The sequence below is a fragment of the Ornithodoros turicata genome, chromosome 5, assembly GCF_037126465.1.
Source record: "Ornithodoros turicata isolate Travis chromosome 5, ASM3712646v1, whole genome shotgun sequence".
Classification (NCBI taxonomy): domain Eukaryota; kingdom Metazoa; phylum Arthropoda; class Arachnida; order Ixodida; family Argasidae; genus Ornithodoros; species Ornithodoros turicata.
This window is the reverse complement of record NC_088205.1, coordinates 12669940-12730887: the sequence shown is the minus strand read 5'-3', so window position 1 is coordinate 12730887 and position 60948 is coordinate 12669940. Positions and strand designations below refer to the sequence as shown.

The 60948-nt window shown below is 46.2% G+C and overlaps 2 protein-coding genes and 1 long non-coding RNA gene across 4 annotated transcripts; 2 read left to right on the top strand and 1 right to left on the bottom strand.

Moving 5' to 3' along the window:
* Positions 1-8464: 8464 nt before the first annotated feature.
* LOC135394050 (uncharacterized) lies at positions 8465-41074 on the bottom strand. 2 transcript variants are annotated; one of them, XR_010422759.1, is made up of 3 exons: positions 40492-41074; positions 22805-23114; positions 8465-8711 (listed from the first exon to the last, which is right to left on the bottom strand). It is a non-coding gene; the product is annotated as an uncharacterized LOC135394050 (long non-coding RNA). The 2 variants fall into 2 exon arrangements; XR_010422758.1 differs by lacking the exon at positions 8465-8711 and adding an exon at positions 9071-9083.
* Positions 34978-36747, top strand: LOC135394047 (very long chain fatty acid elongase AAEL008004-like). Its single transcript, XM_064624484.1, has one exon. It carries the CDS (start codon positions 35071-35073, stop codon positions 35896-35898), a length of 828 nt encoding a protein of 275 aa, XP_064480554.1. The 5' UTR covers positions 34978-35070; the 3' UTR covers positions 35899-36747.
* Positions 41075-45062: 3988 nt separating the features above from the next.
* LOC135395308 (uncharacterized) lies at positions 45063-47678 on the top strand. Its single transcript, XM_064626540.1, has one exon. It carries the CDS (start codon positions 45164-45166, stop codon positions 47294-47296), a length of 2133 nt encoding a protein of 710 aa, XP_064482610.1. The 5' UTR covers positions 45063-45163; the 3' UTR covers positions 47297-47678.
* The last annotated feature ends 13270 nt before the right edge of the window (positions 47679-60948 follow it).

Below are 60948 nucleotides of genomic sequence, written 5' to 3'. Positions count from 1 at the left end.
GCGCACAGCAGAGTCCGTTTCGTAGTAGGCACTGGAGCCAGCCCTGGTCAGCGTCTTGCCTGCCACTGCAAAGGAGCATAAACGACCTACACTGTACCATATCTGTCCGATGTGAGCGGCTCTCCCATTCAAGTCTTCTCCCAGCGTTACCTTGGTTTGCGCCTAGAGTTCCGCTGGATGTTCCTCTCGTTGCCTCCTTTACTCACGCCATCCTCGGCATCGACTTCCTGAATCACTACCGCCTGATCGTTGACCCATCTCGGTGCCGCCTCATTGACTCGGCGACCAAGCTCTCCGCTAATGGCATAGTAGCCCAGCATTGCCCTCTCGTCGAATCCCCTATAGGGTTCCTCAACTATACACCTCCTAAAAACAGGTGTTCCCGACCTTGACACGCCCGTCCGAATGGACTCGTCTAGTACAGCACGAATGGCGTATCAATGGCGTATTTTCTCTGGAAATTCGCACTTCCCAAAGAAAATATTTTGCGTGACGGTTCCCGAAGGCAGTATGTTTGTAGCGGCCGTCGCAAAGATTATGCAGTGTGGCCTGACGAACAAATGGAATAAACAGTCTTGAACCTGCTTTCACCAAGCTCGGACCATTTCCCTGGAACAAGCTGGTTTCCCTACACGTTCATACGCTAACAAGAGACACGGACACAGACAAGAGACAACGGACTTTCTCTTGTCTGTGTCCGTGTCTCTTGCGGTATGGCGTCCGCTGGTTGGTGGTAGCCACGGTCGTGCTGAAGACTGGGAGGTGGTGGGTTCGAATCCTACCACCGGCTGTGCCGTCTGAGGTTTTCCCTGGGTTTTCCGAAGACTTTCCAGACGAATGTCGGCACAGTTCCCACCGAAGTCGGCCCAGGACGCGTACTAACCCCCCTGTCCTCCCAGTCCTTCCTGCTGTCCTCTCTCCATCTGTCCATAGATGTACGCCGCTCATAGCCACAGTTGCGTCGCGGCGCTAACACGGAATAAAAAAAAGTGTTAACCAACACGCTCCCCATCTTCTCGCAAGAATATATGTTCAGAATCGTACCGAATGCACATTGCAATCCACATGCTTCACGTTGTATTATCTCAAAAATTGTTGCGAGGAAGTATGATTGGTTCCTAGTTTTGAGATGTATGACGTCATAAGGATACGCAGTCTGCTAGGCGTCTGGCGACATTGCCTCGACGATCGATCTCCGCTTCTTCGCTGCATCTCATGCTGCAGCTGCTGGCACTCTTCCAACGTAAGGCGGAGACCGGAAAAACGCGCGCGCGTTGTTGCCGATAGACAGCTAGACGCCGGAGCTCTTGCCGACACACTACTCTTGGCACTCTTTGAGAATCCGAAAGCATCAGGTTTCGTAGGCCCTTTCGCAAATTCATGAACGTTTATAATATTCACTGACTGCATTGAACTGATTTAGAATACAAAATAAAACAAATATTAACATTCTTTAGCCCGTAATGCCCTTCTTACCGTGGCACTAGAAAGGCGTGGGTGCAATACATACGGACTTCGTGGTCCTTCAGGCTCACCAAGGGACTTTGATTCGTGCGAGGCCTGGCAATGCAGAGAATTCCACGAGCATCCGCCTCTACTTTGTTTCCTTAGGCATGCTTAGCTGTACGTACAAGCACTCGGGCTGTACGATATGTCGTTGAACGGACGAGTCACCGCGTCAACTTGTGGCGGATCCACGGGGAGGGGAGGGGGGTAGCGACCTCCCCCTTCCAAAGCATTTGGTTAAACATTAGGTTTCCCCCTCTTCCCTCCCCTAGCTGCGCGATTCGAGACAAAAACCGCTCCCCCATCCCATCCCACCCCAAAGTGATGGTTTGGATCCACACCTGTTGTCGACCACAGACGTCTGATCCGACAGTTAGCTCACCTTTGTCATGGCCAGAGATGGGTAAATGCCCTCACGATCTTTGCCCTATCCTCAGTTTTCGTCCCAGATGTTTTTCCTCACCTCACCTACTTTTTTCTGAAAAATTTTCCTCACGTAACCTTAATTTTGGGGAGAAATTTTCCTCACATCAGTTTTTTGGGGTAATATTCCTGAAAAAGTTTCTTAACCTTTTCCCTCCCCTCAACCTTTTCCCTGAAGATGTTGCCTCACCTCACCTCAATTTTTTTCTGAAAAACACTCCTCACCTCAACATTTTCCAGGACACTTTTTCCTCATCTCAGCTCAACCTCTTTTCTAAAGTGTCTTCCTCACCTCACCTCATCTCACCTCAACCTACGTGGTTTTTGCCTGGTCTCACCTTAACCTGTTGCCGCAAAAAGTTTTCACTTCACAGTTGCTCTTTCCATTAGGAGTGGGTAGGTGTAGGTAATGTGTCGTAGTATTGTGTTTTACTGCTTCGTTGGTTGATTCCTGACAAAAAGTTACAGGTACACTCTATTATTAAGATCCATTACCTTACTTGGTTCATCCTTCTTTCATCCACTGTCCACTACATGTACAATAATGAAAAATTGGACCTTGGGAGAAGTTGCACAAACCAGCAATTTTGAGCTTCTTTTTTCTTTCTTTTTTTTTTTTTTTTTTTTTTTTCTTATTGGCATACTGGCAGAACAGCCTCTTTTATCGAGTATCTCTCAAGCGAATGATAATGGAGCTGCGAATGTCGTTTTCGGGATGGTACGTGTGCAGCTACACTTCGCACTTACTTGTAGATGTTGCATTTTTGTCCGTTATGACTTTATCGTACGTTATATTATCGATCAATATTATTTAAATAACAGATGTATTCATTTGTAGCCAGAATTCTGGGACATTATCTTTACATTCCCTTGTTTTGAAGCCACCAGGTAGGTGAGCTGTACAGTCTACTAGTGATTTATGTTTTGGGTTGACAACCTATATAACTTATATTTTAACTTATTACTTAATCTTAAAATTACTTTATGAAGACACAAACCTCTTGTGCCTTTTCACCTAACTTCATTGCTGCTAACTGGTTACTAAAAGCTCAGTGGGTCAACTTGTGGCAATACGGAACATATGCCAGTATGTACGCTTATTGTACTAGAATCGCGTGTTGTTGCCTCCATTTCTTACATCAGTCTCCGTTAAGGTCATTGGTTGCCATGTACTATTGTTCCAAATAATGTGTGAAACACATCGCTGGGATCTCCAGGGCACCAATTACCATGGTGTCATGAAAAAAAAAATTGAAGGTCGATTAATGTAATTAATGCGGCGGAAATGCGTTAGCATCAGACGTATTCTCTTATGTATTTTTTTTTGCGCCGACTGCGCCGACCTACCCACTACTCCTATCCACCCCTAGCTATCACTATCTGTTACTATCACCAACCATCACTATTACCAACAATCATTAGCTATGACTATCACTAACTCACTATTCCCTACAGCTAATCACCAATTACCACTAATCGCTATCAGTAATTACAACTAGTCACTATCACAATCACTGTCACTAATCACTACCATCACTACTCATCATTCATCCTCAATTATAACATATCACTAATCAGACTTGTATGTAGTACGTACTCAAAATACAGTATTTTAAATACTTTTTGCGACAAATATCTTTAAAGTATTTGCAATACTTTTTCAGTATTTGCTACTCATGTGTTACTGAGCATTGTAATCGAAAAAAAAAAAATCATATTATACTGGACATCTTGGAGAGGACATTATTTTCAAGCTGGTGTTCATTTAGCAGCACGAAAGCCCGGTCCAGGCAGCTCACTCAGTACTCAAAATACTTTCTTTCCTCGTCAAGCCGTATCTTGTTTTGGGAATTCGCACATCTGTCATTTATCCTCTTGTACAATAGACCGGTCCCACGCTTGGACTTGCTTGTCAATAGCCCGACCCCTTCGTCAGGTGAATCCCCAGGGGATTAGGCACACGAGAATCCCGGCATTTATTTCCTTGGTCACCAAAGCAATAAACACGCGCCGGAAGTTGAAAGAGCAGAGCTGACCTACAGGAGGGATTACGATGTTTCAGGTCAGAGCATGTCATTAAAGTTTCCTTAAGTTCACCATAGTTCACCATACCATACATTACTTGACCGGAAGACCTTGCAAAAAAGGTATGCTTAAGTATGGCGGATGAAGGTTCAGTCCTTTCATTGATAGGGTCACGTTCAGAATGCCAGAATGCGCGTTTCACTTACTGCGAATACTAAAATAGCTTGAAGAGTATCTTAAATACTACTTCTTATAGAACTTAGTGCTCTACTCAAATTACTTTGAGTTTTGAGTATTTTGTACTCTATTTTAAATACTTTTTACGTGGAGTATTTAGTAGGTAGTTAATTCTAGTAAGTAGTAAGTTTGATAATTAGGGGTTTACGTCGCGAGACAACTGACATCATGAGAGGAGTATTTAGTATCATATTTTAAACACTTTTGCGCAGTATTTTGTACATGTATGTTACGAAGGCAGAAAAAATAGGCGATGTCAAGTTGCCGGTGGTGAGTAAATCAAAGAGTGATATTAAACGGTAGGAACAACTTATTTATTTACACATGGTAAACAAGACTTCCGTGCACGAGACTGTACTTCTTCAGGTTACCTGAAGAAGTGCAGTCTCGTGCACGAAAGTCTTGTTTACCATGTGTAAATAAATAAGTTGTTCCTACCGTTTAATATAACACTTTGATTTACATGTATGTTACTAATTATCACCATTACCACTACGTTACTACTATATACAAGCTATCTATTACTGTACGTGCTATGAAAATCTACTATGTTAAAATAATCTAAAATATTTAATCTAATCTAATCTCTAATCTAATTTAAAATCTATCGTTTCTTACGCACTGTGTCTCAACTCGAGGCTTCACGCGTCAGACAGGCAGGCGGTCACAAATTTCCAACTTGGAGGTTCTAATGTTAACGCATTATAAAACGTATTCGCGTCAGAAGCCGTAGGCGAGAGATGTCCGCCATTGGGACGATGCAGCAGACTTGATTCGCAAGTGCTCCCAACATCGCCGTTGCAACAGTTAAAAATTCAGATCGCGAACGTTCCGATCTATACCCGGGATACATGAAGGTCAGGGACGTGGAAAACAGACGGCGAAGTATAGCCGGTACCCAACGCCCTCTCAATTGCCGTTTCTAATGACATGTGGCGTGATGATAACTCGGATCACCGCGAAATACAGATCACTACTGCTTTCGAGGTCATACGACAATAGGCCGCTTAGTCAGGTACAGAACGTCGCAAAATAACTTGACACATTCTTCTAGCATATAATTGTATGTTTTGTTACGCAAATTCCTTTCCACCCAGATAACGTCACAAGAATCCACAAAAACTATTCTTAGCTTAGTTAATATTAGCTTAGCTTAGCTATCCTTAGCTATTCTTAGCATAGTGTCATGACCAGAGGTGGGCAACCTCACCTCACCTCAGTGTGCGTGAGGCGAGGCGAGGCGAGGTGAGGAAATCTCCCCGAGCAATGAACTGAGGTTAGATTACTCACCTCTGGTTATGGCACTATGCCCAAAGGAGGAGGGGTAGCTTACCCTGTATGGGTAGTTCTTGAAGGAAACGTGTTAGTTACACCGACGTTGGTAACCAGTAGAACACTTGAACGGCAATCGAGAACTGTGTGGATTCGTATCTCGCCTCTGCCTGACTTTCTTAGTTCATCTCAATCTGATACTGACATTGGTGCACCGGTGCCCAGCTGCATCTTCAGGCGAGCGATCCGACTCCACGCGAATGGTCGTAATACGTAATCCGTTCCACCGACAAAATGCCCGGAAATATGTCAAGCATCAACAGCATGTCACCGCCGCTCTCAGAAATTTCAAGCTTGCAGTTGAGACAGCGCTCCCTTGTTGACGTCGGACAGACTTTGAACACGCCTTAGCAGTATACCCGCGCTTATGAAATACGACACCGTGCACACTAGACATCGTGTTTGTCAACGGCGGGGTCGTCCTGGCTGATAGTGCCATCCTGACGCGATGCGAGCGGTTGGTGACCTCACGGTCTTTACATCCTCAGTCGCCACTGTTACATCTTGTATCCTCAGACCTAGAGTAGAGCAACGTTTATTCGTCAAATAAACAGCAGGAAAATATGTCTCAACTGCATCTATTTCGGGCTAACTTGCACGATACAACGGACAGGTTCCTTCGGCACCAAAGCAGTAAAGAGGGCACTCTAAATGACTAAATCCCGTGTCTGTGCGCAGTTCGCCTCCCAGTCCTAGTGATCTGTGATGCGAGCGGCGCATGTTCTTGTCCTTGCACACCATCGTGCATTTCATGAGATTGGCTCATCCTAGTATAGACAGAGATCTGACGAGCTCCCTTGAGTCTTTTCTACCTCCAGGCGAAGAATATAGCGGCTGAAATTTTCGCTAGTCCGCTAAGGACACTCTCTCTATAATCCGGCAAGATCGCGTCTCTATTTAGCAATATATCATCAAGTTCACTCCGTCTATGTGCAACGAGAGAAAGAAAGAAGAAAAAAAACTCTCCTTGAGCAGCCCTTGTGGGAATGCTATCGACGTACTCGCGATAAGCGGGTTACGAAAATGATGTAACTACCAAATCTCATATTCTGTGCAATGAACGACAGCCGTGAGAATTCTCTTTCTTCACACCGCAATTATTATGCCGTTGCGTCCACTCAAGGGTATCGCTTGTCGGAATTTTGGCCAGGGGGCTTTCCTTGTACGACACTCGTGTATGAAACCGGACGCATCCCGTGATGTGATCACCGCAAGAAAAGTAAAAGTGTTCACGTTCTACATGTAACGTATCCGCTTGGTCCGCAGTTGGTGAAATGGTGGATGTTCTGAAGAACCTCTAATTTGAACCTGTGTCATTGGAGCCTGAACAGCAACGTCTTTCTCACATTGCGACTTTACGGGATTGAGAAACATAATAAGCCTCGTGGCCAAATTAGCACGAGTCATCACTGGGCAATGGATATGGAGGATAGTACCCTTCAGAGCAGCACCGGATGTGCCTTCTGTGAACTTCATCTCCAAGCTGCCGTCACTGTGGTGGCTCGAAAAATCCGAAACACGTCCTCCTTCATTCCCTGCCCTACCGACCTTGCAAAACTACACTAGGGCAGTTTCACTTTAGATCGAACAAGATGCGGAAGTCGTGTCTTCGAATTCAAACGAAAAAAAAAAAAAAGAGAGATATAGTATACAGTATATATATACTCATGGAACGATGTGACTGAGCACTCCTAAATGCCACAGTGCAAGCAAGTGAATTATAATGAGGGGAAAAAGCCATTACAGGAACAAGTAAATGACACTGACACAAATGTCATTTACTTTTTTCTGTAATGGCTTTTCCCCCCTCATTATATATATACGTGTGTGTGTTGGAGGGGACCTCGAATAATATAAAAAGCGCCCTATACCGTGCTGGCGATAGTTTTCGAGGTGGAGAGGGGAAATTCAGAAGCCCGCGCGCTTTCTTCTGCGCTTCCTGATCCGTTGATTTTCGAGATACGAGAGAAATACTTATTTGTGTAAGAGAAACAACAACAACTTTGTTTTACGATGATGATGCGGGGAATGAAATAATGCGCCCCTTCACAATGGACTTCAGTCCATTGTGCAGTTCCAACGTGATATTTAACGAAAACGGCAAAGCTACTAGTACAAATACTAGCTACTACTAGTACAAGCTACTAGTACTGGTAACTAGTACAAATGGTATAACCGACAGAAATTGGCAAGAGGACGACGCTGAACTTTCAACTGGTCTTTATTAGCACACACAATTCTTTAGGTACTTCTACCAGAGACAATCAAGGAAGCTATTTCTTATCAGAGCTGTAGCGTGGGCTCTAATCAGTTGCTATAGGAGTGCTGTTTCTTCCCGAAGAAGGTTGACTGGAGTACTGCTCACAGCAACTTTCAGTTCCAAGTTGTCCGATGATGAATGCCCCAATTATCTCCCATTCTATTCTTTTCGAACGCTTCAACTGACGTGTTATCAAACGTGGGAGTGCAACCACACCTGCTGCAATGAACGGAAAGTTGACCTGACGGTGGGCCTTGTAATGACGCTACGTATTATTAATACACCTTCCCGTTTGACCCCCGTAAACTTTGCCACAACGAAGTGGTACACAATATAGACCACTCCCTTTCTACACGGGACGAGGGCTCCCTATGGGCGGCTATGCCCTATGCACGTGTTCGTGACTTCCTGTTTGCAGGTCTTGAGAACAGAGACTTATAAGGCTTCTGGAGAGCTGAGATAACTACAGACACCTTATACCCTCTCCCTGCCTTCTTTGGGTTGTGGGTAAGCTTGTGGGCATATGGATCGACCTTCGCTCACCCAAGACTTCAATCTTTGCTCCCCGACCTCGCTCGCGTCTCTCGCAGAACCGTGCCCAGAACAGATAGGATTACTTCTTCCGGGAATCCTGCAGAACGATTCATTTTCAGTTGCAAAAGGAAGCTGCACTCGACTGTGTACGTATGTATACAATATTTAATGGCATTACTAACGACTGTTGAACACACCCCTTGTGTAACTACCAGCTTTTAGTGGACAATAGCCACTTCTTTGAACGAGGCCCGTATATTCCCAGAAAATGTGATGGGCTGTGCGGGTAAAACGAACAAGGATCCAACAGGGACCTCATAGGTGTGCTTCAACCCTGGTGAAGCTTCTTGCCCTCTAGTATGCTGCCTACATTCTGCTCCGGTGACATCTCTGCCTAGAAGAAGAGAAAGTAGCAGTCAACATAACGGAAGGTCTTGGACAACCACCTATAACCAAGTGCATGGCACGTTATCTTCATACTGCCCAAGGAATATATATATGATAAAACAGGGACCACTGCTGAAACGATGCATCATCATGTCGACTTAGCACACTATCCTTCCCTTTGACGAGCGTGGAGTGCAGGTTGGTCCCCGACATATCCATAAACGTCCTTAATGGCATACCCGTGGAACTGCGAAAATCCAGTTGACCTCTTTCTTGAACCAGCGTATATTCACAGCAGCGAACAGAGACTGCGAACTCAGACGCAACTTGATAGTATTAGCCAATGCGTCCACAACCTGCTGGTGAGAAACCCCGCCACCTGAAACCATTATGTAGATACTACTATTAGTGAGGTTTAGGGCATCGTACGCTATCGCCTTTGCGTATACGTAAGGGATAGCGTTGGTGGTTCTGCACAGCGCAAAAACATAGAAAGCTTCGATCGCGCAGTGCGAAGGACCACCACGCTGTCCCATACGTACGCGAATGCGATTCTTACTGGCTTTTTCGGTGTTTATATTTACGGAACCTGTATAACTTTCACACGCATTTTCAGAAGAGCAACGCGGAGTGTCATAGCAACAACAGAACTATGGTCTCTTTAAGCTGTTCTTGGGCTCGAATAAGCTATATCATGGCACGTTATACCATAGTATCCAAGACACATGAAAAAGTATCGAGCAGATCGCAAAGCAATGCTGGGATGAAATGGAGGCGTGAAAGAAGTGCCTTCGCTTCTTTTGTCTTTAGGGGCGTATCAGGATCACGCGGACTGCAAATTGTCGCCGTATTCCTACAATTCACCGCGCTGAGGCTGCATAATGGACTGAAGTCTATTTGATAAGTTTTTTTTTTTTTTTTTTTTTTGCCTACAGTAAAACTGTGTTACGGGGTGGAATGCTCTGATGCGCGCGTGGAAACGACTGGCGCAGGGAAGGGCTGTCACTCCGGAACAGTGTTTCGGGAAAAAAATCGCCGCGCGTCTCAGGCACAAAAAGAAAAAAAATATCTCTGTGGAAATGTAAAGGAGAGGTATGAAGCTACTCATGTGCCTTAAATGATCAAAAAAGAAAATGGCATTTTTCGGATAACCGAGGTCAAATATGGCAAACGTAAGCATACCCTTTGCATTCGAACGCACTTCCAGAAAAACGCCTACTCGTGATATAAATAAACATGATATCGTATACGGAAGGGCCTTTCACGAACTATCGAATGACATCAATTTCAATGTCGCGTGACAAACGGTTGCGGAGGTACGTAATGGAGAACTTTGGGTTCTTCTGACGTTCGGGCCGAGTTTACAATGGTTTTTATAAAATTCACTATGCGTCACAGCGAAGCGTCAGCTGAGTACACAAATAAGTATTTCTCTTGTATCTCGAAAACCAACGGATCAGGACGCACAGAAGAAAGCGTGCGCTCATAAGGCTTCCGAATCTCCTCTCCACCTCGAAAACTATCGCCTGCACGGGCTCGGTATAGAACGCTTTTTACATTATCCGAGTTCCCCGTATATTTTTTTCGTTTGAATTTTAAGACACGACCTCCGCACCTTGTTTGATTTAAAACGAAACTACAGACTACAAGACTACAGCGTCTTTAAATAAGCTACACCTTCGCCCTTTTATGACGAAATTGCTTGGTTCCAGACAAAATCCAGCTCACCAACGCCCAGCTCTAAGACCACTGCACACCTTTCTGAACAATGTCGAATTTTTGCACTGTTGCACGAAACATCCCGAATAATATGCTTGTATCAGAATCGTCATTTTGGGATATTATTTTCCAAGGGCAGCTTGAATTTCATTTGATACTTTGATATCAGATGTGCTCGGAACCGTATCCTGTTTTGTCTGGACAAACATCTTGAGCATATTGTCACGGCTGTCTCAACCAGGCGGGGACTGGCTGATCCATATGCTCAAGACGCAAGACGTCTATATCTACGATGTTGGGGTTAATGATCTGTTTGTGTGACAGTAAATAATTAAAGAAACCAGGCACATAACAAAGTTAGTCATCTATGGCGAATTTTGTTGGTAGAGATGGGTCAAAGTTGAGCTCCAGAAAAGTGCAAAAACTGTTCAGTTGGCAGAACCAGGTCAGGCGTGAAACGATCCGTTGGGGGAGGAGTGGCAAAACATTTGCTCCAACTCCAAGAGGCAAAATTTTTTTTGACCCACCAGGTTCGCACAGGGCAAGACGAGCTAGAAGACAGGAATGCGCGTGACAAGTGAGAGTCAAACACTCTCCAACTGAAGAATTTTCCCTTTTGGTGTCTCCATTTAGGTATTGTTGTGACCGTGAGAAACTGCTTTTGTTACCCCGGATGGCTTATACGAATTCACCGTAATGCCATTTGGTCTATGCAATGCCCCGCACCTCCACCAATTATGTTAGCGCGAAGGAAGCAGATACGTGTTCACAGGTCAGTGACTAGTTTATCCTGCGACAAGGGGCAGGCGCGCGGGGCGCGTTGCCCATCATCTTCCGTAGCTCCTTATCATCTTCACAACATCATATAGCGTCAAAATTGACGCTGCACTAACAAATAAACAGTATTATCTATATTAGGTCGCGGTTCCGAAGAACGCTGCGTGATCAGGTCGCTACGTGATTACGCCCTTTTCGGTGTTATTTTGTAATCGGTTTAGCACGAGTTGTCTCTCTTCGCATGTTGTCTGTTCTCAAAAAAAAAAAAAAAATCACTCCTTAAAAATCTCAACATTGTTGAACAGTGTTGTAGACACACGTGTTCGATGATCGGTAGCGATGCACATATATGCACTAGCACGTATGTACGATATCCAAGACATATTTTTTTTTTGATTGCGTGTTAGCGCCGCGAAGCAACTGTGGCTATGAGCGACGTACGGATGTGGACAGACGGAGATAGGACAGCAGGAAGGAGTGGGGGACAGGGTGATTAGTATGCGTCCTGGGCCGACTTCAAGGGGAACTGTGCTGATATTCGTCTGCAAGATTTGCGCTATGTCACCCGATCTTTTGTAATGCTTTCTGAATTTTGTAAAACATCATCCAGGAAGTACAGAGCAAGGCAACCAGATTTAATGTGCATGGCTCACATCTTTAGAGGTGTGATAAAGTTAACTGTGTACGTAACCCGTTCGGTCAATCGGGTCCAAGAAGAGAGGCTCGAATTTTGGCGACGTGCCTTATGCGATATGCGTGGTCCACTGGCAACTATAATGCCTCCTAACCTCATAATCATGACACCGCCGGGGAGTGAGTGAGCAAAAGTGAGCAAACTGGGCGCTGAGGAGGGAATGACTGAGCAAACGGCTGACAGCTGAGTAGGTACCTGACCCTCAGCCGTCATGGGGCAAAATTTGCTCTCTCTCTCTCTCTGTCTCAGTGGAACTTGCCATTGGAAGGCCTCCCGGATAAGTTCCGAATTAATCGAGGTTTTACCGGCTCTTTTTTTAAAATCTAGTCACAAGTTAGCAACGTTATTACGAGCGACAGTTACGAAAACATGAGCAGTTTTGGTGATTAAAATTATTTTTGTCTCCCTGTATAGCCTCGGCGACCTTCCTTGCGTTTCTTCTTTCCTTAGAAACGGAATCATTTCGTCCTCGACTTTGTTTCTGTTTTCCTTCGCTGGCACTTCCAACACTTCCCGAGCTGAGCTTCGTAGTCCCGCCTCCGGATGACTCTCCAGAAATTATTTCTCTGTAGTGCGGCTTAATTGCAGACATCCGTTACCAGGTGGCGGGTCGGGCATCGAACGTTCCGTGGACGACCGGTCAACCTTCGGGGCAAAGACGTCACATTGACGTCATCGCGTCTGGATGAACGTGCTCGAGCATGTGGACGCTGGTCATGCACCGAGTGACCAACGAGGGCTGGGGAAGCGTCGTTATTCCTCTTGCTTTCTTAGCCTTGATAGAGAGCCAAGTAACATGCCGTGGAAGTGTAGCTTTGGCGAAGGGGAATTCCGGGTCAATTATTGTCTTCATCGATATCGTTGCATTGTCCAACGGGGGGGTTGCACGTAGAGATTACTGAGATTTTGTTCCTGTTGGCGTCGTCGTGTGTGAACCCGTGCCAGTATCATTAGGGCGAATACGTCAATGCTGTAACATGACAGAAAGAAGAAAGCGACATCATTGATGGCTTGAGTGAATGACAGGTAGAGTGAAAAGCAGCTGAAGTCTCGCTGTAAAAGACAATATCGAGATTTCTGGGTAAAACCCGACTGCGCCGGATGTTTAACACTATAGAACCAGCTTTTGCCTTAAACCTGTCGAGCCCGGTTTTTTGTTCTGAATTATCTTCTGTCTTAGCAGCTGCTGCAGAAGACAGACAGTAGCAAACGACAACAAAGAAAATATTTAGCCAGCAACACCCTCTGCAACATACGTGCACCTGAAAGGGTCGTGCTGTACAATACTTCTGGATATGTACACGAATACTGAATATGTACACGAAACATATCATGCTTGAATTTCGTCAGGTAGTATGCGCGTGCAACATAGTGGATTGAATAGCACGCTATATGATATGACACGGTGGACAAGATGGCACTGAAAAGGATGGAAACCTTGTGGATTGAATGTCTGTGCATAAAGTGGCCACAGGGAATGGTATATCTGTGGCCTGGTGCAATGCTCATCGAAAGTACTGTACCCCACTAACGTCCGAATTTATAAGAAGTACCCTAGTTCAGTGCCCGACTTTTATCTCTGGAATTTGTGGGACGTACCTAACCTGGGGGAGTCAGGTTCAAATATGAACAGTGGAAGCGTCAGTTACTTGGAGAGCGAGCATGCGTGTGTTTTACTGCAACTATTAACACCAACATGAAAAGTGTTGTAGGTAATGTGTAGGTACGTTGAAAATACTTTATGCGTCCTAGAGTGTCTCAATCAAGGACGCCGCCGAGACTGGCAGGGGATCCGTGTTCGAATGCCGGCACGCGTTGTGCTGGCTGGATTGTTCTCCCTGGATTGTTTTCCCTCGGGTATTGTAAGGGAAACGTCGACACAGTCCCAGTGAAGTCGGCCTAGGACACGCTATTCCTCTGAGCAACATGCCGCCACACCGGCAGGCAGACCGCTCGGCAATAACATGTCACCAATGGGCCACCAACACGCTAGCGCGCGCCGTCGTCGTCCACGGGCCTCTAAACATGCAAGGTAAACATATACTACCTTGCTCTAAAGCCCTAAAGACTTGGAGGCAGTGGTTTCGAATCGTACCACCGGTCTTTCTTTCCGATGTTTTCTTTCTTCTTCTTTTTCTTCTTTTGTTTTTTTTTTTTTTACGAATCTAGACCTCTACCCGAGAAACGTCATCAACTCATCATAACGTTGGTAGACAGACTAAAACTGAAACAAATCGGAAGGAAAGGGCTGGGTTCCACGAACATGCACTTGTTTGCTGGCTCCTATTGAAAGTAAGGTAGGACCAAAGGTCGCGTGCCTCCCCAGGGACCGTCGTAATCCCCACAAGACCGTGGCTTTCGGGCGCGACCTTGTTCGCCCCCCCCCCCCCCTAGCTTCGAGCGTAGTCCATCTCTACCAGGTGGTGACGCTGTCGAACACTATGACGTCATATGTTTACAAACAGGGATAGGTCTGTTTCGGCACAATTTCCCGTGGAGTCGGCCCAGGACGCACACTTGCCCCCATCCCGCCTCCCACATCCCCTTGCTGTCCTCTGCGCATCTGTTCGCTTGTCTGTACAGAGTGTGAACCAGGCATTGTGTCTCATTCACTTTAGTTTCACCAGCGGCATGGCCAGCGGGTTAAGGCGTCCCCTTCGTTGGTGGTATAGCCAAGGTCGTGCTAAAGACAGGGAGGTGGTGGGTTCGAATCCTACCACAGGCTGTGCTGTCTGAGGTTTTCCTTCGGTCTTCCGCAAGACTTTACGGACGAATGTCGGCACAGTTCCCCCTGAAGCTGGTCCAGGACACATACTAACTACCCCTGTCCACCACTCCTTCGTGCTGTCCTCTCTTCATCTGTCTACATCTGTACACCGCTCCTTGCCACTGTTTCTACGCGGTGCTAACGCGGAATAAACAAAAAATTCAAGTTTCATGTAGCGACGCGCATGATCCATCACCAAGAGAAACGTCCGCATTAGATTTTCTTTTCCCACTCTGCTGGATTTCTGCTGGAAAAATTGCAACCTTGGCCGACTCCCATGCCCCCACCCCTTCTCCCTGTTTTTCAGCATTGCATCTTGTAGGCCCCGCGACCTTACTGTTATGTAAGGAAAGTGGTGGTGATGTTATCGGGACTTTGATGAAGCCAACCGATAAGATACGGCATCGGAGAAATACACCATGGCCTATTATAGGTTCCGGGTGAGGAGTGCTCGAGGACAGATGTTATAATCAGATGCTGATGCATTCCGGCAAAACCCGAATAGGTGTGATTTTTATCGTGGGTCAATTATTGCCCAAATTACATCTTGGCTCCCAGTATAGACACGGGAGCAGTGTTGCTGTGTTGGCCGCCCAATAAGGCGGTGCCAAAGCGCACACACTTTTGGAAACTGCCCGTGTTGTAGGTGTGGCTATCATACCCGTAATACGTAACGGGGGCGACTTCGCCGAAGTTCTTGAAGGTGACTCGGTGTTAATTGATGGTAAAAGGATTGGACGCAATTAAGTTATGTCGTATAGGCCCTCGTCCAGCTCCGGAGAATCAACCAAGAGTACGTCATTCACTAAGAATTTATTTATTTATTTATTGAGCCATCAACGGGCGGTGAATTCAGCCACATTACAGATCCTAAAAGCTTTTAATGGTCTCAGAAAGGTGGGTAACGGCTTTTACAGCCAGGAGGGGCGAGCGCCCGTGGAGTCTTGTCGTCATCGTTTTCGACCGAGGGCAGGAGATTAGAATCGTAACAGCACCCAGGGAAGCCCTGCCGGAGTACTGGACTGGGTTTTAAATTTATTTGCGAATTAACTATTTAAATTACGGCTGCCCCTAAGAAATAAATAAATAAATAAATAAATCATGTATTAAAGGGAGGTATTAGCGGGAACGTTACATTAGCACAGTCAGCTAGTGAACCTGAATTAACTGGACACAATCGTGTCAGGAAAAGACAAGAGACTCCTCAACGACAGTAATATACTGATACGAAGGGAAGTGCCTCAAGACGAGAGCCGCCGATATTTGGAACAGAGACTGTTCTTCGTCTGATAGCTGGTTACTCTACGTCGCGGTGCAACACATGCTTACCAGTGAGATTTCAGTGTAGGACGTGCTTGGAGTCCTCAGTACGCGGGACCGAACGAAGATGGACGCGCAACGTATGTCCCTTATTCAGCCATACTCGAAAAACAACGCGTGTGACCTATTGGTCACGCCACTTTTATATTGTATAATTGAGAAGCCCAGTTTCCCCCGCTACATGAAGGTCAGCACAATACGGGGAAAGCGATTTCTTCACGCCTCAGGTGGCGGTCAAATGAAGCGACTACTATGCGGTTGTCGTTTGCGTCTCCTCATCACGTGACTGCGCACACGAGACTAGAATAAGTTCGTTCTTAGTAACATATCTAGGGGCAGTTGCACTGCATCGGGGGAAAACTCTCGATAAATATTGTGAGAGTCCTCTCAACGGAGAGCGTTACGTTTTATTTTCAAGTCGTACCATCGTCACACCTCAGGTACTCCTCTTTACGCACGGGGTGGGTTAATACCGCTGGAAGAGAGTAGCAAGACCCATATAGGCTCCAGTTCCTTTTTCAATTACTCAATGGTCAAGTTTCGAATCCATCATCAGGACTACATCACTCCACACGTACTCAGATCAACACGGCTGAGCCACCACCGCACACTCAAAGCATTCCAGTGCAGGACTGACTGCTTCAAATACTCGTTCTTTCCTCGAACCGTCGAAGAATGTAATTCTCTGTCATCTATTCACTTCACACACTTCTCACACTCCTCTGTCACGGCATTTGTGAAAGACCTAAAAGAGGTTGCATGATGTGATATATGCCTCGTTGCATAAATTATTTTGGACTTTCTGCGCCCCTCCTACTTGCACCCTTTTAGCGTTTGTAGTATTTTATAAATACATAAAAACAAATAAAATAGAATACCAGGAGGCCTGCGAAAAGATACGTAACAGGTTGAGTGTGTTCTTCGAATACTGAATTCTCTTCCCGGCATCTCTTCTTTAATTTCTCTATTAATTTCACCATTATAACACTGACAAGTGTTCTGGACTAGTAATCGCCGTTGTCGAACCCACCGTCTGAATTCACCGTCAGTCCGATTCATTTCACTACACGTTACTGATCACAAGGATCGAGGTTCGACAAAGTTAAACGCGTCTTGACGTGGGCAAAATGGCAATTTCATGCTGGAAAGGAAAGATGAACGAGGTTAAAATCTGGGCAGGCCTCGTGCACGGACTATAGAGGTGGCCAGAGCGCGGCCACGTAGCGGCAGGAAAGCGAACTTTTTGTGTGAGTCGTCCGAAATCGAAACCTGTCCAGGGTGCGCGTAGCGGGCTTCATGGAAATCGAAAATGCGCGTATCTATTTTGCAACGTTGCGGATTTCAATTGCTTTAAACTCCGAACGACTACTTTCGGAATGCACTGTCAATAAGGAATGAGACTGTGCAGAAGCCCGCATGTCAGCGGTGTCACCGGAACTAGCTCGGGCGGTACTCGGACTGTAACGGGAAACTGCGTACCGCAGACGTGTTTCTCAGAGCAACCGTACAGAGTCGCAATTCAATTAAGTGCCTTGGAATCCTCATAATTGACGAGTACCAGTTGCAATCAATTTGTGTACGTGACAGCCGATAACGAATTAACATATGTCCTGACAACGAAAGGCGGCCAGTACCGCCTGTCATTAGCTTTTCTTGGTGCGCACCACATTCGCGTGTGCTTTCTTTTATCGCCTTGACAGCAACCTTTATAATTCATTTTAATAACAGGTGAATCCGCACACGCGTTTCCTCAAAAGCGCGTTACTGCGAGCGCAAAGCCGGCAAACGCTAAAGAGTCTCGGGAAATTCAAAAAGATGGGCACGTGACACATTGCGCGTGACGTATACGACGTCCTTCACGAATCACGCGAAGAGCGCCGTGCACGTGTTTTATCACGTGCCCTTCTCGACGAGTGCCCCGCCCCTCGTCAGCACACCATAACACAGAGGTGCCCCATTCCTGCACTGGGGTCTACCGTCTGCTGCAGAGCTGAGCCTTTACGATAAAGGTGCGATAATTTAGCGTCTGCAGAAGAAGAGGAAATCGCAAATTCAATGCATTCCGCCAGTAACAAACATTTCGTGTCTCATTTCAAAGCACCCTAGTGCCCTAGTGACGCCGTGGACATCAACTGCCCATTTAGCCTTATCCGCAAGGCAGGGCTCAGGCCTCGTCCACAAAACGACCGGAAGGAAAATTATGAACAGCCACTCATTCTGCTCCTAAGAAGCCGCGAGATGTTGATCCTTTCTTTTTTTTATTTTCTTTCATACGAAGTGGACCTAGTGTGTCCTACCAAAGTTGTCTTACAGCGGGCTCAATATTTGTTCTCTTTTTGTAGCAAGGAGGAAATACACTTGGAACTTACGCAGTGCTGCTCGGGTAGTCGCACTTCGTGCCACTCAAAAGCTGGTGGCTGAGCACACGAATGACTTGGTTGATCTCCACGTCCCGTCTCTAACCGACGCAGGACAAAGAGAATTACAACGTATACGAATACGGTAATTCACGCAGAAGTCTGATTAGAGTCGAACAAAGCGACTATGAACAAAGGACTGTAGACTGTGGACAAAGCTAGTTGGAAGTTCTTTTCTCAATCGAGAACACACACTCAACACGAACGGTGTGAACGGAATACGGTTCGTGCAGCAACCAATTAGAGTCACTACGTATACTTTATCATAAACGAAGTCAGACAGAAGACACGGAGTAGCCTACTTTATGATATGTTCGAAGGCCGACACCCATCTTATCCTCCTGTCTATGTCGCGTGGATTAGGCGGGAAACTGTAGGACCTTGTACTCGGTGGGGCGTTCAAATACGGGTATTTCTGCACACCACAACGCAACAGTTTGTGCGGGACGGCATTACTTTTAGCAGCTATCGATTCAGGCGCGGCGTGACCGAAGCAATGTGACGACTGAAAGCGTACAAGTAGCCCTACAGAACCGAGCAGACTCACACAGTTAGTTCCTATGGCTGCCGCCAGGATTTGCTGTGGCGCGGCGGACTTGGAAAGATGCTTTGTCTCGCCCACTGATGTCTGCACGCAACGGATTGATCTTCATTGCCAATTTTTATTACCACATTTTTACGGTTTTGAAGGCAAGCTGTATGAGCACATGAAAAATTGGCGTCCTCGGTCACATGCATCGCCGAGAGTATACTTTGAACCGTTTTGAAAGTCCCTGAGCACGAGGTTCCACGTTGATTTTTTGCGATAAAAAAACACGCAAAAAAGCAAAAAACACGCAACGTCCCTCAAGAGATTCCGCCTTTCATGACAACGTTGATAGAAGCAACCCGCGTTGCGGTAGCACGGCAAAGCGTTTCCTTCTAGAAGAAAAACTCGTGGTGATTTGGCCTCGCCTACTTACTTCCTCCGCTTTCACACGTGTGACACGGTCAGTATAACGGGAAAGTCACGGTGAAGGCTTTGCACAATCGCAGCTAAGGGCCGGTACACGGCGGCTCAAGGGGTCACGTGGCCAACGTTAGGACAACGTCACGGATCACACAAGCGTTCGCTGTTATGGAAAGGGAGAGTTTCATTGATACTGTTGATTTGAGTACATTGAACTGAACATTACACTACAGCAGAAACACACCGTTTACACGCTGAAAGCTGTAGAAAAATTAACTGTGTGTAGTATTCTGTGAGACACTGACATAGGGTCGCGTGCTCAGTTACACACCAAATTTAACGCTTCCCTCTCTCTCTCTCTTTTCCGTTTCACTTAGGCAATATTTTCTACTCTTCTCAAGCGGGAAGAACGGGAAGGACATTTACCCTTGTAGTATATACGTGCTTCTCATGTTACCATCACGGCCCGTATTTTGTGCCTCATCTCTCATAAGCATGCAGACACATTTGTACTTTTATTCGCTTTATTCAACATCTCCCCAAGAGTGGTATCCGAGGAAACGAGCCACGTCGGATTAGCGGTTTCTAATCTTCGTTCTCTTTTACAGGCCGTAAAAGCCGGAACCACAACAACACGATAATAATAAAGATGATCTTCCGCTTTAGGTAAGTTGTTTCAAACATAAAATAGCCGTTAGAATAAATAGGGAAGAGATAAAGAAGGAAAGTACGCGGGGCTATCCGAAAACGCAATTGCTCACTTCGAGAAAACCGCGTACTCATCCGCGCGGGCTTTCACCTTCGTGAAGCACGTGTGCGTCGCGTCGAAGCATAGAAATCAAAAGAAGTATATATAGAAGTATATATAATGAGCCTCTCTCCTTACGATTTCTATGCGTCGAAGACTGTCAAAGCGCACACGTGCACTCCTAGTCCGTGTAAACTTGCCGCGAGCCTTCCCCTAACTCATACCCGTGACAATGTGCTTTACGCGCTTTGAAACGCACAGTCCTTGACGTGTAACGAACCTGTGGAACGCTCTGAAAGGTCGTCGAGGAAGTATATTCGTCCCCGACTTTTAAATAGTGGCCTAAGAGTGAACGAAATATGCAGCTATCCGAAAGGCCTTGTCTGGAAACACGAGTGCCGTATAGGACACATAAATGTCCTACACAGGAAGAGCGTTTTCATTCGCGGTCCGTTTGAAATGAATTGCAAATGAGAGGGATGGCGTTGCTTCGTCTGTGTGGAGTTCAGACGTTCTTGTCTTTCGTGTCTTTCGTGTCGCGAAAATTGTGGCTATGCTAAAGCCATCACGGTATATTGTGTCTGCGATCGCCTGCGCTTTGTGAACTAGTGAACCGTGCAAGTCCCTGCATTCGATTCAGCGGAGGTGCTGCAGCTCTTCCGATGCCCGTGCAACGTTTCCTGGAGCAGACGACGCGGTTGCTGTCGGAAGGAATATGGTGCTCGTCGGCGATGTTTTGTCATCGATCTGGTGTATACTCTGGCAACCAGTTTTGTCATGTTCTTGTATCTCCTGGTAATCAGAAAACAACCACTCAAAGCTTGCGAGACAGAGAAGAAGTCTGTGACACAACCGATCTAAGGCCGTTAGGCTTTTCTGTTAGATTGAGGTCCGGTGCACTAGTGCAGCACCTTGTCGTGCACTTCGTTTACACTCCTTTACACTGCCACGTGCACTTTTTGACGAATCGAAGACACCCAGTGTTTAACGCGTGATTTTTGTGGTTTAACGAGCCGGAATGAAAGGTACGACGCTACCCATGAAGGGTACCCATGAAGGGTACGACGCTATTTTGCCGCGGTACGTCTGTCAAGTGGACACAAACCTATCGTTATATATATTATATCGTTCTACATATACCTATCGTTATATTTCCGGAGACATGCAAGGCGCAACAAGGCAGAACATGTGGGCTACTCCGGTGCAAGCGCACGTACACTCTAAATATTTTCACACCTTTAAAGGTGTAAAATTGGTGTATTCTCATGTATTACACCTATTTTACACTCTAGAACCTTGGCTTGAAAATTTTCGAGGGTGTAACTATGGTGAATTACACGTTTTTATGAGACATTGTCATGGGGGGGGGGGGGGGGCGTGATGAGGGCGCAACAAAGGGTGTATTTTGAGGTGGGACAGGCTCCATTACACAGGCTAAATGTATTCCTGTTCCTGTGCAGTGTTGGAGTGCTTGTGGTACTCAGAACTTAAGCTTGTGATACAAGTTGTGATATAAAGACCAAAAGCTCAATTACTCAACATTTGGTACACTGTCATATAACCCCTCAAGGTTACAGGACTATGTGGTATAGCTGTATTAAGTGATACGTTTGAATACCTTCATGCCTACGTAATGTAGGATATGTATGCTGCACGGCATAATGTCAACCTAATAAAAGCATAACTATTCAGTTCCTGTGATTGTGTCTTATATGTATGATGCCCCCATATATCCACATCAATCACCTATAACATGTGTGTGCTGTGCAACATGTGTCCGCAATGTCGTATTTTTGCTTCACACAGGTTACAGCTGAGTAGTATACCTAGAAAGTATTAAAAGTTCACTGTGAGAAAAGTGTATTCTTGGCTTTTTAAAGAATATTTTACATGGCTGTGATCGAAGAGTGATGCCAAGATAGCCACAATGACACTCCAAAGTATCAAGCACGTGCCTTCTGTAAAAACTAGAAACCCTATACTTTCGCAGTGAAGCTGTAATAATTTCCAGTTGCCACGTCTATGGATTGCAGGTTACATTACACCTTCCATACAATTACACCCTTAATTTCTTGAGAGCGTTCCGTTACACCTAAAAAGGTGTGCGCCATGCGCATGTTCTTTTACACCCTTTAAGGTGTAAAATTATTTAGTGTGTACGTGAGAAACATGGAGCGTGCTTACGAGTCCGTATGCGCTTTGGTAGCCTCTCGGAGCACAAACCGGCGAATCCATTCGTGATGGCTATCATGGTCATCCACCATCACATCATGGACGGTGATGTGATGTCGGGTGATCGGGCAGCGATGTGGTGTAGCGGCGTAGCGTGGGCGGGGGGATAGCCTCGGGCGCAAGGTTTTTTGGGGGCGCAAATTATCGACCGAGAAAAAGAAAATAGGCAAATAAAAGGAAAGAAAAGAAAATATAAACGGTGAAACAATTTGTCACTTGAAAAAAAAAATCTGAATGTTTAACATTGGCCGCTGTTGGAACGATCTTCTGGGCGCCTCAAAGGACGGGGGCGATTGAAGCGAGGTTCGATATGTAAAGTTGCATCCTGTGTGCTTCGGCATTTATAGAAAAGTGATAACCTATAGGTCTCGGAGTGTGCCCGCTTTTCACACTATGAAGAAGGATGTGGTTGACTAGAGTGCGTGCATCGATTTCTATATAACTGCCACGGGAAAACCAGTACTGAAGTATACGTACAAACAGCTTTCGAAGTGTCCAGCCCAAATGGATCGAAGACACATTTGAGTTGCAGTCATGTTTCAAAAGTGGACGTCGATCCCCGAAGACGACTGACGCCAAGAAAGACCTTCCTCCTGCCATTGATGACGGATGTTTAATCCACAAAAGGGTCCCGCGACGCTTCCTCGACGCTCTGCGCAGACATCGCCTTGAGAAGTAACGATCCTGCAAAGAAATCCACCACAGAAGAACTTCTGATGAAACACAACATTCCGTTGCTCTCGCGCTTCCACACTTCCTTGGCTTTGCTCTGTGCGACGTCTTGTTCCTGAAACAGAAGAAAACAATGAAAGATCGCCGATTCCGTGAAGCCGAAGAGAATCAAGGCTGCCAGAGGTGGCAGGAACGCTATAGAATAACTGCAGGCAATCACAGGGACACCCTTTAATCCAACCAAATAAACGAAGTAATTTATTCACTTATATATGAGTGAATCAGTTAATTCACTTAGCTAATACGTATTAATCTCGCCAGAATAACTGATAGAATAACGCTAGAATAACTGCAGGCAACAACAAGGACACCTTTTTAACCCAACTAACTAACCCAAGTAATCAGGACATATTAGCTACCAAGTCAACTGATTCACTCATTATGAGTAAATCAGTTACCTATAAAAGCAAGTCAGTCCCGGAATTAAATTACTAGTCCTCGTGTACTTCGATTCATTGCATTATTACAGTGAAAAGAAAGTCTAGATTTTATCTGCCACCAAGCGAAAAGTATAGCGCTCAACGTCGATGTTCACAGTTGTCTCACGGCGTATAAAGCCAAACCTACCGGATTGGTTCAAACGCTGCACGGCGTTGAAGGCTGCGTTCGAACTGCCACCTGGTGCAGTGCACGACGGCTGCACTACAGCATGCAATTATCTCCCATTATCGGTGCCTTTGTTACGAAGAGATGGGCAGATTAGGTTTTCGTTACGAGGAACCAGTCGATAAAATCCCCGAATAAATGGGGCAAATTAGCCACTTGCTTATCACTTTGATATAGGCTCACCCACCAGGCGGTCTTCCAAGCGGAAAGCATCTATTATGAGCCAACTCAAAATAATTGAAACCCGTTATGGAAAACTGTGGCCAGGAGTCCAGCGATGCCTTCCAAGTCATTTACGTCACGGCTGACGTCACCGTAGCAAGGTCACGGAGGAGATGATTATTCTGGGCATTTTTTTCTTCCTGTCCCAGGGGATTCCCGTCGCTCTGGGGTGCTTGGTCTCAGGGTGCGATGAACCACAACCATGGGCGAAGCTACCTTCTGTGTAGCTATGTTTCCAGCTCCGTAGAGTTACGTTCGACCAGCGCCGTGGATAACTGGTTAATGTAACTCAAGTTAATGTATGTTTTATAGTTATTGCTGTAGCTTCAAATAGACGCGTACATCTTCTTTTTGTATTGGTCAATCTTACGCATACGCTTCAATGCAGCACGCAACAATCAAAGCAACCGAGTGTTTTCTCATCAAGGCGGCAGGCGCAGTCTGCGTTTCCTGTCAACATCAAGTTGCAAAATTATTATTATCTGGGCTTTTCCCGCCAGCCAATCGTTCCTGTGCGCAACTTTCGTCAAACTTTGATACTGGTGCAGTGGTACATTCTGATTGATTCCCTCGCCGTCGTTGCCAATACAGCAGCCAATTATTCATTGACTACTATTGCAAGAGCTATGGTGCAAGATGAGTGGAGGCCGTTTTGGAAATCCTTCTCTTACGGATGATCCTTGGGCATTCGATGCATCAACTGTGTCATTATGATTGTATTCGCGAAGTGAGTGACAGCTCGGCCTTGACAACGTGTCGAAGGTGGCCACGAGGCATCCGGTATCACAGGGAAGTGGTGCTTGGTCCAGGTTTCCGTGTACGCACCTTCCTGAGGAACCGAAACTCGCAGTATTACTTAATTGAGGGATCATTAGCTGTCTTTCGCGAGGTACGTTAGATACGGTGTGCAGTGTGCCGAGATTTCAGAACACGTTAAAGAACCCTCAGGTGGGCAAAATTAATCCACAGAGACACCATGCACTGTGGCGTCGCTCCTGATCGCAGTTGTCTCGCGACGGATAGCCACGCATTATAATTATTATCACTTGAGCGATCAAAAGAAGAATGCTCTGTGTGGGACAACCTGCTAGCAGGAACGCGAGGAGAGAATTCGCATCACTCGTCCGACACTGTCTGGCTGTCGGCCCTGGAGGTAGGACGCTCCAGTTGGGCTTCCACTAGGCATCAAAAACCACGTCTGCGCATATGACCGAATGGTGTCAATATAGAGATCCGCTTTCGAGCCAATAAAAGCGCTCACTGTCGGCATAGCAAAGAAGGCGATAAATAGCTGGGCTTCTGTGGACACTTGAATGCTATATATAACGTGCTCAGGGCGATGCTTGGGACAAAAGTTTACGGGACGCATCACTGGCATATTTCTTCATCGGAGCGGCCCTCTGCTAGATATCAGGAAGAGATCGAACAAAAAACGGGTGACTGGCTATTTTATTCATCTCTCAGTATGTGTGCCTGCTGCAGTTTGCTGCTAGGGTGCCGCTCTGATGGAGAAATTGGACACCCTGGTATTCGGTAAGCTGTTGTCTCAAGCTGTATTGATCTCCCGTACATTGATCTTCCGTGTTAGCGCCGCGAAGCAACTGCGGCTATGGGCAGACGTAGACGGCTATGTACAGAGGAAGGACAGAGGGGTTAGTATGCGTCCTGGGCCGACTTCAGGGGGAACTGTGCCGATATTCGTCCGAAAAGTCTTCGGAAAACCCAGGGAAAACCTCAGACAGCACAGCCGGCGACAGGATTCGAACCCATGTCACCTGCCAGTCTCTGCGTGGAAAGCGGCCACCCTAACCACTATGCCACAGGAGCTGGTCCCGTATACTGGTTTCTTGTCGGGATCTCTAACCCATCCTGTGTTTCAAGGTCCGAAAGTACTGAGGTGTTGGCCTTTCATTACATTGCGTACCGCTTAATAATGCACGCCAGAAAGGACTAGAGAGTAAAAATTGACTCCCGCCCCGAGTGACGCGATCAGACACGCAAGAACATATGACATCACGGCAGCGCTATACTCGATCGCTTGTGTTGTTTACACTACAGTGTAAACCATTAGCGAGTTTTAGTGGATCGCAAGCACTCTATACGAAAACGATGCGATAAAGGAAGTCGGCGAATAAAAGGTCAGCAACGTGATGTCAGCCGCTTCACAGGAATGAGCCCATTGGCTCATCGTGTTCTCGGAACCGTGGTCGTGCGCACCTTCCGGTCTACCAAAACTGCTAATAGTTGTGTCGACTGTCTGTCCGTCTATTTCTCGCTCAACCGTAAAACTTCACGTAACTTTGGCATTTCTTTGAGGAAAGCTTTGGGACCCGCTCGGGAACTCTACTTTTCTGACGAGTTTTTGTCGTGTGAAACGTTCAGAGGGAACGAGATTATTTCCTCGTCAAACGAATCCTGTCGAAAGTCAGGAAATTCAACTCAACGAATGAACGCTGTCGTCCGAAAGAAGGATTATTTTCCCTGCCTTCCATCACCTCCGCAACAGCAAATTTTCCGTGTCTCACGCGTAAGCTGATTTCTAGAAGGTTCGCCCCCCCCCCCCCCCCACACCACATTTATTTTTCTTTCACACCAACTTTCTTTTTGCCATTGCCGTTCTTCTTCTTCGTTGCCGCCGTAAAATGTTTCATTCGATATCATTATGGGGACTCCACCTGTGTGACATGTGCTGATGGAGTACGAGTGAGTACACGAAGGTCGCTCCTGTGCCAACGAAAACAGAAAGTGTCATTCCTTTTCTTGCGGTCGTCTTGTCTGCTCTTCTTCGTCCCACATGCTTTTAGTCGACCTTGCCTCAGTTTACCTTGATGACTTCTTATATATCAGTTCGGAAGAACTTCGATTAAGTGCTCTTCCCCGAGAGTTCATGCGTCGATTATGCTTTGCGGAGCGCTACAAGTGTTTTCATGGATGGACGAATCACCGAAAGAGAATCCCCGTTTTTGGCGCCCCTTGTTGAGAGACACCGCCGTCACTTCGGCGGGAACTTACCATGATCATCCCGAGAGGAAGACAAATAAATGAAAGGGGAAGTAACAAGAATTATGACCGAGTTCCACTTGTGAACAACGCGGCAACAGTTCACCATTTTGTTCTTGTGCGACGCTCTCTGACCTTCTCCTGTTCAAATTTTGTAGAAGGCGATAGATTCACGAAGATGGTTATGGTGTAACGAAGTTGTCTTTCCCATAACCACCGACAATCCGACCAATCAATCAACCGACTAAGATCACGAGGGGCCATGGTGGCCATGATGAGCGACCACTATACGGATGGCTGGTCCACACACAACATCTCAGGTGCCTACGTCTGACACAACGTGCACTTTCCTATATTATCGCACAATACTTCCTCAACATGTGCCGAGCTATGCCAACAGCACCTTGAAAAGTGGCATATATTGGTTGTCTACACTGCAAAGCCTACCAGACCCGCCCTCCTGATTGCTGGTTGCGGTGTGGCCGATAATCATCGGTATAAATCTTAAGGATTACGTACATCTCCGCCGTCACAAGCTTCACGTGGATGGACAGGTATACCGACGTGAAAATCACGTGCCCGCATCACGATTACGATAGAAAGTTGGGATGTATAGGATGCATTCTTTCACATCGTAACGATCTTGTGAACTTGCCAACTCCGATTTGTCGAACGATGGTGACGTAGTCACGATGTCACTATGGCTCTACACGCCCTGCGACTGGGTGGCCGTCCCTGGTATTCCTTCCATGTCCTCTGCCAAGTCTTCCCATGTTACCGTCACGTCTTTCCTCGGGCATCTTGTATGGTGGCAAAATGGCCGCTTCTGCTTTTGCCGGCTCGGGTGAATCAGTTGGCGCATGTCCAATCCGGAATTTTCTCACTGTTTTATTTTTTTTTATAATCAGTCTCCACCTGCGGATCCAGAGGTGGAGGGTTCGATCCCGGTCGATGACGTCAACAACTTGGTGGCAGGGCACAAGTTGCTTATATGCACGCCGTCTTCCGGATGGGAACTGAGATTTCGGCGCACGTTATAATTAATCCGCAGGCCGACAACTGCGGCGTCGCTCATGACCATATAGTTGTCTCGCGGTGTAAAACGACGAACTGTCATCATTACCACTTCTGCTTTACCACGATGGGCCTGGTAATAAGGCCCCTTACTCAGCTAAGGTATCGCCACTGGTGATGAAACTCATCATTCATCGGCTCACAATAAAGTTGTTGTTGTCATTACACTGGCATGTGAGGCAGGCCTGTATAGGTACAGCTCCCGTCAACCTTAATAATAACATTGAAAAAAAAAAAAAAAACATCGCGTTACCGAGCTCGATTATAGCAACCCTTCGGGCCATGAGGAAATCTTAGTTGAATTAAAAAAAAAAAAAACTCATTAAATTATTCTGTTACTTTAACGCGAGGATTTTGTTCATTTAACATTCCCCCAGTGCCCCCAGAGTGGCTGATGTTATCGGCGCTCGAAATTGAGACCGAATAATTTTTTCCCCCAGTGTTATTATTAAGGTTGACGGGAGCTGTACATCTAAAGCAATAAATTAGCAGGCGTCTACCTCGCGTTGAAGGCTTTTCGTGCCATTGGGAAACAGACGTAGAGGGGACATTGGAAAAGATGCATTACAAATGCCCATTGACCAATTTCTGCCAGATGAAATATCACTTTCACCATAAGAGGTGGCCTTCGCTCGGGCGAAAGTTCCAGAAGTGTTGTCGAAGAGGTCGCCCTTCACTGGGCGAGCAAGAGATAGCGGCAGTGTGCTAAGAGTTCGAAAGGGCACCGCCTGGAGACCTTATCAGGCATAAACAAGGCTTCTCTCTTTCATAAGACGAGGACGAGAATAGCGGAAATGGACCTTCGAGAATGGTCGGAAACTTCCGCCTCTGGTATTTACACGGTGAATCAGAATCAGACAGCGGAACTCTAGAGAATTCTTCGCGTTCGACCCTTTACAAATTGACCTTCGTTCCTGGCGCAATCGCATAAAATCGCGCTTATGCCACCGTCGTCCGATTGTGGCTTGCTCCAGGAGCACTCATGCAACTGTGCCAAGTAATAGAGAGTTTTTAGAATATGGGGGTGCGTAAGAATAGGGTACCCGAAACGCAAGCGCTATCATGCACGCGGCGGCTTCTCTCCGCGCACGACTCATGGAATAGGGGTTTCATAACGCAGAGCTATACGCGCTCGCGTTCCTCGCTTGCAGCGATGCTACGACTCACAACCAAGACCTACATACCAAACAGCAACCCACAAAAAAAAAAAAAAAACGTCGTTTATAAAATCTTTGCGTCGTTAGTCGTTTGTTTGTTTGTTTGTTTGGAACGAAAAAAATGTCTTAAAAATACATAATTGCTATCGTAAAATAAAACTGGTTGTCAAAGTTTTCGGCCATTTGCGGGCCGGCCGGCCGGTCGCGACAACGCAGGACAGCTTTGGGCCCACTGTATTTAAAAACATATATAACGTGCGTACTCAAAATCGAAATTGGCTTTGGCGGTTTGGGTTCTGCGCATGTGTATAGTGATCACCCTTTATTTCAGTCGGGTCCCGGTGCGCTTAGGTATTCTATTCTTAGTGCCTCGGGGTTTTGCCTCACGAGACAACTATAATCTAGAAGGGCTTCACATTAGTCAGTGAGTGGTTTTCACTTGCTTAAGTGAGTTCCTTCTTTTTTCTTTTTTTAATGAACGTCGAAATCCCAGTGCCCCGTACCTGCCCCGTACCTGCCGGAAGAAGACACGCCTAAGCAACTTTGTACCATGCCTCCTGGTTGCTGGCGTCATTGAACGGGTTCGAACTCGCAACCTCGGTATCGGGGGCGGGGGGACGCTAAGCATGTGTGTACTTGTTAGTAATGGACAGACGATGGGACAGTGTCACAGAATATGACATGTATAAGATAATCATCAACATGGTAATGTCTCGACAACGTGCACCTTCTTCCTTCGCCTTCTCGTACATGTCTACAAGTTATCTACAAATAGCAAAAACCACTAACAAAGAAACTATATCAGAAAGCGCTAGGAACACGTACGAGCCATTGCATCAAAAATAATAATAAAGAGTGGAAGGTATAACCGAGTACTCGGGGACGATATGACAATAGGTTCATTCTCTTCCGTAGCAACCACAGAACTCGTAAGTAGTGATCCATATAGACATTGAAAGAAGAATGCTGAAACCTGAAGAATATGCTGAGCGCATGAGCACGCTGTGGTGCAGACGCGCATGTGGTACACTTGATATACAGGTCTACGTTGCTCAATTATTTGTCCTCAAAATGTGGAGAAAGCCAAGAGGCAACGTGAAAATCAGCGTGGGACGTTCCCACCTACCGAAAAAACAAAAACAAAAACATATGGGCAGGATGGGGGAAGTTCTGCCCTATACCGTTTTCTGTATAGCCCTCCGTTTCGAACGTCAGTACAGCTTTCTGCAGATGCACATGCCCCAACAACACCGAATATCCTCTGGATGTACGAATCATGTCCTAACGGATTCGTACGTCCTACGGATATCCCCCAGATGTCCATAGGACGTGCGAATTCGTTAGGACATTGTTGACAGTATCAGTGCCGTTGTTTATCTGTTTGCACGTACCATGCATTCCATTCATCAGTACCTTCCTGGTAGTGTCAACCACGAATATGTTTACCTTTCGTAGCGGAGGGTATCCGAGTTGTGTGGAGGAAGCAGGATACTGAACGTCATCTAAAATATGTGCCCGTCCGTTGATGAAAGTGTTTCTCATTTGAGTCCCTCCACGAGGGCGAGTTCATAACGTCACCCACTTCTGTCCAACGGAATGCAGAAATATATTTCCTCGTATATAGACACGCGTTTGACACGGGAGTCACAGGCAGAAAACACGCTCAAAATGTAGTTTAAATAATAATTCTGGATAGTCGAAAAGTTGTGTTTGTAAAAAAAATAAAAAATAAAAAAAGCCACGTTTAAATAATAAAATCAGTCTAGACAAGATGCATAAGGTATAGTAAGAAAAATAGCCTCGTCAATATTTAGAAAATTGAGAGTCAGGTTGTTTGCGTCCCGTTCAAATACGGAAATGAACAAGTACTGCGGTGAAGTGAGTCTTCACTTCGAACGCGTTCGAGCCGTCATATAGTTTCTTTTTTTTTTTTTGTTAGTTTAAACTATTGATAGCGTATGAACGGTTTGATGAAATGACACCGGAAACATGGATGGATGGATGTTTAACATAAAAAGAAACTGGAGAGATACGTCTTATTGTTCACTTTCTCTCTCCCCATTTCGAAAAAGGAGTCATGGCGACCCTAAGTCTGAGGACTCGCGCTTCGTTACAAAATCACGCAAAGTTGAACTGTAACACGACTGGCGTAATTTTCGCTATTTGCGGCAATTAGGGTTACACGAAGACAAAGAATTGGGTAAGCGTAGACAACCTTGTGAGAGAGCTCCGTGTATACTTTCGCTGCAATCAAGGCTACCTCGAAGATAGCATATGAAGAAAGAATCAAGACTTTAACGGATTCTTGGGTAGTCAAATAAGAAATTATGCGAGAGCATCGTTTTTAAAGATACGAGGACACAGTGGAGGTGAAGAACAGTGACGCGAATAAGAGAGGTCGGAATGGGAAACCGACAAATAGGTTGAACGAAGTAAAGGGGAAGCCCGCTCTCAAAATCTACGCGACAGGAAGAAAGGTACCCGGCAGGGAATAATCTACGACAACCGCATTGGAAGTACGCTCCTGCTCGAGGCACGTGTTGGCATACATCGAGAAGTTACCCGTCGAAAAAAAAAAAAAAAAAAAAACTCGTTACGAGTTAAGTTACCGTGCGAAAAATGTAACTAAGTTAGTAACGAAGTTCTTCAGCTTGAAATGTAACTCGCAGTTACGGAGTTACTTTAAAAAAGAACGAGTTACTTCCAAGTTACTTCGAACACAAAATAACACTACACAGGTGCAGAGCGCGTGAGCAGTTGAGTTAGACCTTGAGTTGCCTGCGGAGGAGTGTAACACGCTTAGATCGTTGTCGTTTATGTCCAACAATTCGGACGCTTCGCATCTTACTCCCTGTGGGCGCACAATGGTTCAGACTCATTTCAATGGCAGTGGTTCTTACTTCCTGAATATAATACTGTCATTGATTTAATATCACGTTTTATGGCATAAAATACCACGAAAGAACCGTAGAGAGAGCAAAAAAATATGCGGACGTGAGTGAAAAGCGAATTAAAAGTAACTTGGAACTTAGCTTAAGTTATTTTGGCAAAGTTACCTGAAAAAGAAACGAGTTCCTCTGAAAGTTACCACGGTTCAAAAGTACCGAGTTAAGTTACAAGTTACCAAAAAAAAAGGAACTTAGTTACAGTAACGAGTTACTTGTAACGAGTTACCTCGAACTGTGCGTGTTGGAGTACTGCGCACAAGGGAGCGGTGGGCAAATATTGCAGCCCGGACCAGGAACGCGACACGACGGACGACGAAATCCAAGCTGTGTGCCATCTGTAATGAACGCTCTGAATGGAGTACTTGTGGCAAAGAAGAGTAGCCGAGGCGCATTGTACTTATGTTTAATGATGGAGCCTCCTACCACCGCTGTGCTGTCTGAGGTTTTCCCTGGGTTTTCCGAAGACTTTTCAGACGAATGTCGCCATAGTTCCCCCTGAAGTCGGCCCAGGACGCATACTAACCCCCCTGTCCCCCATCCCTTTCTGCTGTCCTCTCTCCATCTGTCCACATCTGTACGCCGCTCATAGCCACAGTTGCTTTCGCGGCGCTATAACACGGAACAACAACAACAACAAAAAATATATATGATGGAATCTTTTGCCCGGACGCGCAGCTCTTGCTGCGCTGATAATAACAATAATATTATAACAATAATAGATCACTCAACCAGCAACAGCCCCACCATGACTAGCACACAGTTTTTCTGCCACCACTGCAAGTGACCCACTCTGTGATACGTAAATTTGCTGCAGTAATATTTCATTGCAGTAAAATGCCTGAAATGTGCATGGACACATCAATGGCTTTGTACAAATACTACGTAGTACGCCCCAATCCATGTATGTAATATGAGGACATACACGTATCATAACAGTCATGAAATAGAATACATTTTATTGCTAGTCTGATTCTTTGCTGGCGAATGTATCCAATCATTTTTAGCAATCTTGATGACATACTCGAACCATTCGGTATCTATCTCTCCGGTAACGACTTTAATGAGCCATTACCCATAGATGTCAGCTGTTCTCTCCCTTTATGGGTCTGGTATGTTTTTTTTTTTTTTTTTTTATAGCAGTACTGAACCTAAAATTTTCGGAGACCATCCGTGGAGCAGTCACCCTCCAAATGAAACAAAGATTTCGCAATTGAGTCATTCATTTTTAATATATAAATCTAATTACCGTATGTATATTAGCGAGGGAGTTCTTCGGCACCTGGACAACATGAACTACGCAGTAGACCGTTCTATTTTCTTTATATTTTCGTGCAACACACCTATTTTATGGATTCCAGACTGCATGCTGATACATATATTCCAAGGAATATCTAATGAATGCTGTTAATTTCTTTCGTTGCTCCAAAGCGAAGTTTACTTTTTTACATCCAATGTCGTCGAGTTGCCTTAGAACACATGCGTTTAATATTATGTCCAAATTTTGGATCGTTTCTTATTTGCTAATCACACCCAAGTATTTAAACAATCAACATTCTTAGCTTACACCAGACTTACTTATTGTAGTCTGGCAATAGATAGTTTGATCAGAACTAATTATCGTCTATGATTCGATGAAATGGCGTTCGATAAAACGGCGTCGGTGAAACGGCGTTCGATGAAATGGGCGGACACCGTCTTGTTTTTGAAAACTGCCATACGATATTAATGTGATGATGCCAAACCCCAGTGGAACAGTCTGTATTCGAAATATCGGCCGCCCTCGTCCCAATGATGACGTCATGGGTTGTTTCCCCACTTAGGTTGCCGCCATGGTCAATCGGCGACCAGTCGAAAACAACGCTTTAGCCTCGTGAAAAATAAGGTATTTTATCCTCGTGCAGTTATAATTGGTAGTATGGGAATATCACGAGTTTGTTGAATAAATTCGAATTTATTCGACAATGGGTTACAGTATCGCCCCCGGCGATGAAACTCACCAGCCATCATCCAGTAATAAAGTTGTTGTTGTTTGTTTCGAATTCGTAAACATTGCCCGATTCTAAGTTGTGTAGCCCCAGGCCCAGTCAGCACTCTGGGAATATCTGAGCGTTGCAGAACGACCGCTCTTCTTTTTTTTTTTTTACTCCCCCTTACCCTCAATTACTTTCCATTTTTTTACTTATACTGTACATTTTCGTAAGCCAATTTACGTAACCGTTTACTTGTAATCCTCCCTACGTTCCACCTACGCATTTTCCCGCACGTTTAAGAATTAATACTAATGCATCGGATGACCGTGAGGGATATAGGCATTATAAATTTAAAAAAAAAATTGAAATACAGTCGACGACACAAGAAATGAAGTAAAGCCCGAACGTCGTGTGAATTATTTACGTTTTATTTCCTCACACGTCAATTGCAGTATGGATGACGTTTCTGCAATACAAAACACACAAACACACAAACTCTCCATTGCGTCACAGCAGTTCTCATAACGCTTGTTCTCGTACAAAACGTCACGTTACTTGTTGTAAAACACTTGGCGTTATGTAACCGACGTGGTTTTGGCACACTCGCCTACGGAGTGGGGGCACCTCGGGGGTCGCCCGCGGCTTTCATTTCTGACGTAAAAAAGAAGCAACAGAAAGAAAACGCGCGCTGGGCTCTTACGTCTATTTTTACGTCCATCTTTCAATTGAGCAAATCGCCTGAGTAAGAAGAAAAAAACGATCAGATAAGCGTTCGATACGAAGCTTAAGACGAGGGAGCGACCTTGAGTTCGTCCGTCCCTTACTTGAACCACGCTTCCACACCTGTGTACAAATGCGTAAAAGGGCGGCGAGGAGGAGAGGAAAAGCATTCGTCCTCCTTCCCGATTTACGTGAGAGGTCACGTGATGCATGAGTGCGTATAAACCTGACGGTGCCTCCTGGAAGCAGTCAGACAAGCACACCGACCCGACGACACAGTTACTCACAGCGTGCAACAAACGAGCAGCAAAGCAATGGCTGCGATCGCCGAGAAAGCCATGAGTGTCTACCAGGCCGTCCTGACGTCTACGGACCCTCGAGTGAAGTCATGGCCTCTGATGGGCAGCCCCATGACCATCCTGTCCATCATCGCCGGTTACGTCTACTTCGTCAAGGTGTGGGGACCCAATTGGATGAAAGGCCGTGAACCCTTCCAGCTCAAGTCGGTTCTGGTCGCCTACAATGTGATCATGGTGCTGTTGAGCACATACTTCTTCGCTTATGGAGGTTCTTACACGTATCTCGGTCAGTACAACTGGTTCTGTCAGCCGGTCAACTATGGCACAGACGACACCGCGATGGCTGTCACCCGATTGGGATGGTGGTACCTCCTGCTCAAGTTGGGCGAGTTTCTCGACACGGTCTTCTTTGTGCTCACCAAGAAGTTCTCACACATTTCGCTGCTGCACGTGATCCATCACTCGACCGTCGCCTGGACTGTGTGGATGGGTGTGAACTTCGGAGCCGGCGGCCAGAACGCCTTCTTCCCATTCATCAACTGCTTCGTCCACATGGTGATGTACACTTACTACTGCCTCGCCGCTCTCGGTCCGGAGGTCCGCAAGCACCTCTGGTGGAAGCGTTACCTCACCCAGTTCCAGATGGTTCAGTTCGTCATCGGCTTCTTGCACGCGGCAGTGCCTGTTGTGTACGACTGTGGCTTCCCGCCCTACTTTGCGTACATCCTCATGGGAGAAGCTGTGCTCCTTTTCTTCATGTTCAGGAACTTCTACAAGAAGGCTTACAAGGGTGCCTCCTCTGCTTCTCGGTCAGCGCCGTCGCTCGCCGCCAAGACGGATTGACGACTCCATACTCACTAGAATCGCTCACTGCTGGAGTTCGGAACTGTTTGCGTGATTTTCTTAACTGTGATGAAATCCGACCACCCAACTCCGGATTACATGGACAATTCCTCATAACCTTGACACTCGGGTGAACGGTCAGCGTTGATCGAAAGCATTTCTTAGCATTCTTACGTGACTTTTAGGGTGTGCATATTTTATCGCGTACGACTTCATCATCCACCAGTCAAGTCTCAGTTTGATCGCTCTTTCAACGGGAAAGAAAGTCCAACTTAGCTCAGCGATTACGATAGTTTATTATGCTGGGGATTTCCCAGATTTCTGTCGCATTCCAGACCTTCGCAGTCTCAACCTTGTATACATACTTTATTTATAGGCTATAGGAGCATCTTCAGACTGAGACTTTCTTCGGACTGGTTGGTTTCATCAGTGACGCTAGGTCTCGGGCGCTTATGCAGACGGCGTTAGACCTGAACCACAAGAATAGCTTTTCCTGCATAAACTCCCGAGGCTCCGTTTCGCGGTCCTTTCATCCACTGTACCATTTTAGCATGCGTACACTAACTGCAACTGCCGCCCCCCTCCGTGAGGCTCCCAAGCATCTTGACCTTCGTGAGATGCTCGTCCTTGGGCAGTCCACTGCGCTTCGTGAACCTCTGTGCATCCCAGGGGCTTTCACGGTCGTTGACGCGAAAATGTTTCTTTCAAGACTGAATGAAGGCATTCTTTGTCTTGAAATGCCTTTTAAACTTCAAGGGCAGTGTGACGCTTGTCTGTAAGTTATTTCGAGTACACCACAAAGAATGTATATATGTAAATAAAAATCATCATTGTCGTTTCAGTAATACCTTGCTGTGTATTGGCTCACTGCTTTCCGCTGTATAGGGATATCCCGAGGTATGCGACGGGCTAGACGCCAGTTCCAGTCTGACGGTTTTCTGTTGTTGTTAGGCCGTTCAACTTGTGTATAATGCTTTCGACGTCACTGCTCCTCATGAGATAAGGTCACCGTGGATAAATCTGCAAGGTCCGTGGAGGACAGTCCTTTACATGCCACGACATATTCGGTACTATTATCGCTGTATTGCGTACAATGATACAAAGACTGTAATATAGACTAATGATACAATGTCTTATGATCGCTCGGAATGCGCCCTCGCGATAACTTTTGCTTGTCTAATCTTTACGCGTACCCCCAATGCATTGCAGCATCGTTATCTCATCACGTGATTATCTCCACTGTCGCACCAAGCACTTGTGACTGTGCCTCGTCTGCGTCACCGGCTATTACACATCCCCCGAGCATCTGCACCACAGAGGCGTTATGTCACGTCCGTCTGCAGTGCGTCTCTGAAATAGGCGCATAATAGAATGGAGGTCGACCGTCTTAGCTCACTTTGGTTGATGCAACCATGACCCGTTCTACTTACGGGAGCCGTTATTTTTGGAACCGCTAACTTTTCCCGCCGCCGCCGACGACGACGACCTCGGTCAACCTTGACTCACATTGTGTCTTGCATCCCTCGGCGCACCTAACCTTGCCTTGGGATTTCGTTTGGCCTTGAAGAGTCGCGTAACGCGGGTTGTTGACGAGCGTAAACAAGGGAATCTACTCCCACGGCAATCGTCGAGTTCAAGCGGCAAATAGTTTGTTGTGGTGTCTGCAAGGACCTCTATGAAAAACATGTCCGGGTTTTTGTAATCCCCTGGAAACTACATCGTGGGTATTTTCATTCGTCACCAGCTCCGCCATCTTCTTGAAGGATATGTTTTTTGTTTTTTCGTATGTCCCACTGTCATAATGGTATATTTTAATGTGATGTCCAACCGTTTGTCCGTGGCACAAGGGCAGGGTAGGGACAAAATCAGCATGGTCGGGGAAGCCCTGTTTCGCGTGATGTCTCTCTCATCGTTTGTCTGTGCTTTAATTCAGTAGGTCGTGGTGTTTGCAACCTTCTATCGCATGCTACATAGATGCATATATACAGGAAAGTTTTATTCGGCTTTCTTTGCTTTTCTTTTTTTTTGTCTTGCACACTCCGTAAGTGGAATATGTTGCCTTCAAGAGTGACACGTATCTGAACGCTCTCGTCTTTCCCGCTAAGCACTCCCTCCCATATTCACGCATGTGTGCGCTCCATATTGCTACCAACCGTGCTACCTGCCTTGGCCCTCAAATATCGGCCGGGAGTATATCTTTCGAATAAATAAATATATTAATGGCTAGAAGGGGACGGCACTCAGGGCAGATATGCTGCGAAGCTTTACATAAAACGAGACTTCTTCGATTTCTACGTAGACGAAATTGTATTGACTCGTGCCGATTACTCCTCTTGTTACTGTAGCTCTTTTAACGTAACAGAGTGTTCTAACGTAACGGAGAGTTCTCCAACAGTTCTTCAAATGGAGGAACATGACCGTTGTTCCAGTCCAAGATGGCATTGTGCGGGCCACTGAAGGGGAAAAAAGTGGGTCAGCGAGTGCAGGGCGATCCTCGAACTAGATAATTTAGTGCCGCGATTCCGGTTTTTTTTTTTTTTTTGCCACTGGAATCGGAACGCCATTGAAAGCCAGCCTTCCACGTAGCGGAAGCTGCGGGCCAATGGCCTCACGATAACGTAATCAAGCGTGCCTTTATGGTCATTTTTGCGGCGGGGAGTTGTGTCAGACGGTGCATGAGAGGAAGGCGTAGTGTCTTTGGTCTTCGAAGAGCGCAATGTATGTACAAGGTATTGTAAGCAGTCAACTTCGCAATGTTTGTTGTTGGCGATACTGATACGTCACGTGCTTACGCGAACCAATAGGATTGTGCGAGGCTCCTGTGACGTCAGAGCTCGACGGCAGAATTGAGTTCGAAGGTTTGTATCTCGCCAATTTCGACACCTATAGAAAGATAATTCTTTTCTCCTCAGTACTCTGGCCCTGGCTTGCAGTTCAATGCGCCCATGATGCAATGAGCCTCATATATTCATAATCCATTTCAGAGCGTATAGATTTGTGTAGTTACCCTTTCGTCTTTTCTGAATAACGCGTCCTGGAGTAGCCAGTCCCGAGTGGCTCGGGACTAACATCTCCATTTTTTCTTTTACAAATCAAATCAACCTCATATGTCAAAGTGTCAAATCCCTTCATGATGGCTGACAAGTTTATTTGTCCTGGTCGCATATTTTTCGAAGTTTTTTTTTTTTCCACCGCCGCTAAGGCAGCCGTGATATTGGGGGTCACTCCTGGATCACTCCTGCCATGCAGAGCAGATCGAGTCACGCATATGAAAACTTCCGAACGCCACAGCTTTAGAAGCCCCATTTCGTAGAGAAGCCGGCGTCGTAGCAGGGTGACGGAGGTGTCCCTCTACAGCGCGGCACGTAACGGAGAATAGCGAATCAGGCTGCGCTCCGCAAGCTGATTTGCTGTTTCACATTCCAAGTATTATAACTATGCGCACAGGGTACGTGCGTAGCAAGACAGGAGCACAGATAAGCGTTCCAGCAAAAATCATTTGCATTTCAGATATCTTACATCGTAAAATTAAACGACCAGCACTGTGCAAGCAAAGTACGACGCATTCAAACGCCCGTGTACATGACTAATGCACGGACTATACTTGATTCCGCATGCAAAACATCGACAGCCGTTCATCGTAAGAAAGAAAGAAATGCATGACATCACCCGCCATTCAGTGTCGAAGACATGTCTTCGCGCTGCATTTCGAAACCAGGACAATTTGTAACCCTGTGCAACATCCGGTTGTGTACATTCGCGTGTTGTCGCATAAAGCGGTAAGCGGAGTCACACAAGTGACATCACTCATGTATGTCGGAGCAGACAGCAAGCTATCGGTAGTTGCATCTTTGCCTGCTCGGACTTCCCACAGTCTGTTGTCAGGAGAAGACGGTCGACCCCCCTATAAATATAGCCTTCACCGTACGTGGGACCATCAGTGTGGCCGAGAGGATTCTGCATCTGTTCGTTGGTGGTACCCTCAAGGTCACGCTGAAGACAGGGAGGTGCATGGATCGAATCCCACTGCCGGTTGTACCGTCTAAGGTTCGATCCACTCCGCTGGTGGAAAATCCATTGTGGTGAGAGCGAGAGAAAAAAAAATCTTTCCATTAAGGGATGACCACTTGATGTGATTTGACGCTAAAGTGTTGTTGTGCTTGTCCCTGTCCTTGCATGTTTCATATTGCCTCCGCTGCTATCTTGCAATGATCTCCGTTACGTGGACGTTCCAACGGCTCGGTTGTGCTCTGTGAGTTGTAACTTTCTTTCCCCCTTCGCTCTTTACTAGCCTGAGAGAGCGACGCTAAGATGCGCACTGAAACTTGCGAAATAAATAGGCATCTGGTGACGGCGATTTCCTTTAACTATCAATAGATGCAAACAGAACTGGCTTCCTATCAAGGAAAGATGTTCTCCGTCGAGGATAAACGATCCCCTCCGTCGATCGTTTCGTCTTAATAAAAGCTAGAGGAACGTCGCCCGTCAAGACCTGTCAAGACTCGCCGTCGTGGCATATTCATATCTTGGGCCGTGCCATTATGTAAATGTTTCCTGACGAAGCGTGACAAAACGAAACATTGCTGCTCGAACCTTTCCGTGGAAGTATAGTGGAAGGCTCATGGCTTCGTTGTCTTCGTTTCCGCGGCATCCGATGGGCGGGTAGCCATGCATGTCAGCGTATGGAGCAGCCTGCCAGGAGCGCTTTTCGATTCCAGGGTTGGTGGCTCGAACTTTGCCGAGGAGACCACGAACTGGTAGCATGGTACAAGATGCACAGAGAAATTGTCCTCCGCGGAAAGACATAAGAGAGCAGGTGCCCTGTGCTGACATTCCAGCGCAAGTAATGGGTGTTGCGACTCGTGGCGTGGTAGCATGCCGAAGAAGACTCAGCGAGGGAAGATAGGGACGTAGAAGTTTATCACATGAGGTCAGAGTAGAAACGAGAGACATGGGCCGCGGTGCCCAAAGCCTTTGGCTCGCAAAGTCGACGTGGTTCTCACGCACAGCAGAGTTCGGGTGCTTTCATTTCCAGCCGGTTGCTGACGGTGAAGGTACGTTCCTACTGTACAAGTAGATCTCTGGTTTCGCTGGAGCATATATACTCGTGGATGCGGCCGATGACGTGTCGTCCGCTATGGCACCAAGTCATAACAGGGGGCAAAAGGAGTCTACAGACAGACCTCCATCCTTCTGACTCAGACTAATTTTTTTCTCTGTTGGCGGATTTTGAAACTAAGGAAACCGCGAGGCATCCCGATCCTGCTTTTGGATTTATATTTTCAGAGACGCCTTTTCATTATCTGCATTGAAGGCGACAGGGTTCCTGTTGGGACACTGCGGCAGTGTAGATATACAGCATGGATTTAGGTTTGGTCGGATGTAAAGATTGTCGTTTCCTGTGGCTCATGAGCGGAAGCATCGAAGACAATGCGGTATTTGTATGTGATACGATCAGTAGTCATCAAGAAGTGGACTGTACTTCCGCGTATGCTCAGTCTCTCTCCAGCGAACTTTTCTAGTCTCCAGACGTTGATATTCTTCGGGAAATGACAAAGCTTGTTCTTGGCGTGTTCCAGTACCTCTTAGCCACTGTGTGCTTGCTTATGACCGTAATGTTGTGCCGCGGAGCAGCTATGGCTGTGGGCGGCGTACAGACGTGTAGAGAGAGAGAGAAAGAGTGAGAGAAAAGTAGGGAAACGTGGGAGACAGAGGGGGTTAGTACGCGTCCTGGGTCGGCTTCCCTATGGCGACATCCATCCACCTGGAACATCTGCCGGAAAACCCAAGGAAAACCTGGGACAACACACAGCCGGTGGTAGTATACGAACCTGTCACCTCACATTCTAAAGCGTGACCTTGGAGTTTCCACCAGCGAATATTGTATCCTCTCTGCCATGTCGCTGGTGCAAAATAAAAATTATTTGACATAAAGAAGAGGGAAATGCTTTCCCCTTAGACACTGTTTCATATTCACGTGGGTTTTATGAGATGCTACTTCGGAGTTTCTTCTTGGAGATGTCGTGCATTGTTAGATCAGCTGCCTCGATCCGCTGGTCTAGTTGGGAGACATAAACCATGCACGTCCTATACTCATGTTATGTCTCACGGAAAGTGGCGTCCAGTAGTTTGGTTGCGAAATGTTGGAATTTAAAAAAAATGGCGACGAGAACAAAAAACCTGAAGGGGAAACGGTGTGCTCTTGTTTTCTTTATGAACGTTGGTTCGGACTCAGGGATCGTTCCGTGAACGGCGTACTTCTTACGTTCAGAACAGACTGTCATGCGAACATTGTTTATTAAAAGGAGAAAGTGAGGCAACGTGTACACCTTCTACTAATGTGGCTTATATATTCTATGCGCCTGCATCATGGAGCTCTTTAGCTGAGAATGACGTTGATTGAAGCAAGCTGACAGACGATTGGGACAGTCAGCTGTCATGAGTCTCCTTGTATGTACTGAGCTGTTCAGCCGAAATGAGGTTCATAGCCCCCAAGGAACAACCCCCCAAGCAGCACAATGTACTGAAAGTCGAGTGCAATAGGGGTGGACGGTGTGTGTCTTATCAATTGTCTTTAGTTTCAGGAGTCTGCTCAAGGTCTTCCACCTACCCAAGCAGCACAATGTACTGAAAGTCGAGTGCAATAGGGGTGGACGGTGTGTGTCTTATCAATTGTCTTTAGTTTCACGACTCTGTTCAAGGCCTTCCACCTACCCGTCCACCCCTATTGCACTTGACTTTCAGTACATTTTGCTGCTTGGGTACCCGTCCACCCCTATTGCACTCGACTTTCAGTACATTGTGCTGCTTGAGCCATTACTGCGGTTCCGATGCTCCGTAACACAAAAATTGCATAACACATATTACCTTCGTGTCCCTAAATACATCATAACACTCCATGATTCTTTGATACTTCCAGTAACCTCGAAGCATTCCTGTTTGCCCCAGATGACACATCATTTTTGCCTGTTATCATTCAACAGGGCGTAACCCGCGCAAACCCTCCTTTGTGTAACAGGACACAAGGACCACGAACTTGACGACCGCCATATCCTTCAGATCAACACGCAAGAATCTCGATATCGATTCCCTGGAGGCAATGACGATCCTGGCAGTGGATTTGAAGGGGGCGCAGAAGCGGGTCAACGAAAACAGGTCTCCCTCCTCCCTCCTCACTGGCCAAAAAAGTCACTCACTGGGGCAGGAGGAAAATGAAGCGTCTAGGTGAGTTCTTCAGCACCACGCCCAATCACCGGTAGGGGATGTCCTGCTGTGACGTAACCTCTAAACGAAAGCACACTTTGACTATGCTAAAGGGGAAGGAGTCGCTTCCGCCTTGCGACAGCCTTTTCTTTTTTCTAAGGTTATTGTTTCGCAACTCACTTCACTCTCACGCAGTGCTTGTAAACAGAGTAAAAACAGAGACGAGAAAAAGAAAGTATCTCGACGAGTGAAAGTATGCTCGAAATAAAGTTGTTGTTTTTGTTATGCTAAGCGATAGAAAGAACCGTTCTAGGTTGAAATACGCTCACAATATTCTGTTCAGTTTCATTTTACTTCATTTTCAATCAATCAGTTTTCACTAGGTCAACGTCAGATGTTGCCTGAAAGCAGCAAAACGGCTGCTTGACAAGTGTATATATAGGGACTATAGTGTAAACTAAATTTACTGTACATATTACATTGCCTGGGAACTCCAGGTCCAACACGTGCTGTGCGAATGTGCAAAAACACACAATCAATACAGTTTACAACTTAGTATGTAATAGCGTAAATAACACATAAATGGCAAAAACATGAAAAAGAAATAGGATATGAGGCAAAGCATCAAATATTATGAAATTAGAATACAAAATACAGGGCGATGAAGGACGAACTTTTGAACAACTATAGTGAATTACTTTCGACGTAAGATGCCCCACTAATACTGAACCGATGCAGGCTCGTCAATTGCACGGGGCAACAGCGATATACGTGAAAGCATTATAGCGGTATTCGACAGGGAAGGTCTGCTGGTTAGTCTACTTCGGTAGGGACTCATTTATAATACCTCTATAGTGGGAAATAGCAAAACTGCTTCCGATTAGCGTGCAAGACACGATTGAAAGATATATATATTTTTTTTTACGTTGGCATTCGTAGAACAGTGACGGCGTTCACTCGCACTATGCTGATGGCGCGCGCTATTCTTCGCAGTGTGTTGTAGAGGCGATACTTTATGTTATCCGCTATTTTTCGAAACGTGCTTTTGCGGATGTACGACGCTTGTTACGCATTTGTTACGATTATATTCCAAAAGAAGTAAGGGATGGCGTCTCATGTGGAGAGGAGAAACCTGCTTACAGTATGCAGGGGTGGAAGTACTGCGCCAATTGCGCCATGCTGCGCCGCAACCGATTTGTTGCGCCAATGCACGCCCAAGAGGCGAAACCTGCACCCAAACATCATTTACCGCGGACAGTCGGGGTTCTCGTAAGCTTTGCCGTTCGTTCCGCGAATTTTAGCATTTTGCTGCAAACCTTGAGGTTGCTGGCCAAGTGCCAAGTCATAGGCTATGGCCAAGCCAAGTTTAGAGCAGACTGGTTCAGAGTTCAGTTTAGAGCAGACTGCGCTGACTAGTTCAATTTTTCAAAAGTTCAATTTCAAGAAGTTCGACTGCCGGCGGCGTCATAGCCATTCTACCAAAAACGACGGCAAGTAGGAAGAACCACAAAACCGCAAACTACGCCGTGGTCGTGATCATTAGATCTGCGATTAGTACGTGACGGGAGGAAAATGTATCTGCGTCGTCACTCGTATTATTTGCGACTTCACGAGAGCGTTCCAATGCGCGTTTTCTCAGCTGAAAAGAGGTGCGCCGCTTTGCGTGTTTTTGGAAACGGCGGCGGCTTCGGCGTGTCGGCGCCCTTGACGGCGCGCTTCGGCTTTGGCTACAGTCCACTGTACTTTCGCCGCACTGGTCGTGAGGTTTTGGCGGTTTCCCATGGGCGTCCTGCAGACAGAGTGGGAACCATGAGTAAAAGTAAGTAAAACTCAATAGTACAGATTGTGACAACGTCTTTTTCGGCTAGCAGAGAGGTACATGCCGTGAGTTTTGTACTTTTCAGGACGAAACACAAAGTTCAACAGCGACATTCTAAGACAGACCGATTCAAATGGTGACGTTATTTCCTCGTGGTGTCAGCCAAGTGTGAGAGAAACTGATGGGTACTGCACGCTGTGCAGTGTGGTGATATCCTGCGCACAGCATGGTGCTTCGGCTGTGATGCGTCATGCTTCGTCTAAAAAGCACGTAGAAAATGCGAACAAGCACAGAAGGAGTGACGGTGTTATCCAAACCTCAAGGCAAGGACTTCTTGATTTGAAGGCTTTAGAGGCCAGGACTAATGTGCAAGAAAGCACGTCGAAGGCGGAAACAATCTTCGCGCTTGCGGTTGTCGGAAACTCCATTCCATACACATGGGGAGACGTGGCAACAATGCTCTACCCATCCATGTTTCCTGATTCAACAGTTGCGTCGAATTTCCAGTGCGGAAGGAAAAAGCTTTCCTACATTATTTCCGATGGAATTGGGCCATATTTTAAGACTGAGGTTGTGAACGAACTGACCCGGCCAAATGTGTTCTTCGCAATTATGATTGACGACACTCCAAGGCCAGAAGCTAAAGTGCAGCAACTTGATGTCCTTGCTCGCTACTACTCCAGCAACGCAAAACGCGTCGTAGTTGAACATCTTGAGTCCTACAGCCTTGGCCATGCAACTGCTGATGTGCTGTTGTCATGCATTGAAGATGCGCTCTCTGAGCTCCCCAAGGGACGTCTGTTGTGTGTATACAGCGATGGCCCAAATGTAATGAAAAGCTTGAAGCGTAAGCTCAAGGAAAAACTGTGCCCCAATACCATCGATATTTCTGATTGTGCTTTACACAAAGTGCACAATGCATTTGCTGCTGGACTTGAGTCTTCATTTGATGAAGTAGAGCTTTTTGTGACAGATATTTACCACTTCTTCAAGTACGCAACTAGGAACGCAGACTTGAAGCAGTTGCAACAAGAAGTTGGATTGCCTGAGCACAGCCTTCTTAGGCACGTGAGCAGCCGGTGGCTCACACTACTGCCTGCAGTTGAAAGAATTTTGGACACATTTAAAGCCCTGAAAGTATTTTTCACAAAGCCATCTTCTACAAGGATTTCTAGTGCAGCAAGGAGGACACAGTTAGCAGGCGCCTTCTCCAACAAGGCACTCAAGGCAAAGCTGATGTTTGTGAAGAATGCTGCACAGCTATTTCAGAGGTTTGAGACACTCTTTCAAAGTCGTGAGCCTCTTATCCATGTGCTCTATGAAGAGATGGTGATCATGATAAGGCAAGTACTTGGACGGTTCATGCTGCAGAGTGCTTTTTTACACCTGTCAGGCTTTGAGCTTGTTGAATTGAACGTTGATGACTCTGGCAGCTGGAGATCAAAGCCAGAACTTGGTCTCGACACAGAAAGAGAGATGATCTCTTGGACTGCTGATGAGAAAAAGGCATTTATCCTGAAAGCACGGTCCTTCTACATATCATGTGCTAAGTACTTGCTGACAAGGCTCCCACTAACCAACAAACTACTACACCATCTGAACTGTTTGAAGCCTGGTGCGCAAGGCCAATGTCCTCTGCGATCACTTCGATATGTGGCAAGCTCTTTGCCTCAAGTTGTGGCTGGTAATGAAGTCTCATCCCTCACAGATGAATGGCACCTGCTTGCATCAGAAAACTTGGACTCAGAATCTTTCCCAGATATAACTAGCTACTGGAACCATGTATTCGTACTGAAGCGACATGCTTCTGCAGAGCCGAAGTTCCCACTGCTTGGGAAATTGGTGAAAGCAGCCCTTTGCCTTCCCCACGGGAACTCAGACTGTGAAAGGGGGTTCAGTGAAAGCAAGCACGCCCTCCAGCATCGAAGCTCAATCAGCATTAAAAGCATAAGTGCCCTTCGCCAGACAAAGATGTTTCTGAAGAGGTATGACAATGATGCTACGAAGGTGCCGTTGACCAGAGAGCTCCTGAAATGCGTAAAAAACTCCTACAGAACATACAAGGAACGACTAGAAAGGGAAGAGGCCGACAAAGAAAGTGCAAAAAAGAGAAGGCTAGATGCTGATGTTGCTCCGGACACAGAGGTTACAGAGAAGAAAAGACTTGAAGAAGAAAAAATGAGATTGCAGGCACAGGTACGATCCCTTGAAGCACTACTGGCCAATGCCCAGGGCCTCATCAACCGGGGAATTGAAGAAAAAGACATGGGAAAAGTGCACAGTGGCAATGTTCTTCTGCTGGATGCAAATTCTAAACTTCCCAGTCTCCTTTCCCGTATAGAGAAGGTCAACAATGTCTTGCAGAAAAAGAGGTGATGTGTTTGCTAGAGGAACCATTGTGTGTGTGCTAGCGAGTGTAATATTTTACATATTCATAGTCTTTTTGCCAAACAAGGGACAATGGCTTGTCTTCGTGGTGTGTTACCCCATATTCTTTGTTTGTTTGGGATATGTGCATCAAAAATACCATACCTAAAGGTTCGCCAATTTTTCTTCCTTTGAACTGTACGTCATTGGAGTTCCATTCATGTCAGTAGTGCTGCACAATGGCTGAGAAGCAAAGTTATTGTATTTATCGTACCAGGTCAACTCTAGTCAACCCTGTCTTCATGCAGCACGTGCTCATCGTTTTGAGTTTTACTGTGATATTTTTAGTATTTTTCCAGATAAATATGTATTGAATAAAGTTCTCATTCAATATGTCTATAGGGCATGACCTTTGTGTTGGTACTACACTAAACTGATTCTGTAATTATCTTGGGGCGTTGCACACTGCTACAACAGTGCTACGGAACACCATTTTGGGTGATACAAGCCTGCTCCCAAAACAGTTTTTTCCTGCTCCAATTATAGCTCCGCAGGCTCAGGACCCACTTCCACCCCTGCAGTATGTCTACGCGATGTGTGCGCATTGAATACATTCAGGTGGAGCTTATCTACGTCTCACTCTTTTCGCCGTACGAAGTTTTAACCGGTAAACAACATCGCAGTATACGGGTCGCAGAAAGGAGGTCTCCCGAAAAATAACGGCCGGAAAGCGGGAAACTGCCCCGGTTCGAGGAAGCAATCTCGACTGTCGGAATAAGCCGAATAAAATTATAGAGTCGAAAGAGAAGGTATTGTTATTCGGTGTGAAATGTTACATTGTATGGCAGCTGCTGTGAAAGACGGAAGTCAAGAGCGCGGCCACCTTTCTGCTGCGGGGGCTTTGTTTGAGAGTCAGCCAGACTGAAAATTCTGCCACAATGTCTCGACTGTGTACACTTCGGTCGCAATGATGTTAAACATCTGTGCTTTGTTGCAGCTGAGCTCAGAGCGCCTGAAGGCAGATTTTGGATGATCGCGGATCTTGGACTTAGAACGAAGTTTTCGTTCGTGTTATTCATTCGGCACATGCGTAATGTGCATACGGATGAAAGCGATATTCACGGTTGATGAATACATGAAAAAAAATCCACTGGACGATTACGATAGTCGGTAATGCGTAATGCAGTAAATTTGAGCGCATCTGTTGAGGTTGAGTTATACACCACTGTTCTTATTTTCCACACATAGTACTTTATTCAGGTAGCACTCCTATCCCAGTTCGTGAAGTCGTTGTGAAGTCGTTGTCCACGTTGGTGAAGTACAGTCCAGTTATGTCTGCAGCGCGACTCCGTGCCACGTATACCAACTTTTGCGGATGCTGTCTCTTGGCTTGGCATAGGAGTACACGACCTTTTCATACGTGGGATTTTGCGGCCGTCACGGTTCCAGTCGGAAGTTTGGAACCAAGTTCACCGAACTACAACCAGGTGCGTTCGGATTCCCAAGTGAGCCCTCCTTCTTCGCTTTCCTCCTCGCGCCCTCTTCACTCTCGCCGTACGCTTCCCCACTGCGTCCCTCCTCACGCTCTCCTGTACTCATCCTTGTTCAATCCTTGGCTTCAATCCTCGTTCGCTCTGCCGGTTACAACGCCGACGCCGCTCAACGCAGGAACGGGCGCATAAGAGCTGCGCTGTAAAAAATATCAAATAAATAATAATAATAATAATAATAAGAAGAAAACTTTGGATTGCGTGTCCTCGTCTACGTGACTCCAGCAGGGTGATTAAAAGTAAAAAACCCGTGGTCGCCAGAAAATTATAACAAACTCGACAATGCATCTTGATTATTGCGTCATAGTCACGATGAGGAAAACGTTTAGAGCATGCAAACATATGGCAAAAATATGATACCAACCGAGTGACTTACAGTCACTTTTACCAAAACTGATAACAAGTTACTTATTAGCGCAGTTACTACCCAAGAGGCCAACACCAGTGGAACGGACACTTGTTTTCACGGAGCTCCGACACTATATAGCGTCTGAAAGAGATAAATTCAATAAGGCACGCAGGCAAGGTGTCTGTGTTGAAATATCATCGCACGAGAGTTTCCTGTTCTGCGGTGGAGCAGTAGACTAAACAGTCACACTATGTGGAGTCAGTCAACACCTCGCTGACTTGGCTGCCTGGAAAAAATGCATACACAGGCGTGATCTTCCCGCTGTCGCCGCTACGTTTCAAGAGGTTTAACGCCGTTACTTCAAGTTTGCGTTCAAGATGCCGTTGCCTTGACATCAACACTAAAGGAACGGGCGAGTCATCCGTTGCGTCATTCGTGGTTTATGATCGATATAAAAAAACGCAATTTACGCCTTCCCTTTCCTTCTCAAGACCTATAATGCGGATCGCGCTCTCGTTGGTCCCCGCAAATACTTTGTCCAATCACCATGGGAGATAGTTTGAGGAGACCAATGGGGGGACGTCTCTCCGCAACGTCGGGCTTCTTGAGAAAGAGAGGGAGAAGGAAAGCGTACATTGCGTAAATCACGTTCCTTTTGTGGTTGTGTCAAGGTAACTGGTTTTTTTATTCCCGGAGGAGAAATTTTTCCACTTCAGTACCCCTTTAAAGCACCAATGTTTGGCGAACAGTGCAGTTGGATTATTGGATACAATGGCGTTAGAAAGAGCCATGTCGCCATCGCTAGCAGTTTTCCCCGAGATGATTTGTTGGCAGAGATGGTCGGATATGCGCACAACTTCCGCGCATGTCATTTAACACGTGACATTATGTAGTGGACGTCCAAGTAACGTTACTCATAATCAGCCGAATTAGCGACGATGGTTTCTTTACCCTCACCAAACAAAGTTGCTTCGCGCCTGGTGTTGTTCCTATTAAATCACATTACGAACAACAACTTGGAAGGGAACCGAGATTTGAATCGCTCTTCTTTGTACCACTACGTGGGACTCTATAGCTTTCTTTTTTGGCCGTTTAACTAAACAGGGTGTTGATGGCAGTCGCGCAACAGGGAAACGTTGGCGAAGCCGTTCGTTCCACTCGGAACGAAAATAAACGTCGTGGCCTGGAACCACGAGGAAGTATCTGGCCTTATCTGCTCCCTGATTGGAATCTTTAGATAGCCAGATAACGGACGCTTTCTGTGGAGTCGGTCACAGGTTGCCTATGGATGCAGCTGTCTATTGACTGGTTTTCGTGCGAGGCCCAAAACTATAATATCAACCTGTAGCGAAGTGGTTGGAAGGAAGCTGCGCGAACATCCTTCCCACGTTCCCAACAGATTTTATCGAAGCGAGGGGCCAACTTCTTTTTTTTTTCTTTTTTTTTTTCGAAACGCGAATGAAAGAACAATGCTTGCATGCATAGTGGTGGGAGAAAGCAGGTAGCACGCTAATGTGGGGGAGTTTGCTCTCTTTGAAAACGAAGATGGTAAAAGTCTTCGCGTGAAAGTTCGCATAAACGTTCGATATAAGAGAGTATTCGGTATAGAAGAGCGCGACGTTTTAGCTTCGATAATTAAGCACGCTTATTTGACGGATCATGCAAATTATACAGGCTTAGAAACGTTAATTCATTGCTTCAGTACCAGCTCCCGTCCTAGGCGCAGTGGTTAGGATGATCGCCTTCCACGCCGAGACTAGGAGGTGACGCGGGTTCGAATCCGGGCACAGGCTGTGCTGTCTGTGAGGTTTTACCTGGGCTTTCCGGCTGTCGGAACGGTTCCCCCTGAAGTCGGCCCAGGACGCATACTGACCCCCACTCCTTCATGCTGTCCTCTCTCTATCTGTTCACACGTCTGTACTCGCTACTCACTCACAGCCTATAGCCGCAGTTGCTTCGCGGCACTAACGCGGAACTTAAAAAAATTCTTCAGTGTTTCACGTCGTAGGTAAAGTTGAAGTGTCGGGAAGAAATATCTACACAAACACGGAAGTAAAGACGAGTGAAACATAATGAACAACGAACTGTAACGAACATAATAACGAACTGTATCACAGTGCAGAAGACAGTGATAGAAGACAAAAGTGTTTGTCTTTTTCCCTGTCCGTCCTCGTGCTGCAGTGCTTGCTCATCATGTTTGACTGACTCGTACCAACTTTCCCGGTTCACCACCGTTATGGAAGTAAAGACGATAAATTTCGCAATTGCTATTATTAAATTTCGCACGTTCATGCAGAGGATGCAATGTCGATTCTTACAAAGAATCGCGTTGTTTTCCCCGTGTGTCCGAAACGGTTCGAGGAAGATATCGTCATTGCTTTGCATGACAGAACGCGTGTCCTAGACATGGATAGGTAATCCCCGGAACATTATAATGTCCCATTCGGTGAGCTTTTTATCGTCCGCTCGGTTGAACAGCGACGAGGAGACGTGCATTAAGCGTGGAATTACCCGACATCTAAAAACGGAGCTTTTTTTTTTTTCTTCTCACACAAGTGGATCTATGCAACGTGGGTTCGAGACTTGGGTAGCCAAGGTCGTGCTGAAGACTGGGAGGTGGTGGGTTCGAATCCTACCTCCGGCTGTGATGTCTGAGGTTTTCCCTGGGTTTTCCGAAGACTTTCCAGACGAATGTCGGCACAGTTCCCCCTGAAGTCGACCCGGGACGCATGCTAACCCCCCTGTCTTCGACTCCTTCCTGCTGTCCTCTCTCCACCTGTCCACATCTGTACGCAGCTCATAGCCACAGTTGCCTCGCGGCGCTAACACTAAATAACAAAAACAACTTAGGGAACGTTTTGTACAACCCCTTATAAAGTCTATTACACGCAATTTCACGGAGTGTATACTTTAATGTGCAAGGCTGAGAGTGTATGGTGCATATATTGTTTTCTATTCCAAACCATAGATGTTCTGACTAAACGGATTCCATGATATGTCTGTTATAAACTGTCTGTTATGTCTGCTATGTCTTTGTGCCCTGTTTTCAATAGACAGGTTTCTGCAGTTGTCACCGCACCAAACCAGTACATCCAGAGGGTAACATGATTTGTGACGCTGTAGCCTTCGTTTCCTCTGGCATTCCAAAAACCAAGTTAGATTCGTCGGAAGTCTTACAATTTTATTGAAAGAGTTGAACATTCTTCTTCCAATATTCAGTGAACTCCTAGCCTAAGGTATCGAAACGGAGATAATGTCATTGGAAAGCAGTCCCTCATCTTAGTCGAGTAATCTTCCGAAACGGAGCCGAAAGAAGAAAGGGCGCGAAGATAAGAATAACAAGCCAAATTTCATCCTTCCTGCAGCTACCACATGGCAAGATCACCTGTGGTTAGAAAGGATGAAATCAACGACGCACGGTAAGAGTCGTGCAAGGCACAGCGAACTGCCGGTCACTTGAAGGGCATTTGAGCGTTCAACCGCCATTCACTTGAATGGTTTTGTTATCACAGTGCACGTATAACGGATTAGTGACACGCTATTTATTGACAGCACCTGGTGAGCTGGTCTCTATGCAAATTTGTACGCTCCGGCTACGGAGCACATTTGCATTTGCCGTGTCTAAAAACAGCGTCTTCTCAAGGGTAATTCTTTGTTTCGTATTCACGTTTCTGTAAGAATGAGAACTGACTTCCCCGTGTAGATTCACAGCGGTTGCTTGGCGAGGCTGCTTACTCTTTCCGCGGTGATCCGTCTTCTTCGTTAATTACCAAATGTCGCTGGACGGTTCAATATACGCGGAATATAAATGGTATTAATGAACTATATGTATTTCTACTAACTTTTCCAATAACTTCAATAGAAGAAGGCTTCACCGATTTTGATTTCGCGAAGGAGTATGTGATGTCATCACATGTGCTTACTATAGTTCCCGATGCGGATTGCTGAAGATCACCGCCCTACAGTCGAAGTCTGGGAGGTGGCTCGGTTTTGAATGCAGGGAGTGTCTGTGCTGTCCAAGTGTGTCTTCCCTGGGCTTTCCTCGGACGTTTTAAAAACAAATATCGTCAACTCCCTGTGAAACCGGCCCAGCAGGCACTGTCCCCCATCTCGTGAACACATCATCGTGTGCCACACTTTCTTCCTTCCTAGGCTTCAAAAGCATATTTATTTATTTATTTATTTGCATATACTGCAACCTCACTAGAGGTTATTGGAGGAGTGCATAAAAAAAAAACGATCTACAGGCAGTTCGCGAACAGTGCCGTCCAAAGTGTTCCAGACGGTGACACAACACGGAAAAAAACTATACTTGAAGCAGTCTACACGATATGAAAACTGAGTAAGATTTAGATGATGAGCACTTCTGAGAGAGGACGTTCTGGCATAAGAAAGGTATTTATCAAAAGAAATCTTCAGTTTGTTGTTAATGATTGCGTGAAAAGTCCTGAGAGAGAGGGCGCGTCGCCTGGCTTTAAGTGGACCGAGACCAAGATCGTGAAGCGCTGTACTAGGCGAGAACAAAGGGACGTACCTCGCCAAGATAAATCTGACTGCCTTACTCTGACTGCCTTACTCTGGACCTGCTCGAGCTTTTCTATATCAGAATTGCGGTAAGGGTTCCAGGCTTCGCAAGCATACTCCAGAACTGGACGTACCAGAGTTTTGTACGCAAGCAACTTAGTCTCGACAGTTGAAAATTTCAGAGACCTCCTCAAATAGCTTACCTTTTTCAGAGCTTTAGAGCATACATTCTCTATGTGAGGAGACCAAGAAAGCTTAGAGTTTAAGGTAACCCCTAAATATTTATAAGCATCAACCCTAATTACAGGCAACCCATCAATTTTATAGTCAAAAAGTAGCGCAAACCTTTAACGGGTATACTGTGCAGTGAGTTTTGCTGTAACGTTTGCAGTGCAGTAACTTTTGTTCGGGCAGTACGTGTACATACAAGGTGTCTCAGCTAAATCCCCGGGCTAAATAATTCGGGAACGGGTGCACCAATCGAAGAACTTCCTTTTTTACAAGTATCTGTCCAATACCACCTACAAGCAACGCGCTGTGTAAATGAGTGGGAGGCGCTCATTATTTAAATAAAAATTCAAATGAGTTTCGTGAAAAACTTAGCTTCTAAAGCAGGGCACCGTTGGCATTAAAATGGGCACTACCCCTTTTGGGATCTTCGGTGGACACCTTTTAAAAAACTCCGCGAGCGAAAGTGGGTCATTTGTTGCAGTAATTAGTCGGTTTCGATTTACATATTTTCGTCGCGGCTGGCCGCGGTGAAGCGCAAGAGGACGCTCTTCCACTCCCTTATCCACCAATGAATTACGTGTTCTTCAGCTTACTTCGCAACGGGGAGTGCTGAAGAAAAGTAACAGCGCCAGAGAGGCTTCGCCAGTTCCCCTCCCCGCTTATCTGAGTGATATGCGCCCTTTCTCTGTTATGATCGCACGGACGAAACGCAGTTAATCACATAGTACCTTGATATCACATGCTTTCCACGTTTTCGTCAGCACTCCCCGTTGCGAAGTGAGCTCAAGAACACATAAATAATTGGTGGATAAGGGATTGGAAGAGCGTCATCTCGCGCTTCACCGCCACCAGCCTCGACAAAAATATGTAAACCGAAACTAATTAATTACTCCAAACAATGACCCGCTTCGCTGGCAGATTTTTCTCTAAAAGGTGTCCACTGAAGGTCCCAAAAGGGGTAGTGCCCATTTTAATGCCAACGGTGCCCTGCTTCGGAAGTTATGTTTTTCACGAAACTCATTTGAATTTTTATTTAAATAATGAGCGCCCCCCTCTTGTTCACACAGTGCGTCGCTTGCAGGTGGTATTGAACAGATACTGGTCAAAAAGACATTGGTCTTTTATTGGTGCACCCGTTCCCGAATTATTTAGCCCGGGGATTTAAGTGAGACACCCGGTAGAAACGTACTGCATTTATCATAATCGAAACGTCTGCAAGGAACCCTTCTGTCACTTACGTGTCATCACTGCGTAAACATTTCATGCAGCGTTGAAAAACTTGGAAAGCTTTCGGGCAAAAGTAGTAGTAGTAATTAACTGGAAAAAAAAATCGGGGGAAAGACTTGGAGCAGGGTGGCTGCCCTAAGGGCGCCTGCAGCTCCATCTCATTTAGGTGGTTTTGAGGTTCACGATATGGTGGCTGCTAGTAGCGGCAGTGTATACCGCTTTCTTTTAGGTAGACACACAATGCCTTGAGTGCCTTCATGTCTTGTTCCCTTGTAGGCCATCTTCCCATTACTTTGCAGTAAGAGAATGGTCTTTTGTCCAGTGTTTGAAGTGCATGGGACAGTCTTTCCCTTGCGTCTGCCTGTTCTGGGCACTGTATAAGTACGTGTAACGTGTCCTGGGGCACTTTGCAGATGTCGCACAGTCTTGAGGCGACAATACCGAGTTGGAATTGGGTTGTGGCAGTATATAGCGCGCCGAGTCGAATCCGGTGAATAGCCGTGTGGAGGCTTCGGCCGATGTCATGAGGAATGATTGCCGTGACATCGGGGTCTATGTTTCGGGCAAAAGGAAAAAATTCTGGACCAGCTCCCGTGGCATAGTGGTTAAGATGATCTCTTTCGACGCGGAGACTGTGGGAGGTGACACGGTGTCGAATCCTGTCACCGGCTGTGTTGTCTGAGGTTTTCCCTGGGTTTTCCGGCTGGGTTTTCCGATTTTCCAGACGAATGTCGGCACAGTTCCGCCAGAAGTCGGCCCAGGACGCATACTAAACCCCCTGTCCCCCACTCCTTCCTGCTGTCCTCTCTCCACCTGTCCACGTCTGTACGCCGCTCATAGCCACAGTTGCTTCGCGGCTCTAACATGGAATTTTAAAAAAAATGAAAAATTCTGGCGAGAGTTCTCGAAGACCGGGTTATTTTATGAAGCATTCGCGTCGCGTCTCGAGAAACGTTCTGCCAGAAACCAACGACTTGGTATGCACACGGGTCGCACATAAACGAGAGTGGAAACATTTTCCTCAAACTGTGAAATTTGTGCGCGTGTGTGCGTGCGTGGTCGTCCTGATGAAAGCACTGGACGTCACAGCGTATCAAGGACACCCACTGACACGGTGACATGGTGACGCAGTATTAGTACATCGTGTGTGGATGTGAGGCGACGTGTTTTGTATACGGGGTATAAACATTGCTGATGACGTCCAAAAGACCCTAGCCTCCTTGGGAACCTGGTCTTTCGTTGCTTGCATAATGTTCGGTTTGCCTTATTGCTACGAAATTATTTTTTCCTCGAAGCTCGTGTTGTTCAAATGCAGCCCGGAAACAAAGCAGAGTTCCTTCTGTTGTGCGGTCATTCGTGCGAGTATTAATGTGTTGCTTATCAAGCTTGCTCGCAATATGAGGATGGCGGCAGTTTCCTTTCTTTCGAGGTGTGGGTGGGAGAAATCGGGTACGCAGCTCCAGACGGTACCCTTTATGTCTCATGCAAAATGATTTTCATATAAATTGCTCTGAAGCTATAGTCTTCGACAAGAAAATAAAGAAGGAAAACAACAGTTGGTGCCTTTTAAAATTGATTTTCCGCAGTGGCTATCTGTCGCTACTCCGAACGGAGTCCGTGGATGGACAGCCTTTGTGCGTTACGTCACGAGTATGGCGCAGCGTTTTCTCCCGCCTCCAAAGAACATATACTCCGCTTTGCATAGAGAAAATAAGTAAAGGAGAGGGCATATGAGAGAAGAGGGAAGCGTAGGGAAAGTGACTTATGACTAAGGATGACTTTTAGTTTCTCCGGAGTCCCGTGAGGGTCACGCTACCTGAGAGGGCCAATGGGAAGGCTTTGGATACACCCCTTTGGGGACCTTTCGGGACGCGCCATGGACACATCTGCATGCAGGAATTCTGAAAGTATCATTCAAACGGCTACGTAGACAATCGTAAAACCGAAGCCGAAGAGTTAGCGGTGACGTCACGTGGCTATTCAACTTCACTTTTTGGGTGGGACAGGGCGCTTGCTCTCTCCTTCCTTCTTCACTATTCTGCTGACGTCACCAGTATCGCGGAACGGGATCAGCTTCCGGTTCCCCTGTCCTGATGCAGGCCGTTGTTACAGTGTGGACTGTGCATTAAAGGGGATTGGGACACTTTCATAGATGTGGTTATTACGTCATGGACGCATTGTACTGCACGACAGAATACCGAAGAAAAAGAATTATTCTTCTACGTCTCGTATTTAGCGGGATAGAAGCACTGGAACACACTCCCGATCAAAGCGGAGACGTCACAGAGCTCAGAGTTGCGTCCATTCCCATTGGCAGCTGTAAGCACGTGATTTCTCGTGCGCTGCTTCACTGGCGGCGACGAGGGCTGTGATGTCAGAGCCTCATCAGTTTCGGTATTCGCGATGCCCATTTTCTCAGCTTCTATTACCCTCTTCGCTGTGAAACTTTCAATGCAGGTTCACACAGGTGCAAAGAACCGCCTTTTAAGCACTGATGGCTACTAACTACTTCTACAGTAGTTTAACTATAACTACTAACTACTTCGCGATGGAGTAGTTTGAGTAGTAGTTCAACTACTTTTCAGGAGAGCACTGCAATGTAGTTGAACTACATCTATAAGTACTTAACGATGTCCGTCAATGGTAAACTTTGGCTCAAGCCATTGCTACGATCGTCAAGTACAAAGCTTGGGCGGGATTCTTTCTGTGCCTACGCGATAAACTAAGCTGCAGAATTATTTCGCAGCAAATGAGGCTTCACTACACAAGCATTAAAAGTGAAGATTTAGTACACATGCACGACACAATTGGTCTGCACCTCCGTTCTCATCATACAAGTAGCTCAGGGTAAAAGTCGGAAGCACAATCGTGCCGTAAAATTTGCGGCAAAATCGGAAGTCGTTGGCACCTTCAGTAACCTAACTAACTGTAGTGAACTACTTAAAATAGGAGTTTAACTAGTAGCTGCCACTACATTTCTGCAAGTAGTTGATAACTACTTTTTAACTACAATCAGGTAGTTTAACAAATAGTTTAACTACTGGCCATCACTGCTCTTAAGTTTATCTGGGATAACGTGTGGGATGACCTGTCACAACCCCTCGAATGATTTGGGACCCTTTCATACTTTTTACAATTCATGGCAATGATGTATCGATGTGTAATGCGATCTGTTGGAGGGTGAAATGAGACAAAAACCGATCCTGAAACTATATATGCCGAAACGGCGCACCAGCCAACGTGGACCAGACACGCTATTGTATAAAATTATCGCTGTTAACTGATTTCCTGAAGCCAACGCGTCTAAGTTTGTGTCGTGTGACCCATAGTACGTGATGTGTATTGTACTTCCTCTAGCTGAGATCCCGCTTCGAAGTGTTACGATAGAGCGCCGTCTCATAACATAATGTGGGTCATTGCTCCCTGCAGCGGAACTCTGTTTGGAAACGTCTGCGAAGAAAATATTGCCATGCAAAGCTCGCCTGAACAAAGTTAAAAAGTGCCTGTTTTTAGTATTATTCGATCTATGGGCTGTGTCTATGGTGTCTAGCTGTCTTTGTGCGGTCCAATCTATTATTTGCCTCATTCCATCCCCTTATATATCCCACTCCGTCCTGCTGTCCTACCTCCATCTGCCCACGACTATAGGCTGCTTATAGCCACAGTCGCTTCGCGGCACCAATGCTGAGTAAAAAAAAATATCGAGATCGGAAGCATATTCTTGAACATGAGGAGGGAGGACAAGACACTCGTATACGAGAAAACACGCAGTCGGACTGCACAACCTTTGAGTCTTGTCCCGTCCGGTTGTGTTTGTCGTGTACGAGTGTCCGGCCCACACTCAAGAATATGCTTCCCATCTCGAATGTCACCAGCTTGCTTGCACTCTTATCTTTTGTTGAAGAAAGCCCTCATTCCATCGTTGTACCCCCAAGTTTATAAGGTTCATTGTATTCATTTATTTGCCTTCAATGCATACAGCGTTATAGAGCAGAGCGAATTATCGGTAATACAAAAACAGTTAAAAGATGATGGTAGTTGAAATAACTAACTCGAGCCGGTTACAAAGAATATTCACGCTGTGATACCAATCGTGAATGACCCCTTTGAATAAATCAGTGGATGAAATTGATGTCAAACAACCGGAAACGTGGTTCCATTCATGAGAGGATCCTGGAAGAAAGGGATCAGTGAAGCACTTAGCAGAGCCAATTAGAACCTGTGCTTGTTGGCAGGGAACAAGAGCGATGAGAGATGTGTGTCGGAAGAATCAGGTTTACTGGTAATGAGTCCTTAAACGTTAAAATATTTTCGTGAACCATTCAGCGCAACCGAGCGGAATCCTTGCGTGAAAATATGCCTCCGTCTCATCAACGTCCGCAAAAAAGTTGTTCACTCGGTTCGCGTGATTCGACCGATCGTACGGTCGATTCCATTGCTTAGAAGGGTTGGAGGGCCATTGTCATACTTGGCCGTAGTGGACCATTGTCACACTTTCGAGCCATGCATGCAGCCGAAGAAATGTAGAAGAACGCCCGAGACGTTTCGCGGAGGCCGGAGGGCAAGCCGTTGACCACTTGCTGGTGTACGTCTTTTTCCGAGGGTAATTGAGAGCCCTACATACAGCGGGTCCTTGTCTTTCGACCAAAGCATCCGGACGATGCCGAATTCTTGCCGTTCATTGTGTCCTTTTCGCCCACCAGCAGAGCGGAGAGACGAAGCCGCCGGCTAACTTTGACCGCGGAACGACTGACCCACATCCCTCGGTAGGAACGATTAATAGCTCGCTTTAACTGCCGCCCCCCTCTCCCTACGGTATTTCTCCCTCTCCCCTTTTCTTGTGCGTTTGGTGATGTAACACATAAGGGCCGGTTGTTGGCCACACGAGGAAGTCTGCCTTTCTTGTTTCCTTCCTCGGTAACTTATTATTCTTTGTATTTCTTTAGTACGTTTAAGGGCAGTCGGCATTTCCGGTCGCTTATGTAATAGCCGCCCGTCTTCCTGCTACTGCTCAACATGACATGCAGTCACTTTCTTCGCTGAGATGTAGCTTGGCTCGTTTTTCTACTCGTACACTCTAAGGGGGGGGGGGGGAATAAATAAAGAAATAGTCCCGTACGCGCGTTTGAGATTTACAATCCATGCAATGCAAATAGCCCATAGACTTCGCGGAGGTACGGGGCCATTACATCCAACGAGTTGTTACATCCATCGCGTCGTTACATCCATCGGTGGACGTAATGGCACGATGGATGTACAGCTCGTTGGATGTAATAGCACGGTATGTATGTAACGACGCGTTGGACGTAGCAGCGGACGGTTAGTTGAATGCAACAGACTGTATGTGCTCTGCGGGAATTTGATGCTACAACGCAACGTAATTAAGCAACCTTCTATCTACGCAGTAAGAATTAATGATTCTCTCTCGAGAAAATATGTGTGTCGAAGATTTTATAGTTCGACATCATGCTAATGCAAAGTCAAAGTATTTTCATTCGTGACATTTTTTTTTATGCGTAGGATTTTGATAACAAACGTGAAATGCAGTCCGCACTCTGTGACATTCATTTATACCCATACATTATACCTAAACATTCATTCTATTCATTATACCTAAAACTACCCCTTTTACCCCTACAGTAAGATCTTGTCATTTCCGCACGGATTCGAACCTGGATCCCAGAGATGCCGCATCCAAATTATGGGCGCCAGCCACAACATTCTCCCTTGCTTATAGTTTTCAACGTATGTTTTCTTTTTCTTTTTATGTCCGACACCGA

Excerpts from the sequence above, each read along its gene's own strand:
- LOC135394047 (XM_064624484.1), top strand. The coding sequence starts at position 35,071 with ATGGCTGCGATCGCCGAGAAAGCCATGAGTGTCTACCAGGCCGTCCTG.
- LOC135395308 (XM_064626540.1), top strand. The coding sequence starts at position 45,164 with ATGCGTCATGCTTCGTCTAAAAAGCACGTAGAAAATGCGAACAAGCAC.